General features: G+C 37.7%; 4 protein-coding genes and 1 pseudogene across 7 annotated transcripts in view; 2 read left to right on the forward strand and 3 right to left on the reverse strand.

The window, feature by feature from the left end:
* LOC145596949 (uncharacterized) overlaps positions 1–188 on the forward strand; it is an 847-nt gene extending 659 nt beyond the window's left edge. The window contains exon 2 of the mRNA XM_081653142.1: positions 1–188. This exon is cut by the window's left edge and continues 232 nt beyond it. Within this exon, the coding sequence (XP_081509268.1) occupies positions 1–188 (188 nt within the window).
* A 7,046-nt stretch (positions 189–7,234) lies between these two features.
* Positions 7,235–8,509, reverse strand: LOC145596950 (uncharacterized; annotated as a pseudogene).
* Positions 8,510–12,413: 3,904 nt separating this feature from the next.
* LOC145596952 (uncharacterized) lies at positions 12,414–13,073 on the reverse strand. Its single transcript, XM_081653143.1, has one exon. It carries the CDS (start codon positions 13,071–13,073, stop codon positions 12,414–12,416), a length of 660 nt encoding a protein of 219 aa, XP_081509269.1.
* A 14,929-nt stretch (positions 13,074–28,002) lies between these two features.
* On the reverse strand, positions 28,003–41,412 carry LOC145597775 (CRM-domain containing factor CFM3, chloroplastic/mitochondrial-like). Of its 3 annotated transcripts, none has more exons than XM_081654019.1 (10): positions 40,399–41,412; positions 39,096–39,531; positions 38,888–39,018; positions 35,263–35,616; positions 32,348–32,504; positions 31,932–32,224; positions 31,765–31,821; positions 29,757–29,834; positions 29,429–29,629; positions 28,003–28,566 (listed from the first exon to the last, which is right to left on the reverse strand). In XM_081654019.1, exons 1-9 carry the CDS (start codon positions 41,233–41,235, stop codon positions 29,498–29,500), a joined length of 2,475 nt encoding a protein of 824 aa, XP_081510145.1. In that variant the 5' UTR covers positions 41,236–41,412; the 3' UTR covers positions 28,003–28,566; positions 29,429–29,497. The 3 variants fall into 3 exon arrangements, with proteins under 3 accessions (XP_081510145.1, XP_081510146.1, XP_081510147.1); XM_081654020.1 differs by having other exon boundaries at positions 28,003–28,626; XM_081654021.1 differs by lacking the exon at positions 28,003–28,566 and adding an exon at positions 28,764–28,889.
* A 16,256-nt stretch (positions 41,413–57,668) lies between these two features.
* LOC145597503 (thymidylate kinase-like) lies at positions 57,669–61,441 on the forward strand. 2 transcript variants are annotated; one of them, XM_081653689.1, is made up of 7 exons: positions 57,669–58,155; positions 58,243–58,291; positions 58,392–58,475; positions 59,553–59,794; positions 60,145–60,256; positions 60,602–60,661; positions 61,064–61,441. In XM_081653689.1, exons 4-7 carry the CDS (start codon positions 59,709–59,711, stop codon positions 61,178–61,180), a joined length of 375 nt encoding a protein of 124 aa, XP_081509815.1. In that variant the 5' UTR covers positions 57,669–58,155; positions 58,243–58,291; positions 58,392–58,475; positions 59,553–59,708; the 3' UTR covers positions 61,181–61,441. The 2 variants fall into 2 exon arrangements, with proteins under 2 accessions (XP_081509815.1, XP_081509814.1); XM_081653688.1 differs by having other exon boundaries at positions 57,669–58,291.
* The last annotated feature ends 10,648 nt before the right edge of the window (positions 61,442–72,089 follow it).

Genomic DNA, 72,089 nt, shown 5'->3' on the forward strand with positions numbered 1-72,089 from the left:
AGTTGAAGAAAAATGATACTGAAGATAAAAATGAAGAAGATGATAACATTGAGAAAGAGAAGAAAGAAGAAGACTTACTGGTTGCTGCAACAATTGAAGTAGAGAAAATGGCAGAAGAGGCCAAAAAAAAGAAGGTTTCTGCTTCTTCTATGTTGATTGCTCAGAGGCGTTCATCCAGAAAGAAGTAAGGAATTTTGTAAAACAATTTGATTATAAAACTTTGGTAAAGTTTGTATTTACATTTGTTTAATGTCGTGGTATTTTTTATATATACATTATTACAGTTAAATTAGGAAGTGTTACTTGTTTTTCTGTTCTGATTATATATTGACTTTTTATATTGAGTTACTGGTTTAAAATTTTTTGGTGTTACTTGTTATAGGTTATTTGTTATATAGTGTCATCTCTTTTAGAAATTATTCTACTTATTCTACTTATTTTACTAATTATATGCAGTTACTTGTTTGTATGTGTTACTTATTAAGGGTTACTTGTTTTTAAGTTAGTTATTTCAAGTTATTTTTATAGATTACTTGTTTTTGAGTTACTTGTTATTTTAATGCAACTTGTTCTGTGCTTTCTTTATTTTGGGGTTACATGTTTTTGAGTTACTTATTTCAAGTTATTTTTATAGTTACTTGTTTTTGAGTTACTTGTTTTTAAGTTACTTATTGTGGGTTACTTGTTTTTTGGTTACTTGTTAATGTTTACTTATTCTGGGTTACTTGTTTTTTGGGTTACTTGTTAAGAGTTACATATTGTGGGTTACTTGTTTTTGGGTTACTTGTTAAGGGTTACATATTGTAGGTTACTTGTTTATGGGGTTACTTGTTAAGGGTTACTTTTTATAAGTTACTTGTATGGGGGTTACTTGTTTTTGGTATTTTATTACTAGTTACTTGTTTTGGGGTTATTCATGATACAAATAATCTTAATAACCTTAATACTTGTATGTGTTATGTTACTTGTTTGAGATATGAGTGAGTAATGGTACTTGTAAGTGTTCTGTTAATAGATTACTTGTATTTATATGAAAATAGGTTGTAAGATGGTTACTTGTTATAATTATGATGCATAATATAAGGTTAACTCAATAATTCAAAATGTCTATAATATGAAAATTAAATAAAAATCTGTAAGTCAGTGATGAAATATTTCATCAATTGGACACTAAAATAACTTAGGGTTTTGAATTGGAGTTATTGTTCCAAATTCTCTAGCATTTCCTTTGGCTTGCATAGCTTTAGTTTTTTTGGCTTTAGGTTGTTTGCCTTTCTCAAAGTGCCCTTTTATTCTTTTGCTTCTTCCCTTTGTGTTTGCTTTTTTTGGATCCATGACTACAGGGATTTCTTCTTCATTTTGCTGATCTGTTGAAGTCTGTTGCTGAGCAGTTGAATTCTTTTGTGGATTACTTGTAGCTTCCTGTTGAGCAGATAAAGTTTCTTTCTCTTTCTTCTTTTGCAATTCTTTTTTGAATTCATCTGCCTTCTCTATTATCATTCTGAAATGTGCTTCAACCAATTCTCGCGTTTCTTTGTGGTCTTGACATTGTAAAAGTAGATTGTAGCTTCTTCTAGCCATTGTATGTCTCCATGACATTAATTTGTCTGACTGAGATTCTTTTCCTGCTGCATCATCATCTTTCTTTTTCCAAACATGTCATTTTGCCATTTTACACCATCTAGATGAAATGTATATGCTAGGAATTCTTGTCACATTATGATGATGTAAAATCTTTATACAATGATAACAAAGCCATCCAATTTCTTCAAAATTCTTGCAAGAACATCCTATTTTATTTTCAGCTTTGTTAAATGTAACATATTGCCTGCTGCTGTCATCATACTCAATCTGCACGTGATAAAGATAAAAAGCTCCCACAGTACCATGATGATAGGTTATGCATCCAATTGAGTACATGAATTATGTTTCAAAATATCTGAATATAGTTTGTGTGTATACTTCAGAAGCATGTTTAAGTAATCCTATAAAAGGAATACTTGAAGTTGGGTTGGAATTTGAACATTTAAAATCAGCATCAGGCTCATTCTTTCTTCATCTCTTCACTGTTTGATTGAAAATTTTGAAGAAATCTGTCAGACTTGTGTTTTTGTTGGCCTTAAACCCAACTGCATTGTTTGCACTTTCACTTCTTTGTGACGATAGTATACCAGCAGAAAAAAAGTCTTTACTTAATGATGTACACCATTTTTCTCTCAGTCCATACAACCTTTTAAACCATTTATTGTTTTCAAGTTTGTATTTGACAATCATAGAATCCCAGCAAATCTGTAAATTCAGATTTATAAATAATGGTTTAGAATACAAATAATTAAGAGTATATAAGTAATAGTTACTTGTTAAAAGTATATATAAATAAAATTATGTTTACTTGTTAAAAGTATATAAATAATAGTTACTTGTTAAATTTATGGTTACTTGTTAAATTTATAGTTACTTGTTACTTGTTAAATTTATAAGTAATAGTTACTAATTAAATTTATAAGTAATAGTTACTTGTTAAATTTATAGTTACTTGTTACTTATTAAATTTATAGTTACTTGTTAAATTTATAATTAATAGTTACTTGTTAAATTTATAGTTAATTGTTAAATTTATAGTTACTTGTTACTTGTTAAATTTATAGTTACTTATTAAATTTATAAGTAATAGTTACTTGTTAAATTTATAAGTAATATTTACTTGTTAAATTTATGGTTACTTGTTAAATTTATAGTTACATGTTAAATTTATAAGTAATAGTTACTTGGTAAATTTATAAGTAATAGTTAATTGTTAAATTTATAGTTACTTGTTACTTGTTAAATTTATAGTTACTTGTTAAATTTATAAGTAATACTTACTTGTTAAATTTATAAATAATAGTTACTTGTTAAATTTATGGTTACTTGTTAAATTTATAAGTAATAGTTACTTGTTAAATTTATGGTTACTTGTTAAATTTATAAGTAATAGTTACTTGTTAAATTTATGGTTACTTGTTACTTGTTAAATTTATAGTTACTTGTTAAATTAATAGTTACTTGTTAAATTTATAAGTAATAGTTACTTGTTAAATTTATAGTTACTTGTTACTTGTTAAACTAATAGTTACTTGTTAAATTTATAAGTAATAGTTACTTGTTAACTTTATAGTTACTTGTTACTTGTTAATTTTATAGTTACTTGTTAAATTTATAAGTAATAGTTACTTGTTAATTTATGGTTACTTGTTAAATTTATAGTTACTTGTTACTTGTTAAACTAATAGTTACTTGTTAAATTTATAAGTAATAGTTACTTGTTAACTTTATAGTTACTTGTTACTTGTTAATTTTATAGTTACTTGTTAAATTTATAAGTAATAGTTACTTGTTAATTTATGGTTACTTGTTAAATTTATAGTTACTTGTTACTTGTTAAATTTATAAGTACTGATTAAAATTTAATAGTAAATAAGTAATAGTTACTTGTTAAAATTTTTGGTTACTGGTATTAGATGGTTACTTATAATGGTACTTATATTAGATGGTTACTTGTATTGAAATTACTTGTATTATATGTGTTGTGTTATATATTTACTTTTATTGATGTTACCTGTATTATAATTTCAAGTGAAATTACCTGTAATATAGTTACCTATATTAGGAAGATAGTTATAAAGTTTCCTGAAATTCTTCCTCTGTCACACATCCTGAAAGACATTTGTTGAATGCATCTTTGAATGAGGTATCTCTTTTCAATGCTCCAAACCTTGATACAGCATTCTTTATAAGATGCCAAATACGTAATCTATGTCTTGAGTGAGGAAAGACCTATAAAATTGAAAATGAATAATATTATAAAATTCTGTTATCTTTTTTATTCTTAAGAGAGTTGATGTTGATGAAATTATAAACTAGTTCATAAATTACCTTTCCAATTGCTTTAGACATTGCCAAATCTTGATCTGTAAATATTGAAGTAGGTTCACTACCACCCATTGACTTTTTAAATGTATCTAATACCCACTACAAAGTTTCTTTTTTCTCATCAGCAATAAAAGCACAGCCAAACATTACATTTAGCCAGTGATTATTGAGACCAACAATAGGGGCACAAATAAGATTATATTTGTTTGTCCTATATGTGGTATCAAACACAACAACATCTCCATAAATTTGAAAATCTTCCTTCATTTCAGAATCTCTCCAAAAAATAGCATTCAGTTTGTTTTCATTTTCACCACCTCCTAACTTGAATCTGAAAAAGAAATTCAAAAGTTACTTGTTTTGGGGATAGAAGTTACTGGTATAAGTAGAAGAAATTAATGGAATTTGGTTTACTTTTTACTATAAAAAGTAGGAGTTACCTGAAGAAGAAATCTATCTTCTGCTTGCTTTTTGTATAATTTATCTATTACAGTTTGTGCATCGCCTCCTTGAATTTCTTTCATCTTCTTCCTTGAAATGTAATTGTAGTGGTCTGTAAGAGTGTGTCCTACAAGTTCTTCTCCACCAGCTTCACTACTTATTAATCTATATGCATCTGCTGGTCTTAACCCACTGTCTGCCATTAAATCAATGACTTTTCCCTTTTCTTCTGTTATCTTTCTCTCTGATCTATGTAAATGCTGCCAAACACTTCTTGTCAACTCATGGTTATGTGCTATAACATGTTGTTCAACTACAAACATTCCTTCTTTGTTTTTTTTTGCTCTGATGAATGCATGACAACCTGTCCTAGTTTCAGGTACTTGATGTGTTCTTTTTTTTTGTTTTCACTTGGTGGAGGGGGTGTTTTTTTTGCTTTTGGTACACATCTGAACCCTTCTTTAGAACAAACAAAATCCTTTCCTTTGATTTCTCTGTGTTTTCCTTGTGTATATCTTGTTGTTGAGTGTCTTATACTAAATCCTACAACCATAGCATGAAGCCTATATTGTTCATATATTTCATCCAAAGTTGAAGCTGTAAAACCTTGTAGACTTCCTGCAAAATCATCCAATTGTAGTTCAGCTTGATTTCCACTTTCTTCTGTCAATGTACTATGACTTGTTTCTGCAGGACTTGTATTCAATTCTGCATATTTTGTAAATTGAAGTTAGGAAAATACAGTTGGAAATTGATACAATAAAATATGCAGGGGATACTTTTGTTACTTGTTATGAAATACAGAGAAAACTTGTTAATATACATGGATTACTTGTTTATCCAATGGTTATATGTTATATACAGGGTTACTTGTTGCATTAGGGTTACTTGTTGCATTAGGGTTACTTGTATAAATAGAGGATTACTTGTTTTCCAATGCTTACTTGGAAATAATCAGGTGTTACTTGTTAGAAAGCACTATGGTTTGTTTAAAATTTTTAATCAAGGGTTACTTGTAAAAATTTTCAAGTAATATTACTTGTTTTCCAATGCTTACTTGTATATAATCAGGGATTACTTGTTAGAAAGCACTACGGTTACTTTTAAATTTTTAATCAAGGGTTACTTGTAAAAATTTTCAAATAAAATTACTTGTTAGTTTTAATCTAAGTGTTACACATTTTATAGGGGTTACTTGTAATTCTAGTATAAAACAGAGATATATTATTGGGTTACTTGTAAGGTTTTTCAAGTAGTGGATTTCTTGCTGGATATTAATGACATAGTGGGATTACTTGTTGAACTAGTGTTACTTGTAAATTTTTAAATGTAGTTATTTATTACATAATATGAGGGTTACTTGTTATGCAATGGTTACATGTATATAGTTAGTTACTTGTTTTTACTAGTATATTTTATGGGTTACTTGTTTTTAGAGGTTACTTGTTATATATCCTGGTTACTTGTATTCCTAGTGTATTATAGAGATTACTTGTTTTTAGTTATCATATATTTATTATAGGGGTTACTTGTAATCGTAGTTGATTATATATCCTGGTTACTTGTACTCCTATTGTATTATAAAGGTTACTTGTTTTTAGTTATTATATATTTATTATAGGGGTTACTTGTAATCGTAGATTATTATATATCCTGGTTACTTGTAATCCTAGTGTATTATAGAGGTTACTTGTTTTTTGTTATTACACATTTATAATAGGGGTTACTTGAAATTCTAGTTTATTATATACACTGGTTACTTGTAATCCTAGTGTATTATAGGGGTGTTACTTGTAATCCTAGTGTATTATATGGGTTTATATCATTGTGTTACTTGTAACCACATTATATTATAGTGGTTACTTGTTAGAGTTACTTGTAAATCAATTTTATTTCTGGGTTACTTATTCATTAATATTGGTTACTTGTTATTTGATAAACATAATGTAGATTTTACCTTGTATGACGTTGTTGACATCAATTTCTTCAATTTGTTTGTATCTGTTTTCATCTTCCAGATCCAATACCTGATTATTGGTTTGGATTTCGAGATTCATCAATGAATCCTCAATTTGCTCCATCTCTATTGATTCTTGCGAATCAGGTAATTGTTCGAGTTCTTCTGGCATTATTCTTGAATTTCTGGAATAAAAATGGATTAAGATTTTAGCTTGATTTTTCTTCGTTTTTATCGCCTTTTTGGAAGAAAAAGTTTCGCCACAATAAATGTGTTTTCTGGGTTTTAGGGTTTTGGGATTTGTGTGCGTCTTTTTTGTAGGCATTTTGTTTAGATAGCGCGTGATATGCAATCCCGTTTTGGGCGAGTGAAGTCCGTTATTTTCTCTGACATGGCAGCAGGCCGCACCATGTGGCCTGCTGCACCAAAAAGGCGCCGAAATAGTTATATACAATTGAGTGTAAGAGCAACTCCAATGGTAAGCTAATTGTAAAATTAGCTTGCCATGCCACCTAGGATTGCAAAGCTAATCTACCTTGTAGCCAATTTATCCCACAATGGTTAAGCTAATTTCCAATAATTTTTTTTATTTCCTACAAGTATTATTTATTTATTAATTTTTCTTATACACACTAGCTAATTTGTTTTATACTACAGTAATTTTTTTTTTTTTTGGTATAATAGGTAGGGTATCGTAACAATTACTTTGCTAATTTCAAATTAATAATTACGTATAATAAAAAATTTAAATATTCAATTATTTCAAAATACAGTATTCGATTAAAAATAAGAAGACTTAACAATGAAATAATTTTTTGGAATGCAAAACTACAACGTTATTCTAACAATAGCGTAAACAACATATACAAGACATTCAATGAAAAGAACGAAAACTAAGAAATTAAACATAATAATAAACGATACTCAATTAAGAGTTTGGCCTCCAAAACAATTCCATATATGTTCCACTAGATCAGCCTTAAGTTGATGATGTATTTGTCTATCTCTAATGGTTGCATCTCTTTCAAGAAATGCTTGAAAATCTAGAGGGTTTCCTTGAACAACATAACCGACAATTATTGGTGTAAAATCGTCTCGAGGAAAATTTCTAGCGTATGTGTGTCTTTCATCTTCAAAAATCATGTTATGCAAATAACACGCGCGTCCACTATATCATGGAGCTTGCGTTTATGCCAACATCGTACAGGTCCACGAATTATTGCAAAACGAGATTGAAGTACTCCAAAAGCTCGTTCTACATCTTTCCTTGCACTCTCATGCTTTTGCTTAAATAGTAGCCTCTTAGGGTCTTTGGGATGTGAGAATGTCTTGACAAATGCCGCTCACTCGGGATATATACCATCTATAAGATAATACCCCATGTTGTACTCTGTTTCGTTAATTGTAAAATGAACCTCTGGAGCTCGTCCTTGCAACATCTCTTGGAATAAATTTGATCTACTCAAAACATTAAGATCATTATTTGACCTCGCAACACCAAAATATGCGTGCCATATCCAAAGATCCACTGAGGCAACTGCTTCAAGCATAATTGTTGGATACCCATAATCACCTCGAGATTACTTTCCATGCGGTTGGACAATTTTTCCATGCCCAATGCATGTAATCAAGACTACCAAGCATTCCAGGAAAACCATGACACTCCTCATGCATTCTAAGCAACCGCTGCACATCTTCATTTGTAGGTCTTCTCATGTAAACATCTCCAAATACCTCGATTACAGCACGACAAAATTTGAATAAACAATCTATTACAGTACTTTTACCAATTTTAATGTATTCATCAACGGCATCAGCAGGGGTACCATATGCTAAAATGCGAATAGCAGCGGTGCATTTTTGAAGGGGAGACAATCCCATTCTTTTTGTAGCATCAAATCTCTGTGTAAAATATTTCGAATGATTTCCAAGGGCCTCCACAATACGGTTAAACAATTCTCTTCTCATTCGAAATCTTCTACGGAATAATTGCTCCGGGTATATAGGATTAGTAGAGAAGTAATCTTGATATAAATTTTTTGCACCACCTTCACGATCACGAGGTACATACTCTCTAGGGGGATTTTGGTATTTCTCTATTAGGTAGCGTCCCATTTCTTCATATGACTCATCGAAAATTTCCTCAGACCAAAATTTTTTCCAATCTATGTTGTTTGATATATTAGAACTTCCGGCCATAATGTATATAGTTCGTATTTTGAAATTTTAAAAAAGTATATATATACTAATTGTGTTTTTTTTTTTTTTTTTGAAAGACTTTACTAATTGTGTTTTAATTAATGGTGTTATATATAGAAGTGTTACTCTAAACTAATAAAGATTAAGCTAGTATTTTTTTTTTACAAAAAAGTACAATAAAATAATAACGGCTAGATTATTTTGCTTGTTTGAATTTCATAATTGGTGTATTGCCCCAAATTAAGTCAACATGCATAAAGATAATTTTTCTTTTTTTTTTTTTTTTTGGTTTCACGATTAAGTAGCATAGGTAGTGGTTTCAGTTTTGTTTTAGTCCAATCAATATACAAAGTTAGGTAGAATACTTATCTTATCTAACAAATTTTGATAAGAATCAAAATTTGTTTCCTACTTTATTGGAAACAATGAAATTGGTGTTTTGGTAGATTATGTTAGGTAGAACACTTATCTTATCTAACATGCTTATAGTTTTTTTTTTTTTTTTTTTTTGAAACAACATGCTTATAGAATAAATAAAATATATATATATATATATATATATATATATATATATATATATATATATATATATATATATATATATATATATATATATATATATATATATATATATATATATATATATATATATATATATATATATATATATATATATATATATATATATATTCTTCAAAAAAAAAAATTATATATATATAAAGACATTTATTTGGCAAATATATCATAAATCTATAATGAATTAAGGTGGGTGTAGTACGTGGAACTACTATATATTATTATTTGAGGTGGGTGTCGATTATTCAATATATATTCCAACATGCTTCCTCATGTGTACTCCTCATGCCCTCTAAAGAGGTGTTTGTAACACCCTAGAAATTCCTTTCCTTTAAAATACACTTTTCCTTCTTAAAAATACGCTTTAGGAATATCTAAGACATTACCGCCACCGTGAAAACAGCTAAGGCAACAATCAAAGATACACAGCGGAAGACTTGAAAGCCAAAACTAAGTAATGACACAATTTAAAAACCAAATTAACGAAAGTAAAGTTGAAAATCAACAAAACCAAAGTTAAATAAAATCCACTACAACTTGGAACCACTTAAGGCCCTTATTCAAAACCGAACAATCAAATTATTGTGTTAGTCCATCAAGTAGATAAAATAAAACATCCAAAGCATAATTATTACACATCCTAATGGAAACTAGCATAATTCTCTCTTCACTCATGCCATATCATGAACATGCCTCAATACCTGAAAAGAGTATCTCTACTTGCCCCCACTACTCTCCATTAAAATGGATCATCGTAGGGCCAAGATAAAGACATAGCCAGACACAAACAACACACACAATCAGCAAAGCTGAGTACATAAGCATATTTAAACACACTAACATGCAACTCCTAGCATCACACATACTTACCTCATTGCACCTGTTTAGAAGCACACACAACAACAAACAACAAGACACTTTAACTGGACACTAAATAATTCATTTAGTGTTGATTACGCATCGAACGGGTTTCCACCTAAACCTCCCTCAATAAATTGAGGTTCACTGACACGGGAGCTAACCGTGCCAGCACACCTATGCCACACATTGGTGGCGGAATTCCAGCGCATAATAATAAAAAGGAATATACAGCGTCCTGTACTCCATTAGAAGTTATGGTTAAATATAAAACCCCATAACTCCCCCCGTTGTTCATACTCAAGGTATATACGTTCCAAGAGTTTTGGTGCGTAATCTCTTTCACTTTACGTTATTTACAGATTATTAAACTTGGTGATGACTCCCAAAGCATAATAATTCAATTAACAATAATTATTCAATCAAACAAACATACCAATTTAAATCTTGAATAATTAGTGACCACATATAATTTAATGTTGAACCCTTTTTAAATTTACCTCAGTGTCAAAGACACCTTAAACGCATAAAGCGCCAACAATCCTATCCCTCGGTGTTAAAAACACCTTAAGTGCACAAAGGCACCAACATACCATTTATTCCTTGTGTACATAGACACTTATATAGCTCCTTCCGCATGCTTAATGCATCAATAAAATTTATATGGATTATAATAAAATTCCTTTTCAATATTCTAAACATAATTAAACAATTAGTTTAATTAAACATGCTCTCTAACATGCCATAAATAAATATGTAGTCCATATACTCATGCCAAAAATATAATTTCCAATCCATAAATCATCACAAATAATTCATGCTTCATAATTCAATCACCAATACCAATAATTCACAATTTAATACATAAACCTTAGCATGATACTACTTGTAATTGATTGAAACCAAACCTAACCTGATTCTACATCATCAAATATGCTATGTACGCGAACGTACCTTGAATATGATCTTAAAATCGCCACGACTAGTAAAAATTGCTCACTTCAAAGTCTCCTACACATTAAAATTATAATAGTGTATTAAAGTCCACTCTAAACAAATTTCCAGCAATATATACTATTTTAAAACCCTTCATAAATTAATTAGAATAAGCTGAAATTATATTTTGAACACCATAATTAAGTCCCCCTTAATGGGTAATTTAAATTTCCTTTAAAAACATAATATTTAGGGTTCTACATAAAATTCCTGCACTATTTTTCTAATTAAAACTTGCTGAAATTTAGTCTTGAAGCACTTAAATTGAAGATCTAAACATTGATACATCATATACTTTCATAATTTCATAAATCAATAACCTAGGGTTTCAAAAATTGGGGCTTTTTAATTAAAAACTAAATTTGAAAATTTATTAATATAATTACATCATTCAAATATCAAAATTAATCCAAAAACTCATAATTTATAATTAGATCTAAGCATAGACTAAAAATAGAGAAAGAAAGATTAAGTTTTTTTTTTCGAGAGTTACTCACGGCAGCAGCCACCATGGCGTGGCTGGGCTGCTGTCGCCTGCCGCTGCGGCTGCTGGCCGTGTGCTGGTGGCGCGCGGTGGTGTGCGGTGGTGGTCCGGCCACATGTGGTGGTGGTCCGGCCACATGTGGTGGTGGTGATGGTGGCCGGCCATGCATAGGGGAAGGGGAAGAGGAAGAAAAAAAAAAGAAAAGTAAGGAGAAAAGGGGAGAAGCTTACCTTGGGTTTTCTCCACTCTGGGCAAAGTTGATTTGCCTCATAAGTGGGATATTTATACCCCTTCTCTACCAACCCTTTTACCCTAAACTTTCCTCTTTTAGTGTTCCTAATCCCTTCCCAAATAAAACTTGTTAAAAATTAAACATTCTTAAATTAAAACCCCATCTTTTAAATAAAAATAATTAAATAAACTTTCCTTTTATAATAATATTAATTAAAATGCTTTAATTAAAATGATTATAACTATTTGAATATTTTACTAAATACATACTTTAAATAAAATACATATAAAAATACGGGGTATTACAATGTTAATCTATGTTTACAAGATTTATATATACACTAATTCACAACTTAACATTTGAATTATGTTAATGCAAATGTCTTTTTCGTTCACACACTAATAGTTAAGGGTAATGACATACAATGAACCATAAGGGTTGTGCATCAAAACTTTGATATCTTTTCTAAATCAATTATTTCATTCAATACGAAATGGTCAAGAAGTTAATATCAAATTGATTGTTATATATAGTATCACACAAAGAAGTAGAAATCAATACCTTTCATTAAATAAAATTTAATAAAGCTTGTCACACTCTTAAACATAATCAACCTCTAGAATAGAAAAAAAATAATTAAAAACTTACTACATAGACATGTCTCTATATTTATTCTCTAAAACATCAGTAAATTTAGATTTGCTAAATGAGATTATTAACCCACATTATAAATATATAAACTACTTTGTTAATTGTTATTAAGACATTCCATACTTAGCCCTTAATAATTCGCATACTTGTTCATGATTTTTCCTTGCTTTTTCATCCATATTCGAAGTATCTTTACATAGTATCTCAAAATCACTTTGACGAATGTGATCCTCTATTAGTGATAGTCTCTTCTTAGCTAGATCTTCAAATTTAGTCCATGTATCATTAATATTTTCATTTGCCTTTTTCTTATTTTTCTTCCTTCTTGCTTCTTCTTTAGCAGCCTTCTGACCAATTGGACGTCCATCGAGCACTTCTACATCATCAGTTTGAGTAGTATCATGGGGAGAGGAGGAAGATATACCAGCAGATGATCTAACAACTTTTGATTTCTTGGACGGACCACCTTGTTTTCGAGAATATTCTTGCCACTTAGGATCATTCCGAAGGATTAGCCAAGCATGTAAATAAGGAAATTTTCTATCTTTGTTACGACTTGAGAATAGTTCCATGGCTTTATTGATAATGTATTCTTCGTTATGACCACTTAGGTGACTTTCTTTTAATTGTATGTAGTACCCATTAAACTTATTAACATCACCAATCATTTTGTATGTACCAGTGGTTTGCAATTTTTTCAACGGGTATCTCTGGATCTTCTTTTCTCCACTGGTTATAGTATTCACCAATATTTTTCCAATACACATCCTTATTTTGATCGTTTCCCTTCACCGGATCTTTTGAAATTGTTGTCCAACTATTGCATAAATCAATATCTTTTACTTAAGTCATTTCAACTTACTACTTATGTGCTCGGATTGATTATTAATCTCTTCCGAGTCTGATTCAGTTTGAGACGTTTGAGATTCATCACCCAATCTTGAAGGAAGAGACTTTTCTTGTGTGCTCGACCCCCCAATGGTATCCTTACTTAAATTTTCATACATCATAAATGACTCGCTTGAATGAATTGGATGGGGTGAATAAATTGGACGGGTTGGATGACTACCCGGCCTTAGAGGACCAGAATAGTTAGAATGATAATTCATTTAAAAGCTTGGGTTGTAAGGAATGTCATTGTGTTGATTAATATTTATTGTTGGATTAATAAGGTGAGTTGGTCGGATTGGAGAAGTTTGAGGATTTGATGAATTTAGAGGTGTTGATAGATGGTTTTGAATTTCGATGTTTTGAGAATTTCTTAAACAATTGAAATATGGGGTGAATGAATCATCATAATCCATTTGAAAACCTTAAGTTTATTAATTTGAATACACTATTAAATTAAAAACAACTTTCAATATCAAGCTCTATAGCAAAAACTAATTGTGGAAAGATGTGTTATTGATGTGGTTATAAATAAAAAAATAAAAGGGTTGATCAAGTTAAAAAAAAATTCATTAATTTTGAAATAAAAGGGTTGATAAAGTCAGTATACATGTAATACGTTGAAATCCACTAAAAGTTTGTTTATTTGTCCTTATCATATACTATACAAAGTAGTATATGATATGTCCATTTTATATAGTATTTTATCCCCGTCCCTTGGTCATAATTAGTAGTGTTTTAGGCTCTTTAGAGCCACTTTTATTACTAATATGTGTTTTCTAGTGTTTTCGTAGTTTTGGTTGAGTTTTGTAGGGAATTGCACCTTTGGAGCATTTTCCCGGGATTTTTATGAAGCAACTACGAGCATTGGAGGAGCACGACCGTCGTTGAAGCCCAAGCCCGACTAGAGCCATCGAGCCGGTGATTAAGGGCTCGGTATTTGGATTACCGAGGTTTGGACCGAGTATTCAAGACCCGAAGAGGAGATCCGGATTGGGCCGAGGAGTCGAGCCCAATCGGAAGTCCAAAGCCTCGAGGAGCCACAAGGGCCCGATCGGGCAAGCTTAGCTCGATCGGGCAAGGTGCGCAGCAACAAGAGGTGCGTGGCCAAAGGCACGCCCGATCGTGCGAGGCTTAGCACGATCAGGCGACGCTGCGGAGAAGACTATGCGAGCAAAAAGGCGCGCCCGATCGGGCGCGTGATTCTGGAGAAGCTTGTTAGATGAGCACTTAGTTTCTATTTAGGAGTTTTGATTAGAAGTTATTTAAGTACGTTTTAGGATTATAATTTTTACTTACTCTTTCCCTTTTACTTTCTCTCTCTACTTAATATTTTCTCTCTCTAGACTTTTCTCTCTACCTTTCTCTTGCTCTTGACTACTTTGTAATTTCGCCGTCTTGGTACGATTTCTATTTTAATTAATTTTAGTAATTTCTTCCTTTCAATTCCTTATGACTTATTTTATTACTTTGCATGCTTTAGATTTAATTATGTCTGAGTAGTTTAATTCTAGGGTTTATGGGGATCCATAATTAATATGAAGGGATAATTTGTTATTGTTGATTATTGATATTGCATGATGATTCCTTATTGAATTGTTTTAATTCTTTGCAATTAGATTATGAATCGAGCAGATGTAATTTGATTGTGAATGTTTATCAATATTGAATTGATGAATCGAGCAGATGCTAATTTGATATTAAAGGCTATTTTCAATGGGAACTTAGATCTAGTAAATTGCGAGAGCCTGTTAGATCTATGTTGGTTAATAAATTGCGAGAGCCTATTAACCATGTTATCTGTGCAATGTTGATTAATTGATTGTTATGTTTTATCCCGGAATATTAATTATTGGTGAACCTATGACCCTAGGCCTTCTTATTATCGACTTTCTCCCTAAACTTAATCTTCGTAGTATAGTTTCACATTACAAACAACAAATTGGTTACTTTAATAATTTAGATTATATTAATTAATTAGGAGTAGAAAGACCGGTTTCCCTATGGATTCGACCCTACTTCCCTATCTACTTTAGTTAGAGGATTTAGGTAATACGTTTGATTAAGTGATACGACTTTAGCCTGTCAAAATTTGGCGCCGTTGCCGGGGAAACGGTTTTATTTCTATTTCTAATTGTTTTTTGTAGTCTAGAGTATTTTTCTTTTGCCTCAAAGGACGTTAGTTCATTGAGGTAGTTCTAATATCTGTCTTTTTAGTTCTGTGTTTATGCCCAGGTGTTCCAGATTAGGTTACATTCCATTCAATCTTGAGATCGAGCGCTCTTTCCATAGACAGAAGTTATTGGCAGATCCTTGCAGGTTCTGGGAGTAACAATATTCCTAGAAATCCACTACCTAATTCTAGTGATTCGGAGCACTCTTCTGATTCAGAACTAGAGATGGGTACACCACCTCCACCTCCACCTCGCAAGCTTAGCGATTATTCGCAGCCGTCTCTGACGGATTTTCCACATCTTTCTCCTACACCTAATCTCGAGGGAGTCCAGTTCGAGATCAAGCCCCAGTTTATAACGATGATAGAAAGAAAGCAGTTCAGTGGAGCTAAGGGTGAAGATCCTAATCTTCACATTGCAGATTTCTGTCAATACTGCAACACTATTAGGCAGAATGGGGTAACGCAGGACCAAATCAGGGAGATTCTTTTTCCCTTTTCTTTATGTGGAAAAGCTAAACTGTGGTTTAATGGTTTGAATAGAACTGCACTTGGTATTACTAACTGGGAGACACTTGCTAACCAGAAAGCCCCAGCACAAACCCCTACTACATCTTCTGACCCTGCTTTATCAGAAATTAGAGCAATGCTGACCAGTATGCAAAAGCATATGGAGAGTAGAGACCAACAAATTGACTCTATTATAGCCCATAATAAAGTCATGGACACCCAAATTGCCCAATTATCCTCTACCCTACATGCTCGCCAGCAGGGAGCCCTACCAGCGCAGGGAATTCAACCTATGGAACATGCGAATGCAATTACCCTAAGGAGTGGTTCACACTACGATGGGCCCCCAATGCCCAAAGAGGATGAACCTGATTTAATTGATATTGCTAATCCTGATTCCATTGTACCAAATGTTCCTGCAGGGCTCCAGGGTAACACTAATAATTCTGATAATGTATTGCAGGGTACAACCTCAGGGAAGGATGCACCCCAGGAGAAGAGTAGGGAAGCACCAGTTATCAAGCTACCATTCCCCAACCGTCACTTGAAGATTAAGTTGGATAAGCAGTTTGGTAAGTTTTTGGAGGTAGTGAAAAATTTGCAGGTAACAGTTCCTTTCACAGAACTTATTACTCAGGTTCCCGCATATGCTAAATTCATGAAAGATATTTTGACTAGGAAAAGGGCCTTTAATGAAGTAGAAATTGTAGCATTCACTGAGGAATGTAGTGCATTATTAGACATGGCTGAGGATACGCAAATTCCCATTATATTAGGTAGGCCTTTTCTCCATACTGTAGGAGCCATTATTGATGTGAAAAATGGTAAACTAACCCTTTCTGTTGGCGATGATAATATCACATTTAACTTAGGGAAAGTTTTAAAAGGTCCTATGCTTGAAGAAAATTGTTATTCAATTGATGTGCTTGATATAATGGATGATATTTGTGAGGAAAGCTTACCACAGGTTCTTGCAAGGGACCCCTTGGAGGAAATTCTTTGTGGAAATTTGTCTGCAGGTGACATGAGCATATGGAGCAAGGAAGTGGATGACATAGAAAGAGCTATTGCCACCAAGGAATTTGATGCTAATGATTGTGTGAAGGTAGTAAATTTGGTTGAGGAATCAAAACCTGCAGAGGTGAAGAAACCTGAACTAAAACCTCTCCCTTCTCATTTAAAATATGTTTTTCTTGATGAGCAGGAATTGTACCCTGTGATCATTAGTACTGCACTTGATGACCCACAAACTTCCCAAATTCTAGAGGTTCTAAGAACCCACAAAAGGGCAATAGGGTACAGTATTGATGATCTCAAGGGTATAAGCCCTGATTTTTGTATGCACAGGATACACTTAGAGGACAACTACAAACCATGTATTCAACCCCAGAGGAGGTTGAATCCTAATATGCAAGAGGTAGTTATTAAGAAAGAGGTTATGAAATTACTTGATGCAGGTATTATATATCCTATTTCTGACTCCAAATAGGTAAGTCCTGTACAGGTGGTTCCTAAGAAGGGTGGGATGACTGTTGTTAAAAATGATAAAAAACGAATTAATTCCCACTAGAACTGTTACAAGGTGGCGTATGTGCATTGATTATCGTGGATTAAATATCGCCACTAAAAAGGACCACTTCCCTCTCCCCTTTATTGATCAAATGCTTGAGAGGTTAGCAAATCATAAGTTCTTTTGCTATTTGGATGGGTATTCGAGATTTTTCCAAATCCCGATCCACCCTGACGATCAGGAAAAGACTACATTTACATGCCCTTATGACACTTTTGCATATCGTAGAATGCCTTTTGGTTTATGTAATGCACCTGCTACTTTTCAACGTTGCATGATGAGCATATTTTCTGAGTTCATAGAGTCTATCATGGAAGTCTTTATGGATGATTTTAGTGTTTATGGTTCTTCATTTGATGCATGTTTAATTAACCTTGTTAAAATCTTGAAAAGATGTGAAGAATGCAACTTGGTTTTAAATTGGGAGAAGTGTCACTTTATGGTGATAGAGGGAGTAGTCCTTGGTCACATTGTATCTGATAAGGGCATACAGGTAGACAAAGCTAAGATTTCAGTGATTGAGCAATTACCTCCCCCAGTTAATGTCAAGGGAGTTAGGAGTTTCTTGGGTCATGCGGGGTTTTATCGCCGTTTTATCAAAGATTTTTCTAAAATTGCTAAACCACTAACTCAGCTTTTGCTAAAGGATGCCCCTTTTGTTTTTACTGACGAGTGTCTTGAGGCTTTCAACAGGATTAAGCAGGCTTTGATATCGGCACCCATCATATGTGCACCCGATTGGAATCTTCCATTCAAAATCATGTGTGATGCAAGTGACTTTGCTCTAGGAGCCGTGCTTGGACAAAGGAAGGACAAGGTTTTGCATGCTATTTATTATGCAAGCAAAACTTTGGATGAGGCCCAAGTCAATTATGCCACCACGGAAAAGGAGTTTCTTGCTGTTATATATGCTTTAGAAAAATTTAGATCATATCTTGTTGGTTCTAAAGTCATTGTTTTTACTGACCATGCAGCTTTGAAATACCTAATAGCTAAGGCGGAATCCAAGCCAAGGCTACTCCGGTGGGTTCTTTTGCTCCAAGATTTCAATATTGAGATAAAGGATAAAAAAGGGAGCAGAGAACGTAGTGGCAGACCACTTGTCATGAATCAGGTATGATGAGGGTAAGGATTCTCTTCCTATAGATGATTCATTCCCTGACGACAACCTGTATGCTGTTGTAGAGTATCACCCTTGGTATGCGGATTTTGCTAATTATTTAGTGGGTGGTACTCCACCTCCTGACTTGTCCTACCAACAGAAAAAGAAATTCCTTTATGATGTTAAACATTATTTTTGGGATGATTCTTTTTTGTTTCGTGAGTGTGCAGATGGATTATTTCGCAGGTGTGTTCCCGAATGGGAGGTTCACGGCGTCCTTACCAGTTGTCACACTTCACCCTATGGTGGACATCATGGCCCCACTAAAACGGTGGCTAAGATTAATGAGTCAGGCTTCTTTTGGCCTATCATGTTTAAAGATGCTAACACTTTTGTGCAGGCTTGTGACTCTTGCCAGAGGACTGGCAACATTTCGTGGAGGCATGAGATGCCCCAAACTGGGATTCTCGAAGTTGAAATATTTATTGATGTTTGGGGTATCGATTATATGGGGCCATTCCCATCTTCCAATGGGAATTGTTACATACTTGTAGCCGTAGATTATGTGTCCAAGTGGGTAGAAGCCATAGCTTCGCCAACAAACGATTCTAAGGTAGTCATCAAGCTATTTAAGAAGATCATATTTCCCAGGTTTGGTGTTCCACGGGCTATTATTAGTGATGGGGGTACCCACTTCCATGAGAGATAATTGGATAACCTACTTAGGAAGTATGGTGTGTATCATAGAACCGGGCTTAGTTACCATCCCCAAACTAGTGGTCAAGTTGAGGTCTCTAATAGGGAAATCAAGGCGATCTTAGAGAAGGTTGTAGCCAAGTCTAGGAAGGATTGGTGTACGAAGCTTGATGACACACTTTTGGCATACCGAACAGCATTTAAGACACCGATTGGTACTTCACCTTATAGACTAGTTTATGGCAAGGCATGTCATCTTCCCGTAGAGTTGGAGTACAAAGCTTTTTGGGCAATCAAAGAGCTTAATATGGATTCTAAGGCCGCGGTTAAGAAGAGACTTCTCCAACTCAATGAGTTGGATGAGTTTAGATTGGCGGCATATGATAGTGCACGGATCTACAAGGAGAAGACTAAGAAGTGGCATGACAAGAGGATCCTACCAAAAGAGTTTGCACCGGGTGATAAGGTTCTTCTCTTTAACTCTAGATTGAAGATTTTCCCAGGAAAGTTGAAGTCTAGGTGGTCCGGTCCCTTCACTGTCACAAAGGTGAACAAGTTTGGTTCGGTGGAGTTGGTGAATGACAAGGGTGAAGAGTTCAAGGTAAATGGCCAAAGGTTGAAAGTGTATCATGAAGGTGCTACCATTAGAGATGTGGAGGAGACTCTCCTAACTCCACTTCCAAAATGAGCTTCAAGGTGGTAAGAAGGTCGTGCGGGACCTAGATAAACCAGCGCTTTGCGGGAGGCAACCCGTATTTCTTGCTTTCTAGACTAGTTCCCTTTTTCTTATTTTTATTTTTTATTTTAGAGAGGTGAGGAGAGTGATATTTTACCATTTATAAGTGTTGTTGTACAGGTATGAATTTGACAGGTAAAAAGACTTAGAAAAAATTTGAAGAAGAAAAGAAATCGAAGAAAGCATAAAACTCCAAGGCTTGGTACGGGCCCGATTGGGCGAGGCTCGCCCGATCGGGTGCGCAAGTGAAGCAGAAAAACGGAGCAAAATTCGCTCGATCGGGCGAATCTGCCCGATCAGGCGCGAAAGCAGAGCTGATTTCGGGGCTAATTTCGCCCAATCGGGCGCATTTTTGTGGAAAATCGAGTGAAGGAAAAGAAATATCGGGCGAAGCTCGCCCGATCGGGCGAGCAATTAGGCAAAATTTACCTTCGTGTTCGCGTCCAATCGGGCAGAGCTCGCCCGATCGGGCGCGCAAATGGGTTTTGGAAAAACTGGAAATTCGCCCGATCGGGCGAGCCTTGCCCGATCGGGCGCGCCATATGGTCGTCCCCCCTTTATTTTCTTTTCTCTTCTTTCTTTCCTCACTTTCTCCTTATTTCATCTTCTTCGTCTCACTTTCTCTTTCTAAAACCTCCATTTTCAAACCTTCAACTCACACTTCAATCCAAGATCTCCTCCAATTCTTCCATCCAAACTCAAAAATTCTAACATTTTCCAACTCCTCTCATCTTCCTCTACAATCTGCACTAAATTTTCATCACTTTCTCTCAATTTTCACTCAAATCCTAAGAGAGAGAAAGCTTCAATTCCTACTAATCTACAAAGAAAATGGCATCAAAGAGGTTTAGAATCTAAAGGGGTAAAGGATCGAGGCAACAAGCATCTAGCATTGACCCGGAGTTGCAAATTCCGGGGTGGGAGAGGGTGGTCATCACCACCCAAGAGCAAAGGCAAAGGATGCTCAACCTCATTTCACGGCAGGTAATTCCTACCCGTTTTATTCATCATCCTACGCCCTCTAGACTAGGAATTGATAAACATGTTGAAAAATTGTTCAAAGGAATTGGCATGAGTGGTTTGTTCAAATTACACTATGATACTTTTGATTATTTGACTTTAGAATTCATTTCTAGTTTTAATGTCATAAAATCAAATGCTTTAATTGCTCATGTTCAATTTCGATTGTTTAATAATGATATTAGATTGTCTTTGAAAGATTTTGGAAAATTGTTTGACTTGAAATCCGATAGACCGATTGAACCGCCCCAAGACAACATTACATTTGTCTACCATGCCCTCACGGGGAACCCTAACTTGAACCTCCAACATGCCAAGGGCACTTGGATTCAACATCCCGTGCCAAAGCTTTGGCAACGGTTTGTTGGCCTTACCATCTTTGGGAGGCATGAACCGGCGAATGTGAGGAGAGATGAACTAGAGCTATTAGGGTCATACATGATTTCTAGGAGTGATAAGCTTAACATAGTTCATAGGATGGTCCAACACTTCCAAAGGGTGGCCAATGCAGCCTAGTCGGGTAGGTCTAGGGTCCCAATTTACTTTGGTGGATTAGTAACCCACATAGCGGTCAAATACCTTAGTTGGACCCCTAACGGTGATGGTAAGGTAGCCGGACCAACCCTAATGGACGCACCCTACTTAGGAGGCCTTAATTGGATTAATGTAATAGGGGGTGAGACTTGGTGGGTGATTCATAGGGAGTCGGGTAGAAGAGACAATGCTTTCACCTTGCCTAACCCGGCTTTGACCAAACTTGAGAAGGGTCTTCCCTCTTATACCTTTGAACTAGGAGACCAAGGGGAAGCCCAAGCACACCACCAAGCACCTCCCTCACCACCACAACATTTCCACCAACCATCACCCCAACACTACACACATGACATTCCCACTTCCTCAACCAACTACAACATCGACCCTAACGCCCCATATGACTTTTCATCTTTTAGAAGCCAATTGGATCGGATAGAGAGTGGGAAAGGGAGGATGGAGGGCTTGGTTAGGAACTTGGATACTAGGGTAGGAGCCCTAGATTCTAGGGTTGGGGTTGTGGAGAGGATCCTAGGGCGGGGTTTATACCCCATGTATGATGATTATGCCCGTCGGGGGGCTATTCCCCCCGAATCACTTGTTCCCGATTGGTTCCAATATCCCTAAGGGGGATACACGGACCCAAGTGCCTACGGTACCTATGTGGACTATTCATCGGTCCATGGATATGGGACCGATGCTCCTTTTGGTGGGCTTGGGGGGAATGTAGACCCTAACTATTTTGCAGGTGGTTCAGGTTATGGAGGTGGTGGTTCGAGCCATGGAGGGGCCGGTCCTAGCCATGGTGGTGGCGGCTATTCGAGGATGGATGAGGATGAGGAGTAGGTTACACTCCCAAGTCAATGAGGGCATTGCTTGATTTGGCTTGGGGGGGTAATCTTTCGCTTGGTAACTTTCTTTCCTTTCTGTCTATTTACTTGTTTTCTAGTGTAGTTTTTATTTGCTTTCTAGTTTAGTTTTATTGCTTTCCTTATTTGAAAAACACAAAAAAAAAAAAATCAAAAAATCAAAAAAAATACGTTCCAATGAATTGTAAATCATGCTTCCCTGTGCCCCTTACTTGAGAAAAATTGTTTTGATTCTTGGTATTTGATGACGAATATTGTGGATTTGTTGGTCATGATTTGAAGTTTAATTGCTTGGATTCCTAAACATGCGTCAATTTTGCCCAACTACTTGTGAATATAGTGCTTGACTAGTTGATTTGGTTAGGAATGTGTGATTAGTTCCTGGTATGTCAGTGAATTTGAGTATTGATTTGCAACTATGAGTAGTGTTTCATGACTCGTTATTATGCACATGTGGAGGACGAAGGCATTTGTTCTTTAGGTAGCCTTCAGATTTATTTAGATACATTTGTTCCCTTCTTGCTACCCATGTTGTTGCCTTGACTTTTTATTGTTTATTAGCCATATTACAAGCCATGTTTGCCCCATTAGTTACTAGTCCCAAGCTTGGCTTGGGGGAGCTATTAGTGAGTGAGGTGAGGGAGTTTGTAGTGTGCTTATTATTTGCACAATTTGGGTGGGTTTTGAGAAGTAATTTGTTCTTGATCATATTTTTGTTTTGATGAGTTTAAAAGTTGTATATTTCTTGAAAAAAATGAAAGTGTGATGAAAAAGAGAAAAAGAAGAAGTTCAAGAAAAAAAAGTGAAAAAAAAAAAAGAAAGTGAACTTCTAGAAAAAAAAAGAAAAAAAATTAAGAAATACAAGAGCAAAAAAGAAAAAAATGTTTAATGTATGTTCAAATGTTCTAAGTTAAGGTTGATCAAAAGAAAAGAAAAAAAAAGTTGAGTTTCAATGAAATATTTCAAGTTATGAGTTTAAAGTTTGTTTTTCACTCTAGTTCATTATTATCAAATTTTTATGAGTGAATTATGTAAATATTGGGATTGATTTTTATGATTGGAGTATATTTGGTGGATTTGTATTGGAGTTGGTTATGTTGGAGATGTGTATGATCATTATTTTTGATCATGGGTTTATTTAAGATATGACTCCCTTTTAGCATAGTTTTTCTCTCACAAATTCCCAAATTTATCCTACCCTTTACCCTAGCCTTACATTACAAGCTTTTAAAGACCTTCCGACCTTGTGCATAGAGTTGTGTAAATGTGAAAGTGTTGTTTATCAATGCAAGTTATGACTTGACATATTCCGAGTCGACTATTAGGTTGAGTGTATGTCTTTTTAAACACACGAGTGTGTGAGTTTGGGAGGGCATTGTTCACATAAAGGGGTTGGGACAGAGAGCGATCGAGTACATCTTTTACTCGCCACATAAATGAGAGTTGAGTGTGTGAGCACTAGTCTTGAATTTTATATGCTATTGTGGTTTGCTTTATTTGGCAATTGTTGGGGAGGAAGGGTGATTAGATGAATAAGATTGATTGATGTTGAAGCATGTTTGTTTGATTTACCTTGAATCATTTGTGCTTGATTTTTATATTGGGGTGAGGCATGTTTTATATGTTCATTGATGAGCTCTTTGCTTAGGGACAAGCAAAGGTTTGGCTTGGGGGAGTTTGATATGTCCATTTTATATAGTATTTTATCCCCGTCCCTTGGTCATAATTAGTAGTGTTTTTGGCTCTTTAGAGCCACTTTTATTACTAATATGTGTTTTCTAGTGTTTTCGTAGTTTTGGTTGAGTTTTGTAGGGAATTGCACCTTTGGAGCATTTTCACGGGATTTTTTTGAAGCAACTACGAGCATTGGAGGAGCACGACCGTCGTTGAAGCCCAAGACCGGCTAGAGCCATCGAGCCGGTGATTAAGGGCTCGGTATTTGGAATACCGAGGTTTGGACCGAGTATTCAAGACCCGAAGAGGAGATCCGGATTGGGCCGAGGAGTCGAGCCCAATCGGAAGTCCAAAACCTCGAGGAGCCACAAGGGCCCAATCGGGCAAGCTTAGCTCGATCGGGCAAGGTGCGCAGCAACAAGAGGTGCGTGGCCAAAGGCGCGCCCGATCGTGCGAGGCTTAGCACGATCGGGCGACGCTGCGGAGAAGACTATGCGAGCAAAAAGGCGCGTCCGATCGGGCGCGTGATTCTGGAGAAGCTTGTTAGACGAGCACTTAGTTTCTATTTAGGAGTTTTGATTAGAAGTTATTTGAGTACGTTAAAGGATTATAATTTTTACTTACTCTTTCCCTTTTACTTTCTCTCTCTACTTAATATTTTCTCTCTCTAGACTTTTCTCTCTACCTTTCTCTTGCTCTTGACTACTTTGTAATTTCGCCGTCTTGGTACGATTTCTATTTTAATTAATTTCAGTAATTTCTTCCTTTCAATTCCTTATGACTTATTTTATTACTTTGCATGCTTTAGATTTAATTATGTCTGAGTAGTTTAATTCTAGGGTTTATGGGGATCCATAATTAATATGAAGGGATAATTTGTTATTGTTGATTATTGATATTGCATGATGATTCCTTATTGAATTGTTTTAATTCTTTGCAATTAGATTATGAATCGAGCAGATGTAATTTGATTGTGAATGTTTAGCAATATTGAATTGATGAATCAAGCAGATGTTAATTTGATATTAAAGGCTATTTTCAATAGGAACTTAGATCTAGTAAATTGCGAGAGTCTGTTAGATCTATGTTGGTTAATAAATTGCGAGAGCCTGTTAACCATGTTATCTGTGCAATGTTGATTAATTGATTGTTATGTTTTATCCCGGAATATTAATTATTGGTGAACCTATGACCCTAGGCCTTCTTATTATCGACTTTCTCCTTAAACTTAATCTTCGTAGTATAGTTTCACATTACAAACAACAAATTGGTTACTTTAATAATTTAGATTATATTAATTAATTAGGAGTAGAAAGACCGGTTTCCCTATGGATTCGACCCTACTTCCCTATCTACTTTAGTTAGAGGATTTAGGTAATACGTTTGATTAGGTGATACGACTTTAGCCTGTCAGTATATTTCAGTTTTTTTTTTATTATTATTTTAATTATTTTTTTTATTTTTGAATAGTCTATAAAGTAGTATATGAATAATTGAATATTATATAAGTATTTCACATGAAGTATCCGATTCTAGTACTCTATTACTATAACAACCATGCTAAAAGTACTATACTAGTGAAGAATAGTGCCAAAAAAATCTTGAAACCAAAATTGAAAAAGTAAAAACAAAAAATATAAAAAATATATATATAGTTGATAAATAGCACTGTAAAAGCTGCAAATTTTATGTATAAAATAACAAAGATATAACAATTTACCTACAAAGTAGTACATGAATTCACATATAAAAGCTGCAAAAGTAGTCAACTAGTATAGGATAATGACAAAAGTACCTAAAAACAAATAAATACAAATGTAAAAATATAATTAAAATTGTATAAAAAAAGAAATGCAACTTGAGAAATGCAACATGGCGTCTGACAATCACGCAAAGAAATTCTTGTTAGCGTGAGATACACGATGCAATTATTTGTTGTTTGTTCTATTTGGCACAATTTGCTAAGCCAATTCGCTTAGCTAAGCGAATAGCTTTGCCCAGCTAATTTCATAATACAATTCCAACGGTTAAGCTAATTATTTATTAGTTTCATAAATTGCAAGCTAGTCCTAATTTTACATTGTTGGAGTTAATCTAAGAAATAAATAAGAAGTTTAGCTTAGCTAAGTTGGTAGTGGGCTAGAAATAATATGACAAGGGGCCCAATATGAGATTCACCTACAATACGGGTTCGAATCCCCCTGGAACATTACTCCTTTTTTTTTGGGTGTTTTATTTCAACCAAACCACTCGACTACTCACTTATTCCTATTTGCCAACCACAAAGGCACAAACCACCACCCACGCGGCCACGAGTCCCGGACTGCCATGCCACCGCCCCGCCAATTAGGTTTTCCCTCTTCTTTTTTCATATTTTTAAAACCCTATTTTACAAAGTTTAAGTAATGTTTTTGTGAATATATCAATTATCATTGTTCAATGGTTGTGAATTAGAGAGTTATTCGATTAATTAGTTTGTCAAATGAATTTTTAGTGAATTGAATTACTGGAATGAATTAGTATGGGTGATCAATTAATGAATGATTGTTTGGTGACTTTCATTGAGAAAGTAGTGTTTTTACAAGTTCTTAATGATGTCATTGATCGATTTCAAAGAATGAAGACTTGAAGGATATTTTAGTAATATGTACTTGAAGTCTCGAATTGTATTTATAATATGGTCTTTTGGATTGAATATGTACTCAACTATTTATTTATAATATGTGTCCCGAATATGTACTTGAAGGATATTTTTTAATAAATTAATTAGCTAAATTGTCCCCCCATCGTCAAATTCCTAGGTCCGCCACTGGTTTTATTGTAGGTCTGTAGCTATAAATCACAAAAACTAGTGAAAATTATAGTTTGTAAATAGTGTAAAAGTCAAATGGTGTCAACTAAAAAACGGTGGAAGTAATATTTTGATAACAAATTTAAATATTTGTTATTGCATAAATGCCATGATTCTTTATTAGTGTTTGAAAAAAAATATTGGGTCAAATAAGAAGTTTTTTTTTTAATAGCAAAAATATTTCATTAATTAAAAGTCATACGACATGTACAATAGAGATTCGACGTTAACAAATACATAAGATATTGAATCAAATAGAATCTTCCTTCATAAAAACTACGATCGTCGAGTAGATCTTGCACTGCGGAGCATCTCCCGCTTATATCGCTGAAAATTGCAGCGTTGTTGGAGAGACGATCTAACGATCCTTTGTAGCCGTGAGGATGTTTTCCTTCTGATTCATCTGTTCGTATTCAAAAACTTGATAACTTTTTCACCAACGAAATAATTTCACGACAATCCATTAGATCTGCTACCATGGATTCAAAACTAAGAAAATTCTCCCTCGAAAAAAGGAGATAACCCTTGTCTTTCGAAGGAGATCGAAAACCCTTTCTTTCGAAGGGAGAATTGTTCCTCCCAAAAGGAGGAAGCATTATTATAAACCTAAAAAAACAATAAAGAAACAAGGATTGGGGCTTTCCACCGATTAAAATCGATGGAAGCCCCTTCAAAATTCAACAATGGAGGCTAGGGTTTTGGAGAGAAAAAGGTGGTGAGAGAGGAGAGAGAATTTTTTGGGGTCAAATAAGAAGCTAGTATTATAATAATATGGTAAATAACTTGATTAAAAATTTAACAAATAGAAAAAGAAAAGAAAAAATAAAAAACTACTTTTGAAAGGAAAAAAAAGCACCAGAAAATGAATGACGCATATCATTCTCGACATCTACTTTAGTATTATGTTATTGATTGATTGATTATAAGCCCGTTATTACTTAAAAAAAAACTGCACAAAATTAAATTTAGTTTATTATTTTCTTAAAACTTAAAACTGAAATTGTCTTACAACTGAAAACTGAAATTAAAATTAAACTTGAAATTGAGACAAGTTCGATTTAAAATTATAAAAAAAATAATAATAATAATAATAATAAATAAATAAATAAATAAGACAAACCCAGTTGCTTGAGCATCTTTTATGCTCACCAAATCACCAAAGGTAAATTACAAAATTGAGAAAATGGATGATTAGGCTTTTAACTAATAGATTTGTGAATTTTGTGCACTTGCAATTTTCCAAAGGCACTCAGTGGTACAAATGCAGAATAGTTTATCTAAAAATATAGAATGATCTAAATTACAAAGGGAAGAAAATTAAATTTAGAAATCTAGTTTGTCTAAAAGTATAGAAGAAAATTAAATGACAAATTCACCAGGTATAGTCTCTCAACGATCTGGAAATAGATGGCTAGATGCAGGCAAATTGACTACTCGGTTTGCTTCACAGTAGGCAAATTCAAGGCTTGAGAATTGAGGCCAAGTATGTTACAGGATTCTATAAGATGACATCGAATACTCTCAAGTATTTAGTTGATATTGTGGAAGCCCTCATAAAATTGGTTTCACAGTGAATATGATCATAGAGGGATGCAGTAGATACAAGCAACCCGCTCAGCAATCTCCATGAAACACTTTTGCTGTAGATTTTAAAACAGACAGGAATCAAAATAGCATGATATTGTATCAATGTTAAGCACCTACAACAGCAAGGAAAGTTGTCAAAGATTTTTAATTTTATAGCAACATTAGCAGCAACAACTGCAATAACGAAAACTTGAAACGTCAGTAACAGAATAACATCCATAAGACCATAACCCCCCTGATTCTGTCAAAAATCCACTTCTGCTACCCCCCTCTCCCCTTTATTTTCCCCATAAAGAGTTCCTTGTGTTTGAAGATGCTTCCTATATCCAGGCTTCCTTGTCAGCTAGACTAGCAGCCTTGTGGAGAATGGATACCGCTGTACAGGGATAGAAGACCCAGATCAGATTATCAGACCCACTTGAGAAGCTTGGTTGGAGAATTAAGGTTGGCCTAGTGATTGGAGGCCCTCTTTCCACCCCTATGAGAGAGGATCGATACTCACCCCCAAGCAAGTGGGATCCCTAATTTTTCCCCCTACTTGCAAGGGACTTCTCCTTGCCCAAAACGAAAGGAAAAAAAATAATAATAAACTAAACTTGGAGAAGGTTGAACAAAGAAGAATTCAATAAATCAATTAAAAATAACGATCATGAGATAAATTTAGGCAAGCATGCCACAGGAAGCTAAATTACAAAAATGTACAAATCAGCGATGCTAGTACTGATTATCAAAGGCTTTATAACATAAAAGCCTCTCCACGACTCCTTGTATGATGAGATAAGTAGAATTAGTTGCTAAGACACAAAACGAAGCCAAAAATAATTTCCCAAGAAATAAACTAACCATTAAATGCACAGAAACATCAACTAAGAATTTCATGTGATAGGAAACCTAAGTTACAACATTCTCAATTACCTTAATTCGAGCCCCTTCATACAAGTCATCCAATAAGAAATTTAGCTTCGCAACTCTTCAACAGAAGGATTAATCCTGATCCTCAATACTTGCGAATTCATTGGAATCATCATCAGAATAATCAAAGTCATCATCAGATTCATTGAAGTCATCATCATCATCTTCCTCATCACCAGAATCTGTATTAATCATCGAGAGACCCTGCAACACAGGCAAAATATCGTAGATGAAGAATGTGAACTTATTATAAGAACTAACCCACTTACCCCGCTTTACTACCCCCACTCCCACCCAACCCCACCAAAACGGAGATGTAAAAATGTCTCACTTGGCTGATTTCTGAGTCTGAACCAAACTCAACATTAAAGCTGGAGTCCTTTGCATCTTCAGCAGATTTACTATCACCCTGTAGTTTAATAAGGGATTAGTCTAAAAATGTATATAACCAAAGCTGAATTTAGAAGACCTATAACTGTCACAAAAAATACAATAGAAAATCTGATAATCTTAAAATGAGTGCTTTAAAAGATTTGAATACCTATATATGTAACCCTTCTATCTTTTCCACCCAATCAAGTTCCAATAAGAACCAAGTCTAAAATGATAATTGAGAACCAATTTCATTCCTTAAAAGTAAAGCAAATAAACATACAAGTATTTAGTAGTAGTTCAAAAGTGTGTATATAGCAAACCTTTTTAACTACTGGTAACAAAACACATTGATAACCATTAAATTGAAGCATTTTTGACAACAAATTTCTAAATATCATAGATAAATTACTGTTTAAAACTAGTTTTCATTCATTTTGTTTCAAAATAAAACAAATAGATAAAATCCTATAAGTAACTAAACAGATATTTTTACTAGAATCAGAAATGATTTAAAAGTAAATGAAAATGATATAAAATTTAAGAAGTTTGTTATCAGTCTTAAAGTTACAAATTTACCATTAACAAAAGGAGAAACACCTTATTATTTGATTAAGATGATTTAAGGGCCCAAATTGATTCTTTGTTCACATAATGTTCCCCTAAGTTCGACTCAGTATTGTTCGTAAATATTAAGAGGGTGTAAATAAATAAAATGGATAAAGTAAGAGAGATGGAGTAAAAAGGTGAGTAGGTGTAAGAAAAAAGTAAGAGACTAAATTTTACATAAATAATACGAAGTAATATTAAATATTATATGCTGCAGAGAAACTTTTAAGTTATGTGGTGGTCATCAAAGGGCAAGAGGATCACAAGACCTTTTTCCTTAGCTGTTTGTTAAGTAATATTTATCATTCCTTTTCCTTCCTCACCCATGATTCACCACCTCCATCCTTTTCCCCTAGCTATCGACACCTAGTACACCCCAGCCACCCAAAACCTTTGAGATCACCAGCCCCTGAAACTTTACCCCAAGGTCTCCAACCACCATGAACTTAAGCTGTTACCTCTCAACCCCATTACCCCAACTACTAGCACCACCACTGAGTTGACCCACCAATTGGCCACCATTACCTCAACAAAACCCACCAACAACCACACAAACCATCACCATCATCATATCACCAGAACCAAAAAGTAAGCTAGAAGAAAAAGGATTTTGAGTAAAATGGGAAAAAGAAAATACTACTTTCATATTGATAATTATGGATTTCGATGGTTAATTCAACCATAAAAACTCTACATCTATTATTTTAATGGCCGAATTAGACCTCTAAATCCAGTGAGTAATACAAGTGAGTGCGATAACGTACTGCCAATGTTGAAGGAGGTCCTCGGTGACATGATAAAGAGGGAGGTAGGCAATGAGAAAAAGAAGATGGAGTTTATGGTGAGGGAAGAGAGAGGTAAAGATAGGATGATGGTGACTAGTGATTTGGTGAGGCTAGCGTTGACTGGTGAGTGAAGGAAGAAGAAAGAAGGGTTTATTAGTTACATTTTCATTTTTACAATCCGAACAACATATGATATCAAACGAAACATCTTTAACTATCCAGTTTCCTTCAATCCCTTTCCTAAACTCTCTCCCTTTCCCTTTCAAAAACAACCCCCCTAAATGTTAACATTTACAAAAGATCAATAATCTACGTATTAGCGTTCAGATCTTTTGATTTCTCAAACAACAATTATCACAGTATTTTTTAATGTTATGCAAAAAGAGCCTACAAGAACACTACATTTGTTTTTTAAAAAATAAATAAATAGAAGGCGCTGTTTTGTGTTGATAAAGCATTTGGTTTAATGATGGCATATTAGTAGTTTACAAAAATCTAAAATAGGTAACATATGCAAAAAGTAGATAACTAATGACCTCATGCTTACAGTTCATAAAGTTTATTGCTACTTACAGTGTTTTTCATCTGATCTATGTTACTCTCCAATTCAGCTATGTGCTGACTAAGGGCCTGCAAAATTTCATTACCACATGAACAAGAAAATTAATCAAAAAATTTCTGCAGAAATTATAAGATTTATAACTGTTAGGAAGGAGAAAACTGAAACATATGGATCAAACCTCATGCCGCTGCATCGCAATTGCACGTTTAAATGCTTTTGCTTTTGTCAATAGATTTCTTGGCCTCAAGCTAACAGGCCTCTGATAATTCTTTCCACGGTAATATATGATAGCATAACCTTTTGGCACCCGTTCTATAGCAACCAATATGCCACCACTCTCATACTCCAACAGTCTAGCTGTTTCCTCTACGAAGGCAAGGGTCTTCTGTTTGGTGATTAGCTTGACTAGTTCTCTATGTTTCCAATGCAAATGCATATTTTCAATAACACCATCAAAAATACCACGGACACCTACGCAATAATCACAACATATGACGAAAGCAATTTTTCTATGAAATACAGACTACATCTGATACTTGCTGAACGGCTTGACAGCAAACAAGACATCTTATGTATAAAATAAGGATTTCTCACCAAGAGGCAAGTATGCCTTCATGCTTAAGCCAATCCTGCGAAACGTAAACCTTTCCTCATCAGTGATTGTTTCCAGGTCATCAGATGGACCAACAGGTACCATTGATGCTTCTATTTTCGCTAACAACGTCTCTGCTCTGAGCTTTTTTGACTGGGCCTGGTCATGCATAGAAAATTAGAAAAAACATTAATATATATAGTTGTTAAAATTAGTAATTTAACCTTCAACATTGACGGAACATGTTCGTGTTGAGAGAGCCACAGAGTGCAACAACTTAAATTGGATCAATACAACCCCAAGGCTTTAATCAACTATTCAACTTAGCTAGTTGGCTTCCACAATATTGTTATTGTTATTATTGTTATTATCGCCATCATCATTGTTGTAATTGTTATTGTTATTGTTGTTTTCCTACTATTAGTATTACGACTCATCATCATCTATGAAGCATGTAAACATTAGGAGCCTTGTTTTTTGGGAATCTGGAGACCAGAAGAAATGCACATGAAAAGTCTTATGGCCTTGACTTATTACTTAGACTTGTATAATTTAATGCACAGAAAATTAGATGATTTCTTTTAGCTTTATTACTATGCACTTAAATCATTCTCTATATTATTTATAACAAAAATAAATACGAAGTAAATAACAATGAATCGATACAGATTATTGACTGTAGCATGATTTTGGAAAAAAAATGGATGATGAAAAATTGATCTAAAATATTTTAAAATAATCAACTACGGTTTTGCAGTTACTAATTTTGAGAAATCATGTTTTCTCATTTCCAACCCTGTGCTACATTTTAGCTGATTCATTAGGGAAGGAAGGTCACAATAACTTATTGAAGCCAAAACAAAGTAGGCACTATTTCATTTGAGTACAATATGAACTGTTCAAGCTCATTAATTATCAGGAAAAATAAATTACTGGCTTTTCAAAACTAAAAGACTATAAACAAGAACGATCTACAAATGGAACCCTACATAATACATAATGAATATCATAGACCGGTGCTGTCATATATCAATGGTATGTAACACAACATTAAAATGGACCTAGATAGGTCAAGGGGCACACCACATAACCACTAGGAACCTGTAATGAACTGATCTTACTGATAACTTACGCAAATAACACTAAAAAAACAGAGAAAGATTGGTTTTTTGATTAAACTAGATAATCTGATTTTTGTAAATTGCTTGAATAAGAAGAAATAATAAAGATGGGAACTTTAATATTTATTGATAATGTTGGAAGGGTTACAAAATGATAAGGTTAATAGCTTTAGGCTATCACTCTCGAACAATGGCTTGAGGCCATGACTCTTCTAAGGTTTCCCTTCAATACACATTTCTGCCTACCAATTTTCTTCCCCCCCCCCCCCCCCCCTCTATTTATACTAAGGACTATCAGCCTAGTAAACTAATATTACTAGAATACCCATACTACCCCTCCTTAGGTGGTCTATTACAAAACCATGGCATTTCAGTACAATGTACAAACACATAAAACACGATCAGTGAGCACCAACAATCTTATTAAAACAATAAGAATGCATAGGAGCGAAGAGTAGAACTCGAGCTCATAACTAAACCAACCGATGCAATATTAGACACACACTCTTGATTACCAATAGAAGCTTAGACACTTTAAATTGAAATAGAGGTGGGTGAATAAATAATCACACTCCACCACTAAAAAAGTACCATGAAAAGAATGATATAAGGCTTTAGATGCAATTACATTTACAATATTCTAAGGCAAAAACATTTGGTTTAGAGAAAATGGCCTTGGAAGAGTTAGAACTGCAAATAAATTAGTATAAAGTTAATAGTACTTGATAATTGAGTTGTCTAAACTATAGATTTGAACCAAATCAAATGAACTATGAGTAATCCGTCCTACTCCAGCACAATCGGCCACAAAAAGGTGTTAGGAATCAATACTATATACTAAAAGACACATCAGCAATGACACGTGTCATTTCCTGGTGTGTCCCTTATATTTTTTTAAAAAAAAAAAATTAAAAATCCATATAAAAAACAAATTTTATACATAAATAAAAGATTTTATGCGTTTTTAATTTTTTATATTTATTGTCAACTATAAACTTAAGTATAAAACAATTTTCTTATTTACATAAATAAAATATTTGATGTATGCATGTATCCTTCCACAATACAGTATATAGTCAAATGCATATTTTAGAATATTTGTTTGGCAAATAGGCTATTTTATAATCCATTATAATATTTACATATGTAAATTTACTTATACAATGTTAATTTAAAATTAATCATTAAAAAACTCCGTGAATGGCACGGGGTCTAACCTAGTCGATGACTAAAGGCAAAATTACAAAGAACTAGTAAAGTAGAGAAGAATATTAACAAATGTGATATTATCTCATATCTTCACAAAATATTCAGACCTTTTACTCATATCAAACTAATATGAAATTATATCTTAAATCATTGTCAGCTTTTGAATGCACCAAATTAAATCTGATCCGTCCATTTTTCTATAAACAAAAAACAAAAGCGCTTTAAAATTAAAAATCACATTCCCTAACATCTCGTACAAACATCTCCTATATCTGTTAGTTTAATTTTTCTAGGTATACATAGAGGTTTAATACATAGAATACTTACTCAAGACACAGAGTAAAGCCAATTCAATGCCCACTTACAATTTAAATTTCAAAAGATGACATGTTTATAAGATGAAGGGATAAATACCTTCACTGAGAAGCAAAACTGATGCTATATGCGACTTGCACAAAGATCACAGAGTTCATGCCTCTTAGACAGCTAATATAATATGAGCCAAAATGTGATTTATTGCATCTTTTGCAATCCAGCTTTTAAATATGCAGTCTAGTCAGCCTTATAAGAGAGATTAGAATGCTTACCAGAGCTAATTTATGCTCAACTCGCTTGACCTCTTTCACACTTTTAGCAGTAGAAGCTTCTTCTATCATCTTTTTTCGTTCTTCAGCTGATATTTCTCTGCCCCATCTGGCTTGGGCTTCATAGAACTCAGCGAGTGTACCAGCAGGGGCATCCTCAGCTTCATCTTTAGCTTCATAAGAGCTAGATGCCACATATGATCCAATTCGTGCAGTTTCTTCAGCATCTTGGATCTTTTTTGTGAGTTCCTGTCTTTCCAAAACAGCAGAAGCGACACTACGTGGAAGGAAATCTTTTCCACGATATATAACAATAAAAAACTTGTTTCGCAGTAACAAGGTGCCTCCTGTGAGTGCCTGCAGCACGACCAATGAGCCAATAAACCAATGAGCTGTGAATTAAGAGAGTTTAAACCTCAATAATGGAAGAAATTAGGGAAGAAGAAGATACAATTGATTAGTAACTGATGTACAGAAATTAAGAGTGATAATTTAACTTTCAAAATTTGGATTCTCTTCCATTTTAGCTTAACTAAGCTTACCCAACATACTCAATCAACATTTAACTTACTAATCCCTTCCTAATCTTCTCTTATTTAGAGTATACTTCTCTAAATAACTCTCATATCTTCCTCCACAAGACACTCCTAGCTGGATTATATTGCACTAGCCAGTATACCCCTTTCCCTATACCAGTTTATTGCACAATGATGCAACAATGAAGAGTATATGAAAAGAGACCCTAATATCAAAAGGAAGAAATATAGTACATAGAGGACATTCTACCCAGCATCCCAGCCTGGCAAGAGGTGTTATGATTTATGAACTAACCTTTCAACCAAATAGGTTGTTTTCACTCTTTTAGAGCTTTTTTTCACTGTCTATGGCAGCAAAAGCAATGGCCCATGTGAGATAAAATGACTGGAATTCTGAACTGAAGATTAAAAGATCTCTGAGGGAAACTGAAAAAGATCATTGGCATTCATAGTAGAATTGTTTAACGCTTTAAACACATATAAACCAATAAGTTCAATCTAAAAACAACCCAACTTTAGTCTAGTCCCATAAGATATAGGGGGCAAACCACAAACCAATTCATAACAAAATCAATTTATCAAAGGGATTATGTAGGAAATTACAAGGCAACAATTAACAGCAAGTGATTTTCGTTCTTTCACAGTAATTTATTAAAGACCATCAATTCTATTGCACTACTGTAGCAAAGACTTATGCTTGAAATATTTTATCTGAAGGTGGAGGATAATTAAATTGAATGATCCACTAAAGGGAAAAAAGATAGCTAACAGTAACGTAGAACACCACTGCTAATTAACTTATCATTCTTGAGGTGCTTTATGCCTTTAAATGATTAATCATTTTTTTCTACAGCCCCTACCTTCTACTAATGGTTTGTAATTTGCGGCATATTTGTACAGTTGCACTACATATCTATCATGATGCTCTCCAAATATAAATTAATTCATTCAGCATATAAATACATTCCCTTAGTGTTCTTCCATCACACTGACGTACTGAACAGCTTCCTTAGGTCTTTCCCAAAGTTCCTTTTTGTGATAAAAAAAAATTATAATCAAGACAAAAGTATTATTACCATAAAACCATCAACTTTACGAGGAAATATGCCACTTCAATTAGAAAAGAGAACTTTCTCATTAATCTCTCAAGTTTTAATAACATAAACATAAACTCTCTCTCACATTCTGACCCAATTACTAGAACAGACATGTCTTGCTTTGGTATCATTCTTCAGTGCTTCCAGTCTTGCTATGGAAACAGATAGCTCAACTGTTACGATTTACTCTGACAAAACTAGGCCTGTACAAAACTATCCGAGAATCCGAAAATCTGATAATCCGAAAAAGCGGATATCGGATGCGGATTTGGATATTAATTTTCAGAATTTCGGATATCCGATATCCGAAAGATATCCAAAATATAAAGCCTAAAATAATATAATTTTTAAATTGTTCATATAAAACTAACCTTGTATTATTAACTTATTGTAATATTCTTAATATATTTGATGATAATATTAATTGCAAAAGGACTACTATTTTTGTTAAAATATTTTGTACAACTTAGCGATAAAAAAACGGTAAAATTAGTGAAATTTAGAAAGTAATCATAACAATTTTACTTAATATTGGATAATGGATATCCGAAGCATCCGATCCGAAAATTTTGGATATCCGAATATCGGATATCCGAATTTTTCAAATCGGATTTGGATATCAATTTTTGATATCCGAGTCTTCGGATATCCGATCCGAAATCACATTTCGGATCGGATATCCGATCCGTGAACAGGCCTAGCCAAAACTGCACCTTTCCGAGAAACACTGAGGCTATCTATAAGATATAGTTATGTGGCAATCACTCTAGCATACCTGGCCTTTGATAGAGATAAAATCTGGATCATCACCCTGTTTTCTGAAGGCATATGTCATTCTAGGGAGCCACACATAATGTCTCAACCCTCCCCCTCATACTTTACAAAAAAAAAAAAAAAAAAAAAAAAAAAAAAAAAAAAAAAAAAAAAACTGTAATAAATAAAACCCAGTTCTACTTGTAAGAAGACAGCATCCTATAACATTAAGTACCATTATATCAAACTCCCAGCTCCAAGAATCTACAATAACTTTGACTTGCATCGCAATGGTGCTACCATATAGCGATTGAACTACTCCCCTTGTTCGCCAATAATCCTCATATATTCCTTTCTAGGATGTCCACAAAAAAACTTCATATTACTTGATACAAAAAAATTTCCTACTCAACCCATGTAAAGTGGACCCTTACACTAGCTCTCTTTCTCTCTCACCCACCCACCAAACTAAATTCCTTAATACCCGTGTCCAAATCTACCAGGACGATTATTTGAAAACAGAGGGAGAAACATCTATTTGAATTTTGCCAATTTTTTAGCAAGTTCAATCCGTTGTGTGATGGTTTTCAAAGCATACCGCTCATGCATTGTCATGCTGCTCATTGCTCAGTATATAGAAGTTCAGAGTTTTGTTCCACATAGGCATAACATTATGTACAATGCACAGAAACCTATATATCCTAGTCCATCAAAATTTAACACATCCTTGCACTGTACAGCTAAACCTAGTCATTTATACACAAATTATCACAACTGCACCCAAAATTGCTGCTAGTTAGTTCTCACCCTTGCAAATAAAATAAAAGAAACAGCATGGTATCTTTGTGTTTTGTCGTGGTTAGATCATGTCCAAGATCAAAAGGATTACCAGTAGCAATTTTTAATCATAAAGCCCTTCAATGACAATATGTTTACTAAGGTTTAGAAGTCTACATATCTAATGCACAAAATTATTTGAAATCATACATTGTAAAAGGCCAGTCTTTGAGTAAATCGTACCATCACAGCAGTATATATTTAAGCATTGTTCACTTAAAATTCTCTAATTGGAAGTATAATTCTTCTTCAGCAAGGAAGAAAATCAGTTGCAACAAGTACATAGCTGTAGAATTATTGAAGCAATAAACAGATGCATAATCACACAGAGCAAACTCACTGAAATGACTATTATTAGAAGAAAAGGCAAATAAAGAAAATTTAAGAAATGAGAAAGAAAAGTGCCTTCAACTCCTCTGACATCAGCTCATTGTTAGTGTTCTGAATTCCTCGTTTTACAGCAATCTTTGCAACTAAACTCTTTTCCCAAAGCTTAATTATAGCAGCTGCCAAGCCCTGATGATGTCTATTTCTACCTTCACATACCAGAATAATATTGACGTCATATAATGGAGGAGATATTAATAAGCACTAAAGAAGGGATAATCCATACCAAGAGCAAAATGACAAGGAAGTGACTTGGCTAGTTTCCGTAATGTGGTCAACTCAGCATTAGTCACTGCCAACCGCATCCCGGTTGGGAGTAACCTCAATGGTGGCTTGAAACCAGGAACTGTTTGAGGAAGCAAATCACCATCAACCGGAAGAATTCCAGTACCCCACCAATCAACAAATCGAGGCCCCAAACAATCAAGAAGTTCATTGTATTCAACTTCCTCAGCTGTCAGATTCCTAGACTGTTCCAGAGCTTTTACTTGTGGTGAAATAGTTTCTAACGATGTACCAGCGGCATTACCATTATTTACTGCAGCTATATTTACAGATGATGCATCTGCCTTTGATTTAGGTAGGGGCCCTTCATAGTTCTTTCCACGGTAAACCACCATAACACTTCCCGATCTCCATATGACTAAACCCCCAGTTCGGCGCTGTTCAAGAAAAAATAGTTAATTTGAATAAAAACAACTTTCCTGCCATTAATAAGTAAACACACCACCAGTACTTGATTTTAAGCAGCATATTTATAATAAAAAAGATTTCCTATTGCATATATGGACATTAAACCAATATCTTTTGTATCTAGAAACTCTGAGAAGTCCAACTTAGTATAAAGGCCAAAGAAGAACTGTTATTTTATGTCTTGTGCATTTTAGGATCACAATGAGTCAACGGCAACCATTTATGTTGAAAATATGTTTCAACACCATAAACTTACAACAAACAATACCAACAAGCTTTAATTAGAAGATACAAGCGTATAGCAAGCAGGTTCAGTACACATGCAGTATTGAACACACAAGCGCCTATGTAATAGGTGTATAAGATAAAAGGCATATCTTGAGAATGTAAGCAAGCAAGTTTAGTACACATGCGGTATTGAACACACAAGTGCCTAGGCGAAAAACCTGCCAACCTCTTCCTTCTGTTACTGCTTAATACAAAGTTCGTAGATTATAACAATGTGCTCCACACCGTGATAAACAACCATGTGCAACAAGCATACATGACAAAAATGACTTGTGAGACAAACAAGCAACTTCCACTCTCTTAGTTTGAGTTCTCAGGCCATCCCAACCCTCAGCTTAACCTCAAGAACCATCAATTATTACTACTATGACTACGAAAGAATGAAACTAGTCAGTCCCAGTAAGTGTTATCATTAGTTATGTGAAGCAAACATAATCAACATATGCACAAAATCAGGAGTCCGCGAATAACATACAGTGGCTATTTATCTAAACCAAACAAGAACAAATTACTGAAGCATTATGTTCTAAGCTGAAAGTTCAATATACCTCCACAAGAATGTGGGCAGTCTTCATATCATGAGCTAAATCTTCATGAAATCTCAACCTAACCAACTCCTTTTTTTTCCATTTTGTATGAATCTTCTCCAACACAGCCTGAGTAAGTCCAGCTTTAGGCACATTAACTTTATCCCTCAATACCATCCCTTGCCCTCTCAATATCTTCAACTCCGATTCCTCAATCGTCAAATCAGCCAATGTATTCCCTCTAACAACCCGTTTCGCCTTCTTCTCACTCACTCTCACCTCCCTAACTACACCCACATCCTCCTCCTCCTCCTCCTCCCTCTCCCAAGGCAACAACCCATAATCACTCCTTTTCTCTTCTTCAACCAACATAGTATCATTCCTAATCCAATCCCTCTTCAACAAATCCCCCAATTTCTCCTCCTCCCTAAAACCCTCCTCATCCAAATCACTCATATCCTCATCATCTGATTCCAAACCCAAACTCCTCAACCTATTTACAATCCTCTCAATTGCACTCTTCCCTTTACTCTCCACAATTCTACTCCCTTTACTAGAATTACCAAACTCAGCATCATGCTGAACAGTTGATGGGTCAATTGAAGGCCATTTCTTGATCCAAGGAGCTGAATTAGGGGTTTTAGAAGGGTTTTGGGAAGAATTTGAATGTGGGTTTTTGTGGGTTTGTGTAGTTTTGAGAGAAGAAAAGGTAATTGGGATAGAAAAACAATGTTTAGGAGATTTGAAGATTGAAGAAGGGGAAGAAGAAGAGTGTGAGCAGGAGAAAGGGAGGGTATTGCGCAATGGTAATTCAGATAACTTGGCTGTTGTAAATGCCATTCTTTTGTGGATGTACATTTGAATTTTGAAGTTGAGTTATACAAGTGATAGTATTAGTAGTAGAGGTTTCATCATACACAACAACAAGTAGAACGAAGAAGGAAGCAGAGGAAAATGGCGGTTTCAAGTTTGAGGAAGATGATAAGATTGTTGGGTAATTTAGCAACGAGACATCCTTTAACGAATTGGGCTGGTCCTCCAATTATTTTTTTTTATTTATATATATATATATATATATTAGGAAACTAGTATGACTAAAGATGGGTATCGTGTCGTGTCGTCGTGGGCTGTGCTTGGCCGTGCCGGGGTGGGGCTCGTGTCGTGCCGTGCCGTGCCAAGTTTTGGCACACCCTAGCCCACTGCACAGCATGGCCCACGTGCTTGGCGGGCCGTGCCACGGGCCATCACGATTTATTAATTATTTTTATTTTTTAAAGTATATATTATACAAAATCGATATATATAATGATATATTATAAAAATAACGTGTCAACAGGTCGTACCGGCGGGCCGTGTCGGCATGCCGATGATCGTGCCCGAGTCGTGCCGTGCCAATTTTCAAAATTTGTGTTCACGGCACGGCCCACAAGTGGGCCGCCGTGCCGATGGTCGTGCCGTGCTGGGCCGTGCCGGAATCGTGCCGGCACAGCCCATGCCCACCTTTAAGTATGACTATGTCCGAAAATTATTCTTAACAATTTAAAAAAGAGGCAACAAACGATAATGACAAATAAGGAAGTAAACTTATAACAGGATATAATAGTCCGAAAATTCTTATGCTGATTTTGTAACCTGAATTCGAGCTATAATCAATCGTAGCCCCGCACAACTGGAGACCAAATTAAACACAAACAACACCTTGTCTTTCGAATGAGTTCGAAAAACCTTGTCTTTCGAAAGAGATCGAAACAACCTTGTCTTTCGAATAAGACAAACACTTTCTTTCGAGGGAAACATTATTATAACCTGAGAAACAAGTAAAAACTTAAGGGAAACAAATATTGGGGCTTTCTACTTGTGAAATCCGATGGAAGCCCCTTCGAAATTAACAATAGAGGCTAAATCGAGTTTAAGAGAGAGAAGAGAATTATCTAAAACTTTTAAAAGGTAGGAGTTCGAGTAGTTTTGAGGAAGCCCTAAATTATCTAAAACTTTTTAAAACTCCACGCATAAAGAAATAGAGCAAATAATAAAATACGAAGGGAGTACATAATTATATAGAGTAAATTGTAAATACAGTCTCTAAACGTTATATTGTAATAGGAAAAATTCACTTTAATAATCCCAACTTTGGTTGATTTATATTGAATATTCCCAAATTTCAATTATTATCAAATAATCCCAACTTTGACATGTATTTTCCTTAAGCGGTCCTAATTACTTTAACACGTGGCATCATTAAGGGGTTAAAAAAATTCAAATAATAAAACAAAATCAAATAAGAAATAAAATTAAATAAACCCTTCCAACCACCCTTCCCCTAGCCCAGCCCGAAACAACTTTTGCCAGAAACCTCCCCTTTCCTCTACCACCGGAAACAACCTCGTTCCCCATCCTTACCCTCGAAATCGACAAGTTTTCCCACCCCATGCCCACGAAATCGCCATGTATTTTGCGAAACCCTTTACCTTAAAAAGATATAGTGAGGCGGGTGCTGAAATGTGTTGCATGAAAAGGAGGGGTCAAAATCTAGAATGGGGAAAGGGATCGATATCAAAGGTGGGGGAAGGGGGGGAGAGGAAAGGGGAAGCCGGAATTTAGGACGAAAGGGGAGGGGGTTGGAATCAAGAGGGATGAGATAGGAAGGGAGGGGGTTGGTTATTTCCAGTGAGGAGGGTAAGGTTGGTAGGTGGTTGGGAAGAAGGGCTGTTCTTTTGTTTTTTATTTTTTTGACCAATAAATATGACATGTGAAAATCATTTTTAAAAAAAAGTTTTACATGTTCATCAAGTTACCGGTCATCCAGGCCTAGTAGAAGAAAACTTATATCAAAGTTCAAATTATTAGATATTAATAGAAAGTTGAGATTATTCAAAGTAAATTGCCCAAATTTGGGATTATTTTAAGTGAATTTTTTCTCCTGATTATTACTTCCTTCATTCCCTTAATATTGCAATGATTAATACGAAGTGTTTTAAAAGGTTTTACAAATGTTGCAACATTTCTCTACTTGCACATGTTTTCTCTCTCTTCACATGGGACCTTATCATTGTTCCTCTCTATCTCTCTCCTCTTCTTAAAATTTGTGACCAACCCCCATGTTGCAATATTAGAGTATAGCAATGGGCAAAGACAATGATAGTCATCATACTATGGCCTTGTTTGGTAAATGGCTTTTGGTTGGCTTTTTGCTTTTGGCTTTTTCTCTTGGTCAAACAGCCAAAATACATGTTCGGTAAATGACTTTTTAGCTAGCTGAAAAGCCGGCTTTTCCGGCAAAAACAAAAAGCTAGTCTTACTAGACTAGCTTTTTGGTATAAGCTTTTGGCTTTTCATTAATCAAATTACTTTTTATCCTTGATTAATACAGTAATTAATAATTAATAGTTAATAATTAGTGATTAGTGATTAGTGATTAGTAATTAGTAATTATTAATTATTAATTAGTAATTAGTAATTAAAAATTAATCATTTATCATTATCAATTAATAATTAATAGTTAATTATAATAGTTAATAGTTAATAGTTAATAGTTAATAATTAATAATTAATAATTAATAATTAATAATATGTTTTTAATTAATACTTAATAATTAAAAATTAGAAATTAAGACTTAGTAATTAATGATTAGTCATTGATAATTATTAATTAATAAATAATAGTTAAAAATGTTTTTTGACAAAATATTATTTTATAATTAATGATTAATAATTAATAATAGTAGTCAATAATTAATAATTAGTAGTTTATAATTAATAATTAGTTAAATTTAGTACTTTATAATTAATAGTTACATTAGTAATTAGTAATTATTAGTACTTAATAATTAAAAAGTTAGTAATTAACAATAAAAATTAGTAATATATAATTAATAATTAGTAAATAATAATTATTTTTTATATTTAATAACTAGTAGCCAGTAGTAATTAATAATTAGTATTTTGTATTAGTAATTAATAATTAAAATTAGTAACTTGTAATTAGTAATTAATAATACTAATAATAAATAAATAAATAAGAGCACATAATAATGTTCTTTAAGGTCATTTTGCATATTTACAGCCAACAGCTAACAAGTAATTTTACCAAACATATTTGCATACAACAAATGATCAAACAACCACAACAAATAACCAATACTAACAGCCAATCAAACAAGGCAAGTTAAACAGCCAACTATCAATTGCCAAACAAGGCCTATATTTAATTAACATTTCTCTCTTCCACCTCACTCATGTCCAAACCCCCTACCCACTTATAGATAGCCATATACTTCCGCTAGTTGCCCTACAAATTCATGGGTGTAGATTTTCTCTTTCCTACTTTTACTCTACCCATCCACTTATAATTACTTTATAATAATTGTTTAAAACATGTAATTAATATTACTTAAAAATATTAATTAATTATAAATGTAAATTTATAATTTATCTATCTATTCTATATATTGAAAATCGTTCCTAATTAAGGATACATGTCACATGTCACCTCTTTCTTCCATAAATAGAATGCCACATCACCCAATCCAATTAGAAATATGAATACCGCATCAATTAAAAAGTTTTTTGTCAAGAATTGAACTTGGGTCCATTGAGAAACAAGAGCAAATACAAGTTGATCTTCTATATTATGTAAATCTAGAGGGTAACTTGTCTTTTTCTTCATTATTAAGGGGCAGTCTTGATATTTATCACGTCTGACAATCATGTGACACTTAAGCATGTGTAGTTACTTGACAGAGACTAGGGAGTTAGTTTGAAGACTTTGAACAAGTGTGACTTCCGTTTTCTTGTCTTAAATAATTTCCCATTTTACTAGTTCTATAAAGGCATACTACTATACTATATAGGAATATGGACAATGTTAAATGTATTAATTATGGATAGAGTGCTAATTATACACATACTTACTATAGCGATAAAGTTACTTTGTATAAAAATTTCGACCACCACATAAAATACAGTACTTCTTATGATATTATTCATGTACTTACAATTTAAACCAATTTAATTTAGCACTATCAAAACGCGCGATTTGATAGTACAATTTGACTTTGGGATGAAACAATTATGGTTTAAAATGGGTCGTTTTGAAACTAGGTTATAAGCGGGATTTGACTGGTTAGCAAGCTTTGTTTTATATCAAGTCGAGGTTTCATCACTTCATTTTCAAGCATCGGATCATATACAAATTTTTATTGAATCTATCATATTATGTTTCAAGATTAGTTATACTCATCTTGCTAGTTTAATTTATTAGATTATTTACATTTATAAGGTATCGTTGTTTCATTATTAAGTTGTTATCAACTTCTTATTTGATCGTTTTAGAGACATAAATATTTAAGCATACTTAGATTTCAAATCCTTTCAACGTTATTTTAGTATCTCCTTCATAGTCCATACATTTAGATCAAGATAAGATTATATTGAGGTCAACATTTTATTAAAGATTGAATCATTTTTTCTCATGGAGCTGGGAATCTTTGACATGACACAACAACACGACCAAAATTGGCACGACACAAACACAGAGTTATTGAGAGCAAACACGAATTGAATCGATACAACACGAAACTAACCTGAACACGACTCGTTTAGATATACAAGAAATATTCCCATTGTTGGGATTTGCAGTGTCCGACACCGCGCAGAAACAAGACCCGCAAAATGGGATCGCATGCATAATAATTACAACATGACACGCTATTAAGGGAAGCATAAACACATAAAGGGAAGCGAGAGAAAGAAGGCATGAGAATCGCTCACCCTTAACGCATGCTTTGCTCGTATCACGAGCTCGGACTTGGAAAACCACGAGACTCGCAAATGCAAGACCTCCAACATCTCACACCATCGTACCCCAAACCGGCCCCTACCCCGTAGCTTAGAACTAGAGTTTTACGAACTTAAGGCTTTCTCACTCTTTAGAAGATTCCTTTTAATTTCTACTCAAGTGAGTAATCCCATTACCCAAGGTGGGTATTTATAGGGAGATACTCCCAAGAGTTTCCATCAACTTTCCATGTGGGAGAGTTGGCGAAATGTGAAAATTATTAAATTAAGTTTATTCAAAATTAAATTAAAATAACAATTCGATTAGCAAACAACAAGTGTCACAAGGAGAGCAATAGATTAGGTGATGACCACAAGGAAGGACCAGACCTCCCTTGCTCCCTAAAACAACCCTCACAAAACCGGGTGCAATAATAGGCGACCAGCTGGCAGTCTACCTTGGGCACCAAGGTAGCCATGCTAGCGCCCGGTCCTTGACGGGGCCTGCTTAGCTGGGCCTTGCCGCAACAGCAAGCCGCGCGAACATGCAGGCTGCTTGTTGCTGGGCGTTGCTATGCTACGCACTAAGCTCGGTGCTAGCAGCAGCTCAATGGTGCTTGGTGCACGAATAGTTGGGCTTGCCAGCCCGCATGCATGCTCGGGCATGCTGGCATGCCTTGTCCGCATGGCAACTCGACCAACTTGCCTAACCAATGGATGCGATACATGCTGGGCTTGCAGCCAAGCTTTACCTTGCGGCAAGGAGCTAGCCTGACTAGCCATGCTAGCCCACCTAGCCCTCACTTGGCTAGGCTATTGTGAGGCTAGGACTTTCGCGCACGTTGACTTGTTGTTTGGGTAATTTTTCATCTCGTTGATTGCATAAATTGACTCGTCGTTTGACGCTCGGCTTGGACGCTCTATGCTCGGAATTCGACCTCTTTGTTTGTAAAATCTCTATAGACTTATTTAATCCTTCAGATTAATTCATCGCCTTGGTTTGGTTACAAGATTAGGTGAGACCCGAAGGGTTCAGACACGAGCAAGCTGTAATATTAATTATATATTGATATTACTGGTTGGAAGCGGCCTCCAGCTAGGCATTTCGATCACTTAACCTTACTGAATACTTAGATTTCCTATTAGTTCCGAACCCTCTATCAGAATAATACACTTGTTTGGAGGACACCATCCCTTTCACCCACTTTTCAAATAAAAGTTGTACATTTAAAAATATCTTACAATGTATTTGATTAATCATATTAGCTTTCATATATAGCATTTATCCATTAGAAATTACAAATTAAAATACAATTGTTTAGGGGATTTTTACCCTAGATACTTGGACCAATGAGGGGCTGCCACGTGTCAAGGGCTGGCAGGTCACCTCTGACCTATCCCCAGCTGACACGTGGCCTCCCCAGATACATTCTCAGAATGGCGGCTTTCAGAGGCCCAATTCCCCAAGTGCATTGATTGTGGCGCAGCCCACCTGCCCTAGGTTAGATGACCTAGGGGAGGGCACTTTTCCCCATGACCCTATAAATAGGGAGATATTCCCCCATTTTGGGGGCATTCACAATCATGTATTACACCCTACTTTCTCTCTCATCAGAGAACTCCTGAGCTTGGAATCCAAGCAGATCCTCACCTTAAATTCCGCACTTTTTACTCTCCTTCAAGTTACTAACTTGAGCGTTGGAGGCGAAGCACCACCCAACCGGTGTCTTCGCTGATTTTGCAGGTACAGAAGCCAGCAGGACCGGTCTTCGAGTTGTAACTCTCCCAAAGGACAAAAACACCCAAAATATTTGGCGCCGTCTGTGGGGAGAGTACCTCAAGATGGTTCAAAATTCTGTACCAATTCTCAATTCTACCTCTCTACGTTCGGGTAATTGATAAGTGTTTTATTTGTCCACTTATCATGGTATTTTTAGCACAATTTTGTTGTCATTTTCCCCTCTTTATCCCCCTTTCCGACTCCTTTTTGTGTATGATTACAACTTTTGGCTTCCCCGTTCCTTTTTATGTGTGTGTTCGTGTTTGTAGATGCAAGGAGAAATTGGTCACATAGCATGAACATGAAGAACTATATTGGAAGCAAAGCACAAGAGGAGAGGGCGTGCAGCCTGTTAGGAGCGGGCGCTCCTGCCTGAACTGCCACATTCTGCCTCCCTTGCACTTTTAGGAGCGGGCGTGCACCTATATAGGAGCGGGCGCTCCTCCCTGTTTTCCTACAAACTGCCTCAAATTGCTGCAGGAGGAGAGGGCGCGCAAGATCCAGGAGAGGGCGCTCCAGCCTGAGGAGCGGGCGCTCCTCTATGTAGGAGCGGGCGCTCCTACATGCAGACCCGACTTTTTGGGCGGATTTTACAATGTTATTTCGGGGTGTATAAATACGACCCTTGGCTTCAGTTTTCTGTATCTTCTTCCTTGGAGAAGATCACCTTATTCCCTTTAGTCTTCTTAGGCCCTTAACTCTCTAAACTCTTATTAATTAGCTTAGTTTCTCTCAAACTCTATCATTGAAGTAGATTAATTGAAGTTTGTATTCTTCCTTTCAACATTTTCTCAACCTTGAAGCTTCATTAGTAATCTCTTTCCTCTATCCATTACTCTTTAATTTCAGTTTTTATTTACTTTGAATTGTTAATTTCTCTCTTGATCTTGCTTAATTGTTGTTGCATGTCCGATCTACCTTATTCCTACTACTCCTCTCAACTTGTTAACTTAATGTTTGAATTGGAACTTGTTGTTTTGATGTCCCTCACCATGTTTAGTGAGTAGTTTCTTAACTAGGGGTTGGATGAAGACCCAACCAAGCCATGGGTTAATTGATGTTTGTGTTTGCATGTTCATTTTGGGTTGATGATTGATTGTTAAAGAATTGGTTAATTGCATGTGTAATTGGATGGCCACTTATTGCTCATGTATTCACTTCTATGCTTGCATTGAAAGATGAGGTCTAGTTGTGAGCCATTTCTTGTATGATTATGCTAAATTCCTCTTGATTACGGTACCTCGTTTGGATGATGTAGTAGTCTTAGTTGCGGTAATTAGGAGAGAAATCCCAATTATTTGTGCCTTAGTACTAAGCTATCTCGAACCGATCGAAAGACAAACCCGAGTTAGTAGTCTACTTCCCATCGTTAAAACTTGGTTGGCCTATCTTGTTAGTCGAGTTTAGTTTAGGAATGCTTAGTGTTGTAGTTTCGAGAGAAGTGAACCTTTTCTTGTATGATTAGACCGAATTTCTATCTTGATTACGGTACCTCGTTTGGATGATGTAGTAGTCTTAGTTGCGGTAATTAGGTGAGAAATCCCAATTATTTGTGCCTTAGTACTATCTCGAACCGATCGAAAGACAAACCCGAGTTAGTAGTCTACTTCCTATTGTTAAGACTTGGTTGGCCTATCTTGCTAGTTGAGTTTGGTTTAAGAATGCTTAGTGTGGTGACTTCAAAAGAAGACAATGTTGAGTGCCCTCTCTATCATCCAATTTGTGTACATGCTTGCCTATTGTTTTGATCCATTGGTTTGGTTGGTGTCTATTCCCATTTCCCCCCTAGTGTTTGTCTCCATATAGTAGTTATTTAATCAAACCTCCAATTTGTGACCGAACTAGATTGCAACCGTTTCATACTCTCGGTGTACTCATACCCATTCCCTGTGGATACGATCCTCTACTTGCCCTAGACTTGTCTTAGGTTAGTTTAGGTAGAAATAGTGTTTGGCTTGAGGGTGATTGTCCAACGACCGATTATTCCTCTACCAAAATGGCGCCGTTGCCGGGGAATGGCGTTGAGCATTGAGTTACTTGTGAAACATGTGAGACTAGTTCATTTGTATAGATTTGTTTTTCTTTGATTTCTTTGACTAACTTTTTGTTGTAGGTGTTAGTGAAGAAACCAATCTTCGAATTTTCGTCAAGCTAGTGACGTTAAAGAAGCGCTCCCGGGAGGCAACCCGAGTAGTTTTGCTTTTCCTCTAAAAAAAAATAAAAATAAAAAAATAAATAAAAAATTGCTTTTAGAATAGTCCTCAATGAGGATATTGGATTGCATGTGATGGATATTTGCTTTCTTTTGGTAATAAAATTTCGAGCATGGTTTAGATGCCCTTGGTTGAACATAGAATTGGCTAGTTTAGGCTAGTGTGACAATAACCTTACCGAATGTACGAGACCTAAAGTCTAGGATTGTGGTAAGAAGGTTGTCGCCCATATCAAAGGAATTTGAACCCCAAAAGGTAGTAATTGATCCCATATTGTTCCCAAAAGTGAGGTTGTAATATTTTCAAGCCTACTACATTTTGAATGAGTGGCAAGGATCCTCTTTGATTTAGTACCTAGATCGACAACTTGAGTCCCAACTCCCAAGATCGCGGCCTAAACTACTCTTAGTGATTGATGAAGGTTGTTATGTATTGTTTATTCACAAAAAAAATTAAGGCATATCATTCTTGTTTTCTTAGTTCAATTTTTAATTTATTGTAATTAGTAGTTAGTGATGTAAATGTTCAAGTTTGGAAAAAAAAAAAAAAAAAAAAAAAGGAAAGAAAGAAAGAAAGAAAAAAAAAAGAAAAAAAGAAGGGAAAGAAAAGAAGTGATGAATAGCCATCACCCTAGCAATTAAACAAGCTTGGGGGTGCGTTTTTATTTCAAGTTTATTCATATTTTGTAATTTGGGTCAAAGTTAGAAACCTCTTTAGGTTTGCTCTTAGTGCTATATACCTTAGCTTGACTTTAATTGCAAAGCACTTCTAGTTTTCTCTATGCCTTAACTTGTGTCGTAATCCTTGAGTTTTGTAATGTTAGTAGAGTAGTTGAATCCATTGTCGGTGGAGGGAGTTGGTTCACAAGCATGTGGAGAGGGTACTTATCATTGAGATGTCGAGTGTTCTAAACTTTCTTTTGTCTATTTTTCTTCCGGCTCCTTCGAGGAGTCATGAGACACTACCATTAGGGAGAATTTGAACTTTATGTGGGGACGCGGTAAGATTGGTTGAATGGACCAAAGTTGAGTACATTCGGGAAGGTTAGCTAGGCCTTGGTTAGTCATGACCGTGGTTGATCTTAGGCATATACCTCATGCTCGAGTTTTATTGCTTAAGGATTCTTTTATCTTTACATGTGCTTTTCTTTGGACTAATCTATTAGTTTCTTTAGCGCCAAGTGAATTGCTTAGGGACAAGCAATTAGCTAGTTTGGGGGAATTTGATAAGTGTTTTATTTGTCCACTTATCATGGTATTTTTAGCACAATTTTGTTGTCATTTTCCCCTCTTTATCCCCCTTTCCGACTCCTTTTTGTGTATGATTACAACTTTTGGCTTCCCCGTTCCTTTTTATGTGTGTGTTCGTGTTTGTAGATGCAAGGAGAAATTGGTCACATAGCATGAACATGAAGAACTATATTGGAAGCAAAGCACAAGAGGAGAGGGCGTGCAGCCTGTTAGGAGCGGGCGCTCCTGCCTGAACTGCCACATTCTGCCTCCCCTGCACTTTTAGGAGCGGGCGTGCACCTATATAGGAGCGGGCGCTCCTCCCTGTTTTCCTACAAACTGCCTCAAATTGCTGCAGGAGGAGAGGGCGCGCAAGATCCAGGAGAGGGCGCTCCAGCCTGAGGAGCGGGCGCTCCTCTATGTAGGAGCGGGCGCTCCTCTATGTAGGAGCGGGCGCTCCTACATGCAGACCCGACTTTTTGGGCGGATTTTACAATGTTATTTCGGGGTGTATAAATACGACCCTTGGCTTCAGTTTTCTGTATCTTCTTCCTTGGAGAAGATCACCTTCTTCCCTTTAGTCTTCTTAGGCCCTTAACTCTCTAAACTCTTATTAATTAGCTTAGTTTCTCTCAAACTCTATCATTGAAGTAGATTAATTGAAGTTTGTATTCTTCCTTTCAACATTTTCTCAACCTTGAAGCTTCATTAGTAATCTCTTTCCTCTATCCCTTACTCTTTAATTTCAGTTTTTATTTACTTTGAATTGTTAATTTCTCTCTTGATCTTGCTTAATTGTTGTTGCATGTCCGATCTACCTTATTCCTACTACTCCTCTCAACTTGTTAACTTAATGTTTGAATTGGAACTTGTTGTTTTGATGTCCCTCACCATGTTTAGTGAGTAGTTTCTTAACTAGGGGTTGGATGAAGACCCAACCAAGCCATGGGTTAATTGATGTTTGTGTTTGCATGTTCATTTTGGGTTGATGATTGATTGTTAAAGAATTGGTTAATTGCATGTGTAATTGGATGGCCACTTATTGCTCATGTATTCACTTCTATGCTTGCATTGAAAGATGAGGTCTAGTTGTGAGCCATTTCTTGTATGATTATGCTAAATTCCTCTTGATTACGGTACCTCGTTTGGATGATGTAGTAGTCTTAGTTGCGGTAATTAGGAGAGAAATCCCAATTATTTGTGCCTTAGTACTAAGCTATCTCGAACCGATCGAAAGACAAACCCGAGTTAGTAGTCTACTTCCCATCGTTAAAACTTGGTTGGCCTATCTTGTTAGTCGAGTTTAGTTTAGGAATGCTTAGTGTTGTAGTTTCGAGAGAAGTGAACCTTTTCTTGTATGATTAGACCGAATTTCTATCTTGATTACGGTACCTCGTTTGGATGATGTAGTAGTCTTAGTTGCGGTAATTAGGTGAGAAATCCCAATTATTTGTGCCTTAGTACTATCTCGAACCGATCGAAAGACAAACCCGAGTTAGTAGTCTACTTCCTATTGTTAAGACTTGGTTGGCCTATCTTGCTAGTTGAGTTTGGTTTAAGAATGCTTAGTGTGGTGACTTCAAAAGAAGACAATGTTGAGTGCCCTCTCTATCATCCAATTTGTGTACATGCTTGCCTATTGTTTTGATCCATTGGTTTGGTTGGTGTCTATTCCCATTTCCCCCCTAGTGTTTGTCTCCATATAGTAGTTATTTAATCAAACCTCCAATTTGTGACCGAACTAGATTGCAACCGTTTCATACTCTCGGTGTACTCATACCCATTCCCTGTGGATACGATCCTCTACTTGCCCTAGACTTGTCTTAGGTTAGTTTAGGTAGAAATAGTGTTTGGCTTGAGGGTGATTGTCCAACGACCGATTATTCCTCTACCAGTACTCAGACGGGTAACCCAGACGACTTGCAACCGGTTATTCAGCCGGAAGGGTTTGAAATCCCTCAGCCTCCACCTCAGCCTCAGCCAGAGGTATTCACTGAGGAGGAGGAAGAAGAAGAAGACAATGATGTGGAGACCTACATAACCAAAGATGGTTCTCTCATCTCTAAATCCATTCGTTCCAGAGATCAGCTGGAGCGAAATCTAGATCAGGCGGGCCCAAGCAGCCGGCCCACTGGGAGGTCAAACGGGGAAACCCGGAAGACCAGAGGAGAAGCTCCAGTCACCCGGAATGAGCTCATGAAATTCATGAACTCTTTCAAGGGTGAAATCAAGGAGATGATCAACAACAAGGCAGGCTCTTCCAAGAGTCAGCCGGCTAAAAAGACTCGCAATGATGGAAAGAAGAAGAAGCCGATCAAGGACAGGCAGCCAACTCCTCATCCAAAGGAGAAGGCAGCCGCAAAACTTGACTGGTCTAAGATTCTGATGCCCCGGCTGTTTAGGGTAAAAATACCCCAGGTACGTGGCCCAATCTCATAGTGACACGTGGCCCAGTAAGAAGGCGACACGTGGCCCTATGAGAGTGTGACACGTGTCCACCTGTCAGGGTGACACATGTCAGCCATCTTTAAATACCCAAATACAACATCAGAAAGAGAAAAAGGCCCTGATGACCTCAGGCCCAAATCCCAAGAAACCTTTGAAAGCCGTAAAACGGCGCCCCCCATGACACGTGGCGACCTCTGATTGCGCAGCCAATCATATCACGAAATTCTAGGGCATAAACCCTAGAGGGGCACATGTTCCCACCCCTATAAATACCCCAATCATTTATGATGGGAGGGGTGGATTTTGGACATAACATAAATATAGAGCACTAAAAGCTCCAACTTCTCTCTACTTTCTCTCTCTAGCCTTTTCCGGTTTCCGATCACTAACTTGATCGTCGGAGGCGAATATTCCGATCACCGGAATATTCGTTGTTTTGCAGGTGTCCAAGTCTCATTGTCGGCAGAACGTGACCAGTATCCGAGGGAATCACAAAAAACCCCGAAACATTTGGCGCCGTCTGTGGGGATACTCGTTCGTTATGGCAATAGATGGTCAGACACCTAATTCTGGTCCTCGTCCAGGTGAGGACGGATATGTAGAAGACATACGTACTACCATACATTCAAGCAATCCTTTGACTGCCTCATTTGAAGAGGCTGAACAACCTCCTGTCACCCCAGCTACTCTAATGGCCGAGCTGACTAAGCTCCGCAAGGAGTTGGCGGCTACCCAGCAAAAGGAGGGGGGAGGAGGCACGTCCAAGAAAGCCAACAACAAGACTAATGCAACTGATGCTGGTAACACCCCATTCCGCCGTCCGCACGGAAGGTCTCCCCGAGTCCCTCGGACCAACTTCTCTAGCCTGCTGGCGAAAACACAGTCGGATGGGGGGAGGGGCAGACAGCCGAAAAGAGTTGAGACTGAGCCGTCACAGCGTTTCAAGGACGCAAGGAATTACATTTGGCACAAGCAAAGGGAGAGGGCTGCATACTGTGACACGGCCTCTACCCCAACCATGCCGGATGAAGTCTCCAACCAATCTTTCTCCCAATACACCAACACGACCGTTTCCAGTAGAAGTCAAGCTGCTCATACTATTACTCCCGTTCCAGTTCAGCCAACACAATATCAGCCCCCTCAAGTACTCAATGGGTTGATACAGCCAACTCCCCTAGTCTTTGGGCAATATGGGTCGTATGGTCAGATGTTTGGCCAGGCTCCCTACCTGGCTGGAACGTCCGCTCAACCTCAGCCCATTGATTGGCAAATGCGTTTGTTGAATTTGGGAGATAAGCCGCCTCCGTTTTCGCAAGACATATTAGCGTCCCCTCAACCGGCAAAAGTGAAGAGTGTACTAGTGGGTGCCTATGATGGTACGGGCAACCCAGAGGAGCACATTACCTCGTACAGGAACTTGATGTACTTGCAAAGTGTAGACGATGCTACATGGTGCAGATGCTTCCCGGCCACTCTCAAAGGGGTGGCCCAGGATTGGTTTAACAGCCTTCCAGCTGGATGCATCAATTGTTTTACTACCCTCAGTTTGTTGTTTGTGGGAAACTTCTCATACAACATCCCACCAAGAAAGACAAGTCTCAACTTGGCAACAATTGTCCAAGGAAAGAATGAAGGACTACGCTCGTACGTCCAAAGATTTAACCAGGAAAAAGCCCAAATTCATAATCTTCCGGATGAAATGGCATACTCAGAATTTCTCCGGGGATTAAGGCATAATGGTTTTAAGTTCGATTTGGTAAGAAAAAAGATTCGGTCATACGCAGGCGTATTGCGGGAAGCCGAAGCCTATATTGAGGCCGCGGACTTTTGTTTGCTCACCAAATCAGAACAGCCGGCCAAGGGGGCTGAGAAGAAGCAATCTTCTCAGCAAGACTCGACCGGCCGAAAGAGAGAAGGAAAAAAAAGAAAAGAAATCTGGGTGGCTGATGACAAGCAACCCAAGTCAAAGAAAAGCAAGACGTATGAGCCTCAGTATGAGTTCAACAAGGATGGCTACTCCATTTTGATGGAGATAAAAGACAAGTTTGAGTTTGAGAAGCCTCAGCCTTTGAGAGGCTCGGCCCAGTACAGAAACAAGAACAAGTATTGTCATTACCACAAGGATGTGGGTCATGACACGAATGAGTGTATCAATCTGAAGAGGCTGTTGGATAAGTTGACCGACAAGGGTCTGCTGAAACCCTATGTGACCAAGTCCAAATTCACCTTCAAACGGACAGACAACACGTCCGAGAAAAAGCAACAAAGTGATAAGAAAGATGACAAGGAAGATGATGGGAATAGCACTGATTCAGGTTTTGTGGCCGTGATATCAGGAGGCTTTGCTTCAGGCGGCCCTACCATGAAAGGGATCAAGCAGGACGCTCGAAATCTGTCAAATGTGATGCAAACGGACGCCGTTAAGGCCGAGCCATTTCCTGAAGTGATCATAAGTGAGGCTGATCGTGGAGAGGTCAGGGCTTTGCACAATGATCCCATGGTCTTTGTCATGAAGATAGCAAATTTGAAGGTGGGACGGATATTGATTGATACAGGGAGTTCGACCGATATCATCAGCCTGTCTGCCCTAAGGAACTTAAGTTTCCCGGAAGATGCTCTTCAGTATATCACTCACCCCTTAGTAGGATTTGGGGGGAATATCATTCATCCGGTCGGACGGATTGACCTTCCCATCCGTTTCGGGCAGAAGGGAGAGGGAAGAGACATGGTCGTCCGCTTCCTTGTTGTCAAAGAATTGACCGGGTACAACGTCATCCTTGGCCGCCCCACTATGAATGCAGCCAAGGCGGTCATAGAACCCCACTTAATGTTGCTAAAGTTTGAAAGGTCGGACGGAAAAATTGGAACAATTCAAGGAAGTCAGAAAATGGCTAAGAAATGTAATCAGCTGGCCGTGAAGCCAACAGCACGCGGCCCAAAATTGTCCGAGCCTAAGGAAGAAGGAACCTCACTCCCAGCATACCAGGTCGGCCAGAAGCGTAAGGCGGCCAGGGCAGAAGAAGCCTAGCAATTAATGACTGTCGGCCGGCCAGATGATTTGAGGCCCCAGCCGGCCGGCAACCACCAGGATATAGTGCTTGACTCCAACCACCCAGAACGGACAGTTAGTGTTGGCACTATAGCTTTGGGATTGCTTGGGGATGAGTTAGTTCAGCTGTTAAGAGAATTCAAAGATGTGTTTGCATTTGAAGTTGGTGAAATGCCAGGAATAAGTCCTGACCTGGCCGTACACAAGTTGGCCGTGAACCCTCTGATAAAGCCTGTCCGCCAGAAGAAGAGAAATTACGGAGAAGAGAGGAATCAGGCGGCCGCAGCAGAGGTGAAAAAGCTGCTGAACGCCGGTTTCATTTGGCAATGCTTCTACCCAGATTGGGTGGCCAATGTAGTTCTTGTGAAAAAGCCGAATGGGACTTCACTAGTAGAAAAATGTACATTTGCGTCGCCATATTTGCGTCACTCATTCTAAGGAGCGAAGCAAATGTTTTATTTTACCTTCCTTTTAAATTATTTGCGTCGCATATTATTTAAGAAGCGACGCAAAACTCAAGTGCATTTCAGCTTTCTATCATTTGCGTCGCTCCTATTTATTAAAGCGACGCAATTAATAAACTTATTTGCGTCACTCATTAGTTAGCAAGCGACGCAAATAAGTGATTAAGTAAATTGCGTCACTCTTTTACTAATGAGCGACGCATATGTACATTGTACAACATTATAAACAAAGTTATTTGCGTCGCTTTTTTATAATAAAGTGACGCAAATAACTCTTTTGGCTTTAGGTTTTTCTGCGTTTTTAACCTTAGTTTTTCATCAGGTACCTACATTCACTATACAAAAAGAAAAAAAAAACAAGAGTTCTTAAATTCCAGCGAATTTCTACAGCAAAACACCCACAAATTTGTCTCTGAAATCCAACAAATTCGGCCAAAAACTTGCGTTTCCCCAACAAATTTAACATCTGAAATCGCAGTGAAGTCGAAGACCCATAATCGGCTGCAATTTCGAGCAATTTCGAGCAAAAATTTAGACCAAAAACCCTAAGAAATTCGAAGCCTTAAACCCAGAAAAATTGATTGTTTCCGACCAAAAATCCCCCATTTCGAGCAAAAAATCAACTCAAAAGCATACAAATTCGAACCCTAAAAGCCCCAAAAAATTCAATTTCGGTCTTCAAGTTCGATTGGGGGATTTCGTGGGGGGATTTCTAGGGTTTTTGGCAGCGGCGCAATATACCCTAAGAAATTCGTCCCATTTCAGTCATAAATAATTTTTGTTCGAATTTCAGTCAAAAATTTAGATCCGAATTTTTGTTGTATGAATTTTTGATTTTTGAATTTTCAAAATCAGGTATTAGAAAATATTTGAAAATTAATTGCGTTGAATTTTTTTTTGGTTGTAGAAATATGTTAGGGATTGCGCGGCGAAAAGCTGTTCGTGGTGGTGTTTCGGTAAAATTTTAGAACAATTTCTTGAATTGATTGTAATTTTTTAAAATGTTTGTGTGATTTTTGAATTGATGGAAATTGATGTTGTTGTGATGTTATTCAGGTGCTAGGGCGTCAAATTCACAGGAATTCTGGACCATCTGCTCCGGCTTTCGGATCTCACGGCTATGCTACTGCCGCGAAAGAGGTAGTTGTTAGATAAAGCTCAATTAGATAAAAATTTGTGTTTTTATTGGTTAAGTTGATGATTTCAGCTGGAATTTGTGTTTTCTTTGCTGAGTTGAGGATTTTAGCTGGAATTTGTGTTGTTTGAGTGTGTTTTTCCCTAGACTGATCACCTTATGGGGGCGGTTTAGGTTGCGAATGTGAATGTTTTCATGTAGTTGTCATATTGTTATTGTTTGTGCCAATCTTTTTTGCTATGTAGAATGTAGATTGTGAAAGTATGAAAGCAGCTTGTCTTCGTAGTCGATACAATACCTCTTGTTGTGCGACCTTGTGTATGTCATGTTGTATGGACGAGGTTGAGGGTTTTATTTTTGTTTTGTGTTTGGAGTAGGGAGTGCTTTTTATGTAATTATTATAGTTCTCCTCCTGATTTTGTAATTCCGGAACTTAATCTATAAATGTCATTGTTTTGGATGGAAAAAAGATTTTTGATGTTTTTTCTGCATGCTACAATTTGGGATTGGGATTATGTATCAGTACAAGAAATGATGAATTTGATTAAGTTAGTTGTTATGCATGATTTTTCTTTCAAAATTCATGCCTAATACCTTTTCTTTTTATCCTTATACCGAAACAAGTACTTTGCATTATACAAGAACCGTCTATGTAGTACACACACCTTACATTCTAGGGAAGCATGATGCTTTGATTTGATGGCCAATAGTTTGTGCGAATATTGGCCAGTAAAACTTCAATTTTGCTAAGATTTTCCTCTGCATTAGGTTTTGGTCTAGTTGACAACCATCAAATAGAATTGTGTATAGGTTAATTTTTATCAGCTTCAAACCTATCCTTGCTCTAAACATGAGTTTCATAGCCCAAATATCATTCATGACCATTGTTTATAATATCATTCATGATTTTGATCTTGTGAAGCATTGCTAGAGTAACTATTTTTCATTCTTTCTTTTAGCTCAACAACTCTCTTTCCCCCGAGAGAGAGAGAGAGCAACCTCACATACTCATTTCCAAGTCCGATTTGCATGACTGTTAGGGTTGTAATCACCCTGGCTTAAATATGAACCCTCTTTCACAGGTCAGTGTATAATCAAGAGGTGCTTTGGTTGTATTAGAAGGGTTAGATCGAAGTGGAAAGAGCTCTCAGTGTATTCAGCTTCTCTCTCACTTGCAAAGTATTGGGTGTTCTGCTGAGTTATGGCGGTTTCCGGATCGAAATACTGCTGTTGGGCAGATGATCTCTGCTTATCTTTCCAATCAATCTAATTTGGATGATCATACTATTCATCTTTTGTTCAGTGCTAATCGTTGGGAGAAAAGGTTGTTTCTTTTTTCTTTTTATGATTGTTTTTTTATACATAATTTGTGAGTTGCATACCATGTGTTTGATGTTATGTTTAGCTGAATCTAATTCCTTTCTATGTTGTTATTTATTGGTTAATTTGGGTAATTCGTTCTCGGTTATATTACATTCTGGAGATTGTAGTTGGAATTATGATAGATTACTTTTAAAAAACTGTCTTTATTCCCCTGAGATTTTGAAATATATACAAGTATATTGGGACAGGAGTTCAGAATGTGATTTAAAGTTGTAAACTTTACTTCTTCATGAATCTGTTTTTTTGGTGATATGCTTGTTTAGTTGTTGACTTTGTCATCTACAATTACAGATCCATGATGGAAGAAAAGTTGAAATCTGGGACTACCCTCATTATAGATCGTTATTCATACTCCGGTGTGGCTTTCTCTTCTGCCAAAGGCCTTGATTTTGATTGGTGTAAGGTAAAATGTTATCACCACAATCTCTGTTTAAGTGACTGTTGAATGTTCTATAAAATTGGTTACTGACTTTTCATAATCCCATGACTTGTGAAAGTGTAAGGATTAAAAGTATTGTTTAACTCTTTTGGTTTGGTAACAATGGCATTCTATGAAGCATTATGTAAAGAGAGAATGGCTGATATAAGGAAATAATATATAGTAATTACAGTTGTTGAAAACCCATCTTCGAGTGAGTGTGATGTATGTTGACAACTTGCTTTGAAGATTCCAACTCTTAGTAATCAACCAGTTCACTCAGGCATATCTCTATTTAGTCGCAATATGATCACAATTCTCTTTGTGCAGGCACCAGAGATAGGATTGCTGGCTCCAGACATGGTCTTATACCTTGATATATCACCAGAGGTATACTTTCATTCAAATAGGCATGATAGGAATTTTGCCTTTAGTTTCACTGATAAGAATTTATGGGGCGTACCATTTATTTGGTAAGATCTGAGACATGGCTGTTAAACCAAATCTTAGTTTTTTCATAGCTTGCATCATACAATTTTGGTAAGGCTGTAAGGTTAATAGGTTTGACAGTGGTGACTTTATCTTGCATAGTGTCATTATAGTGATGCCTGCAATATTATGTAGTGCAGGTTATACTAATTTTCTTTTACTTAAACATGTTCCAGTTTCTTGCAATGTTCTTTTTATTTTTGTAAATTATGTTTTTTAACTAGATTCTGTGAGATAGCTGCTGTTTCATCAAATTCCGTAATAATGCCATCTAGATTTTCATACGATGCTGAATGATAACAGATGGTTGATGCCTGCTTGCCAATGGAAGAAGTCCAGAAGAAGCTCAGAGAATATGTGCTTGAGTGTGTTGCGGCCTGCAAAAATGGAAGGGCTCTGTCTCACTTCTGGTCACAATAGGCAAGCTGCCATATGCCTCTTGCTCGCTTGGGCGAAATTGTATACTATAGTCAGTAATCAGTAGTTACCACGTTTTGAACTCTAGGTTGAGCTGTTGAGGTACTTCTACCTTTAAGTTTAAGTCTAGAAGTTGGAGTTGTATTATACGTTGATTTGGTTAAGAAACATGGTTTGGAAATTTTATGGGTAGGCCAAATTACAAAGGAGACTTTGCCGAAATTTACATTTGCATTATTCAATAATATTGCATTTTAATTTCAATTATATTAGCGTTAGCATATTACTTTATACCTAGGAAAACAGGTACTACAAACATATACAAGGCAATTATTATATTATAATTAAAAAAAAAAAAAATTCACCTCATTTGCGTCACTCATTAAACAAACAAGTGACGCAAATACAGCAGTTTTGTATTGTCTACTCAGTCATTTGCGTCACTCCTATATAAACAAGTGACGCAAATAACAAAAAATAAGTTTATTGGAAGAGTCATTTGCGTCGCTTGTTTATAAAGGAGCGACGCAAATAACAAAAAAAGTTTATCTGAAGAGTCATTTGCGTCGCTTGTTTATAAAGGGGCGACGCAAATGACTAAAAATAAGTTTATCAGAAAAGTCATTTGCGTCGCTCTTTTATAAAGGAGTGACGCAAATAACCAAAAATAAGTTTATCTGAAGAGTTATTTGCGTCGCTCCTTTATAAAAGAGTGACGCAAATAACAAAAAATAAGTTTGTCAGAAGAGTCATTTGCGTTGCTTATTTATAAAGGAGCGACGCAAATGACAAAAAATAAGTTTATCAAAAAAGTCATTTGCGTCGCTCCTTTATAAAGGAGCGACGCAAATGACTCTTATTTGCGTCGCGCCTAGGAGCGACGCAAATGACTTAAAAGTCATTTGCGTCGCGAGCAGTTGCGTCGCTCATAGAAGCGACGCAAATACACTATAAATGAGCGACGCAAATGAGCCTTTTTCTACTAGTGCTTGGAGGATGTGCGTGGATTACACGGACTTGAACAAGGCGTGTCCTAAGGATAGCTTCCCCTTGCCTAAGATTGACCGTTTGGTTGACTCTACGGCTGGACACGCCCTAATGAGTTTCATGAACGCATACTCCGGATTCCATCAAATTCCTTTGTGGGAAGACGATCAAGAGAAAACAGCGTTTGTGACCGAGCAGGGGTTATACTGTTACAAAGTTATGCCATTCGGCCTCAAGAACGCCCCTGCTACATTTCAGAGGCTTGTTAATACAGTCTTTAGAGACCAGCTCGTCCGGAACATGGAGGCTTACATTGATGACATGATTGTCAAGTCAAAAGAGCCGGCCGACCATCTCAAGGATCTACGAGAAACGTTCACCGAACTCAGGCGGCATAAGATGATGTTAAATCCAAAGAAGTGTGTATTTGGTGTTGAGTCCGGCAAGTTTCTCGGATTTTTGATTGATCAACGTGGAATTGAGGCCAACCCTGAAAAAATTCAAGCCGTCCTTGACATGAAGTCTCCGAGAACAATCAAGGAAGTGCAAAGACTGACCGGCTGTTTATCAGCCCTTGGAAGATTTTTGTCAAGGTCAGGGGATAAGTGCCGTTACTTTTTTCAAACCATTAAGAAGAAAGCCATGTTCGAGTGGACAGAGGAGGCCGAGGAAGCATTCGTACAGTTGAAGAGTCACTTGCATAAATTGCCTCGCCTCGTCAGTCCGCTCAGGAATGAGAAGCTATACATCTATCTTGCCATCTCTGAACACTCTCTAAGTGCCGTCCTTCTTGCTGAGAGGGACGGCCATCAGGTCCCAGTGTATTTTATCAGCCATGTACTTCACAATGCTGAGCTTAAGTACCCCCCAATTGAAAAATTTGGCCTGGCCTTGTACATGGCATCGAAGAAGCTGCGGCCATACTTTTTGGCACATTCAATTGTGGTCTACACAGACCAACCCTTGAAGAAGTCGTTCTCAACATTAGAGGCAAGTGGCCGCATGCTCAAGTGGGCCTTGGAGCTCAGAGGTTTTGACCTTGTGTTTGAACCAAGGAAGGCAATCAAGGGGCAGGCTTTTGCGGATTTTTTGGCTGAAATGACACGGCCTGATCTTCAGCCGGCCGGGGACCAAGTTTGGAAAGTGTTTGTGGACGGTAGTGCAACAGCGACCGGGTGTGGCGCTGGTATTATATGTGAATCTCCTGAGGGAGACAAGTATGAGTACGCATTGAGATTTTAGTTCCAAGCGTTAAACAATGAAGCTGAGTACGAAGCATTGTTGGCCGGCCTAAGGATGTGTAAAGCGGCCGGGGCAACCAAAGTTGAAGTATGCTTGGACTCCCGGCTAATAGTTCACCAAGTCAATGGTGGCTTCGAAGCCAGGGAGCCGGCCATGATGAAGTACATGCAGCTAGTAAAAGATGAGGCCGAGGGCCTAGAACATTTCTCTCTCAAACAAGTTCCTCGTTCAGAAAATCATTAAGCGGACGCCCTCTCTAAATTGGCTTCCTCGGCATCATGTGATACTCCAAGATCAGTGTTTTGGGAAGTAAAGGAGAAAAGGAGCATTGATGCCGAGCCCGTTCAGATAATAGATAGAAGTTCAACCTGGATGGACGGAATTATTTCCTACTTAAGGGATGGAATACTTCCGGACGACCCAAAAGAGAGTTGGCTAATGAAGAGGAGAGCGGCCTGGTTCGAGATAAAGGATGGGGAGCTATTTAAGAAAGCCTTTGTGAAGCCTTACCTTAAGTGTATAACTCCTGAAAGAGGGCATGATGTGTTGGACAACCTTCATCAGGGACATTGTGTCTCACATATTTGAGGACGAGCCTTAGCTGAAAAAGCGACACATTTGGGTTATTACTGGCCGAGCTTGAATTCGGACGCCATGAAAATGGTGAAAAAATGTGACAAGTGCTAGAGATTTTCAACCCTTATTCATCGTCCAGCAAATAGTCTATCAGCCATCAGTAGTCCGCTTCCTTTTGCTAAATGGGGCATGGACATTTTGGGGCCGTATACTCCTGCATCCGGCCAGAGAAGATATGTACTAGTGGCAGTAGACTACTTCACTAAATGGGTTGAAGCTGAGGTCGTCCGGGGCATCAAATGGACGGATGTGTCAGCCTTCATTTGGAAGAGCATAATCACTCGGTATGGGGTACCTCAGTCAATGGTGTTCAACAACGGACCTCAGTTTGAGACGCGCCAACTCAAGGAATGGTTGGGAGACCAAGGCATAACTCATTGTTTTGCCTCAGTCGGCCGACCACAAGCCAATGGTCAAGTTGAGGCCTATAACAAGTTGATTTCAAATGGGATCAAGCGTAAGCTTGAAAAAACAGGCGGCCTATGGGCAGACAAGTTGGTTAATGTGTTATGGTCCATACGGACAACAGCAAAAAGTTCTACAGGGGAGACTCCATTCTTTTTGGTCTATGGAGCTGAGGCTGTACTCCCAATTGAAATGTACGAGCCCACTTTGCGGGTTATGCTTTATGATGAATCGGCCAATTGGGAGGCCATGAAGACCGCCCTAGACTTTCTTCCAGAAGGTAGGGGTAATGCGGCGCTTAGACATGAAATTTATCTCTTAAGGATGACAAGGGCATATAACCGCCGAGTGTCTAACCGGCCGCTCAAAATGGGGGATCTAGTGTTGAGAAAAATGGAAGCTGTTGGCCGTGCCAATGAGGATGGCAAGTTGACCCCAAATTGGGAGGGGCCGTACCGAATCAGGGAAGAAGTCCGAGACGGCACATATCGCCTTGAGGCAATTGATGGCCGTCAGATCCCACGGACATGGAACACTGATAATCTGAAGAAATATCATGTTTAAGTTTTCTTTAAGTACTTAGCCAAAAAGCTGTGTATACAGCTAGGGCTACTGACCGAGCCTTGTAATTAAAGCCATACGGCCACAACAATGTACTTTTGACAAAATTAATGAAAAGTCAGGCATTGTTGAACTATTTGCTGTTTTACTTATATTTATTTGCATATTATTATTTGTGATTAAAGGCCGAATAAAACGATTTACTAAGTTGCTTCCAATATAGCAACACGGCTTATCATTCTTACTAAATGGCTGAAGTGAAAAGGAAGCAAGGTTGCTCCCAATATAGCAATTCGGCCACACACACACAAAAAAAAAAAAAAAACCGATTTAATTCAGAGAACAATGCGTCCGCCCAATTCTAGGCGGACGATTGAGGCAAGGTATTCCGCTTGTGTAGAAAGCAAGTGTCCTTTACAAATAGCGCAAGGGCATACCTAGGCGTTTAGCCTGGCCGAGCAAGGAATCTCTAAGTTGAGATAATACTTGGGATTTCTAGGGTGCGTCCGAGCGATAGATTCAACGGACTACTCGTAAAATGATAGCCGAACGGCCAATTAAATTGATTCGGTGCTTCACCTAGTCCAAGGGCAATCATTACTATGATTTGATTAACTTGCTAGTTGTCATACCCTTTAAGGCATAAAAACTACCAAGTTAATCAAACCACTTAGAGAATGGACTAGGCGAACACCGAATAAAGGGGCATACCCCTAGGAACGTACGGAAATGCATAATATTTAGACGTACGAAAAGCATTAAAAAAGAACGATATTGCAAAAATTCTAAGTATGCAAAAATTGCTAAGTATGAAACAGAGGTGAAAGAACCGCTCAAATTTTTTCATTAATGAGACAGCGTAAAGGCGGCCGAAATGTGTACAAAACCGCTCAAACAGGCGGCCTCAAAATACAAAACAAAAGAAAAAAGAAAAGTTACAACAAAAGCTAAGTGAAAGCTGAAAAAAGAAAGAAAGCTGGAAAGCTGAGCAGACGACTGCTGGAGGACCTGACCTTCAGCGCGTCCGCTTCGTCCAGAGTAGACTTAAGGTTGGCTTGGGCCAACCTCAGCTCACTCTTCAAGGCCTCAGACGCCTCGAAGCCCAGCCTCCATTTTTCTTTCTCTAGGACGGCCTCGTCCCTCTCAACCCGCATGGCCTCCCTGGCCAAGGACTCCTCGTTGAGCGCCTTGCCCAGCTTGACCAGGTCTTCAGTTTGCCGCGCTGCCTTGTCGGCCAGCGCGGTTATCTGGGTCTCGAAGTGCACCCTTTGGACGGCGGCCGTCCCAGTTACAGCATCCTCGGCCTTCCGAATTTCGAGCCAAGCCTGCTTCAACCGCTCGTTCTCTTTGTCCTTCCAGTCAAGGAAGGCGTTCAGGCGGAGGAAGAGCTGCGGACAAAAGAAGGAATCTTAGTCAAATATATAAAAATTGGCTAAGTATAGGAAAGAAAAAAGTATAGAGAAAAGGAGGCGTACCTCAGCACTACAGTTGAGCATAGGGCCGAGGAAGCCCTCATTTATTCCCCGCAGCTTGTCACGTTGCGCTTGGGGAACTGCGCGGACCATGGCCTCGCGCATTGCTTTTCTATCCGCACCAGTCAGCGACTGGCCGGGTAGTCTCATCTGCAACTCCTCTGAGATATCTGTATGCGGCCGTTCAAAAAGAGTTAGTTAAAATTTACAAGTACAAACCTAAATGTACAAGAATAAAGCAAACAGGCTAACCAGTGGAGAAGCTTGGAGGAGACTGAGCGATGGGAGGAGGCGGCAAAGAGGCCTCCCCCTCGTTTCCTGGACGACCAGCATCAGCATCGCTGGCCGACTGACTGGCATGTAGCCAGTCAGATTTTTTGACTATCTCAACTCCCGGAATCGTGAAGGAGCCGGTCATTTTCTCTGGGGTTGACTTATCCCCACCGTCCGAAGGGACGGACGCATCGTGGACCTGATCAGCAACAGGTTCCACGGGCTTGGAGACCCCGCTTTGTGTCAGCCGGGGCTATTCTCCTTGAGACTGCGTTTGAGCAGTCTGCGACTTCGCCTTGGCCGCGGATTTAGAAGGCGTCTTGGTTGCAATCGTCTTCCTCCGTTTAGATGCGTTCGCATTAGGAGTGGACGTGGCCGGTTGCTTCCTCCTTGCCTTCGGAGTAGAGGAGGACTGCAAAAAACACAATCAAAGTTAGAAAAATTTTACAAGACAAAGAATGTGTTGGCGTCCGTATGAATTGGGGAAGAAGCTCCCTTCCAGCATGCCTGAACGGACGAAAAGCGTCCGTGCAAACTCAGGAAGCAGGCTCCTTCCAATATAGCAGAACGGACACAATGAGGAAGGAGAAACTCAAAAAATAAACTAAGTGTTTACCTCTTTGAGCTGCTCGTACATTTTGAAACAAGCTTTGTAACGAGCCAAGTCCACCTCGGACATCTCCACCTCTCCTTTCTGGGCCGAATCAAGCATAGCGTACGCCTCCGCTGCAAAGAGAAAAAAGCAAAAGTGTTAGAATATTTTTCTAACAACTCTACGTGCGTACAAAAAGTTTATATAAGTGTCCACCTTGGGGCATGTTCGGTACAGGCCGTACGCAGACATGAAGGTAGTGTCCCTAAGCCAATTGGCAAGAGGAACCCAATGGCTAGGGACACATTCAGTTTTGTTACCCCGCTTGACTCGGTTGACCTTGAAGTACTCAAGCTGGTGCTCGTGGCTTGGATGGATGGGCGGCTTGTCAGGTCTATGGTCTCCGCGTCCGAGCTGAATTGGTTCTGGACGGCACTTGTTCATGCGAAGGTTGAACTCCGCATCTTGGGTTTTGATGCGGTAGAATCAGTGCTTCCAGTCCCTCCATTTGCTGACACGGTCGACCACGACCATGTAATCCCTGGTCGCACTCAAGACGAGCCAACCATCCACATCCTTCTCCAGCCGAGTAAGTGAGTGCATCTCACAGAAGACCGCAAAGTCTGGCGTGAAACCCTTATGGATGCACGTCACTAGGTACCCAAAAATATTTAACCAACTGTTTGGCGTCAGTTAGAAAAGGCCGATGTCATATTCGTCCAGAACTGTCCGGACGAATGGATGAAGAGGGAAGCGGAGGCCTACATCCAAGGCGGCCCTGTAAACGCAAAACGCCCGTTTGCGCGGCTTCTCCTCATCCCAGGTAGCCACAGCAATGGCTTTCCTGGGCACTTATATCTCGAATCCCTCCCCCAAATGGAGGGACTCCTTGTACTGCTCGAAATCCTTTTTTAAGAACTTCAGGGCCGTCTCTCCAACTGTACAGGCGTACGGGTCCCTGAAGTTATCAATATTGGCGACAGTTTCTTCGGCCGCCGCCTCACCTTCGGCCGTCTCACCCACGACCTATTTCTCAACTTCTTCTTCTTCCACTTGGTGAGAAGGGGCACTCCCAAATTCCGAAGACAGCACTCTGTCCAAATCTGCTGCTTCGGCCGAGCTTCGGCTTCTTGAGCTAGGAACGCCCATGGAAGAAGGAACGTCCTCCTCAATCATCGGACGCTTGCCCTTATCTTTGGCAGCGTCCGCCTCGTTTCCCGAAGTAAGGGCATTGCGAATAGGCAGGTCGGACGGTTCCCTGATTGAGATTCTCGTCAAAGGTCTGTCCGCCCCGCCCAGTTGAAGCAGAGGTTGAGAGGAAGAAGGGACGGACGAACCAGCAGCGTCCGCCCCAAGATCGGTAGGATGGTCTTTGCAGGCTACCAGTTCGGCCCCATCCATGACTGAACTAGCGAAGTGAGGGAACCTAAGTTTTGGAGCAAGAATGGACGAGGTGCCTTCAGCTTGTAGGCGTTCCTCGAAAGAAGAAGTGACCTCCACGGCCAAGTGATGAGAGCTAGTGGAGGCGGTCGTTGTTTGGGTGGTGGAGGTAGTCTCCACCTCCATAGTGCTTGGGTTGCTAGGGTCATAAGGGACCCTAGGGTGAACCAGACTACCGTCTGGGTTTCTGGCCGCATGACGCTCACGCGTACGCATTGTCCTTGCCATTGCCTGTTGGGACAGAGAAGAATAAGTGGGGGTGAGTATGTACACATCAGACATAGACTCACTCCAAGGAGGAGACAACTCTTCTCCATCCACTCTAGACTACTCAGTCCCAGGCGAACGACCGACCTCATGAGGAGAGTCGGACGAAGCCGATTATGGATCCAGAATTGAAGTAAAGAAAAATAAAACAAGTAAAAGTAAAAGAGAAAGATGTAGACGGCCTACCTTTGTACGTTCTGAAAACTTTGAAGGTGGTGATGAAATTCTTGAATGACCGGAAAACTCAAAAAATGCCCGGAAAACTCAAACTCACGGCGGCGCTCTTGAAGATTAAGGGAAAAATTACTTTCTCTCACTAGAATGCTCTGACTTCTCTCTAGAATTCACAATTGGGTAAAGTGTGAAAATGAGAATTCACTTCCCATATTTATAGAATGAACTCATGGGGGCAAAATGGTAAAATCATTTTTCCCGCCTAAACATTCAAACGGTAATTTCTTGAGAAATTACTCGAAGAAAGGGACAGAACGACGTTAGGGTTCTGTTAACTTGTGAAAAAATCAGACGGACAATTGACGGCACGTCAAAGTGAGTTGAAATGAGTTAAGTGACAAATTCAAGAGTTTTACACCTTCAACACTTAGTCTCCAAAACTTGAGAATATCTAAGAGGAAAATGCGTCCGCCCAGTTCTCGGACGTTTAGTCCAAAAGGAAAAATTCAGACGCACGCAGCATGAATAAAGAGCCAGAGAGTACGTCTGAAATCATGGAAGCCCAATCTATCTCAAAAAATATGTGGCCGCTCTGGGTAGTTAGGAGATAAGCTCCTCCCGGAGTATCAGAACGTCCAGACCCATTGTTGTGGCCGCTCTGGGTAGTTAGGAGATAAGCTCCTCCCAGAGTATCAGAACGTCCAGACCCACTGTTGTGGCCGCTCTAGGTAGTTAGGAGATAAGCTCCTCCCAGAGCATCAGAACGTCCAGCTCCACTGATGTGGACGCTCTGGGTAGTTAGGAGATAAGCTCCTCCCAGAGTATGAGGACGTCCAGTCCAAAGTATGTGGGCGTCCAAGAGAACTCAGGGGTTAAGCCTCTCTCAGAGTACGAGAACGTCCAGTACAAAGTATGGACGTCCAAATAAGCAAGAAGACAAGCTCACTCCAGACTACGAGGACGTCCAGAACAAAATATATGGACGTCCAGGTAGCAAAAAGAGCCTTGAATCAAAAGTATATGGACGTCCAGGGCAAATGGGAGGTAAACTCAACCCAGAGTACCAGGATGTCCAGAATGCAAGATCAGAGGAGGCGGCCAGTAAGTGTACGAGCCACCCCCTCTGAGGGGCAAATGTTTAGGGTAAAAATACCCCAGGTACGTGGGCCAATCTCATAGTGACACGTGGCCCAGCAAGACGGCGACACGTGGCCCTATGAGAGTGTGACACGTGGCCCAGCAAGACGGCGACACGTGGCCCTATGAGAGTGTGACACGTGTCCACCTGTCAGCCATCTTTAAATACCCAAATACAACATCAGAAAGAGAAAAAGGCCCTGATGACCTCAGGCCCAAATCCCAAGAAACCTTTGAAAGCCGTAAAATGGCGCCCCCCATGACACGTGGCGACCTCTGATTGCGCAGCCATTCATGTCACGAAATTCTAGGGCATAAACCCTAGAGGGGCACATGTTCCCACCCCTATAAATACCCCAATCATTTATGATGGGAGGGGTGGATTTTGGACAATAACATAAATATAGAGCACTAAAAGCTCCAACTTCTCTCTACTTTCTCTCTCTAGCCTTTTCCGGTTTCCGATCACTAACTTGATCGTCGGAGGCGAATATTCCGATCACCGGAATATTCGTTGTTTTACAGATGTCCAAGTCTCATTGTCGGCAGAATGTGACCAGTATCCGAGGGAATCACAAAAAACCCCGAAACACCGGCGACCCCAGCCGGAGGCCAAAAAGACGACTACCTTCGATGCTAGAGAAGTCATCAATCGAAGGAGGCAGCAGCAGTCTGAGTCAGCTTCTACCTCAAGCTTTCCAGACAGCTTCAAGGAAGCTTCTGCAAGGAACTCTATGTCCTTGCATGAGAGTCGGACAGGCGGTAAATCTGTCAACATCGAACCTCAGCTGATGATAGGGTCTATGCCATACGCACCTCAGGCGCAGTATGGGCAATATGGCCTCCAATTCATGCAACCACCTCCATTCGGAGGTCAGGCGACATATACTAATGTCCAGCCACTGGACTGGCAGCTCCGGCTGATGAGGCTAGGCGAACAGCCGTCTGCCTTTGCAGCCAATATAACCGAGGCGGCTCAGCCTGCCAAGGTTAAGAACATTGTGGTTGGTGCTTATGATGACACCACCAACCCAGAAGACCACCTGATGGCATACACCAACCTGATGTGTTTACAAGGTTGGGACGATGCCACCTGGTGCCGCTGTTTTCTGGCTACATTGAAGGGCATTGCCCAGCAATGGTTTGGCAACTTGCCAGCCGGATCTGTTGACTGCTTCAAGAAGCTAGCCTTCTTGTTTGCCACCAACTTCTCAATGAACATCCCTGCTAAGAAAACAAGTTTAGACTTGAGCACCATTAAGTAGGGAGAGAGAGAAGGGCTACGCTCATATGTCAGACGGTTCAACCTGGTCAGAATTCAGATCCAGGGGCTGTCTGACGAGGTAGCATTTACAGACTTCTGCAAGGGTCTGAGAGACGGGTCGACTTTTAAGTTCGACCTTGTTAGAAAAGGGGCATTTACGCTACAGGCGGCCCTGAGGGAGGCGGAAAGCTATATACAAGCAACCGACCTCTGTACGCCTGGTAGCCAGTCAGACTCCAAGAAGTCTGACAAGCAAAAAGAGAACCGGTCTGCTCAGCCGGCAAAGAAAAAAGAAGAGAGCAAGAAAAGAAAAGAAGTCTGGGCGGTCAATGATTCTGAGCAGCCGTCCCAGAAGAAGAAAGAGTTTAAACCGTACGTTCCCCGGTACGAGTTTAACAAAGACTGCAACTCCATCCTCATGGAGGTAAAGGACCGGCTGTCCATTGAGAAGCCGAATCCAAT

The sequence above is a fragment of the Chenopodium album genome, chromosome 20, assembly GCF_948465745.1.
Source record: "Chenopodium album chromosome 20, dcCheAlbu1.1, whole genome shotgun sequence".
In the NCBI taxonomy this organism is placed as follows: Eukaryota; Viridiplantae; Streptophyta; class Magnoliopsida; order Caryophyllales; family Amaranthaceae; genus Chenopodium; species Chenopodium album.

Excerpts from the sequence above, each read along its gene's own strand:
- LOC145596952 (XM_081653143.1), bottom strand. The coding sequence starts at position 13,073 with ATGTGTATTGGAAAAATATTGGTGAATACTATAACCAGTGGAGAAAAG.
- LOC145597775 (XM_081654019.1), bottom strand. The coding sequence starts at position 41,235 with ATGTACATCCACAAAAGAATGGCATTTACAACAGCCAAGTTATCTGAA. Across the intron at positions 39,532-40,398 it reads CTGCCCACATTCTTGTGGAG|CGCCGAACTGGGGGTTTAGT; the intron begins GTATATTGAACT and ends TTTCTTGAACAG. Across the intron at positions 35,617-38,887 it reads TGATGTCAGAGGAGTTGAAG|GCACTCACAGGAGGCACCTT; the intron begins GCACTTTTCTTT and ends GTCGTGCTGCAG.
- LOC145597503 (XM_081653688.1), top strand. The coding sequence starts at position 59,709 with ATGATCTCTGCTTATCTTTCCAATCAATCTAATTTGGATGATCATACT. Across the intron at positions 60,257-60,601 it reads TTGATTTTGATTGGTGTAAG|GCACCAGAGATAGGATTGCT; the intron begins GTAAAATGTTAT and ends CTCTTTGTGCAG. Across the intron at positions 60,662-61,063 it reads ACCTTGATATATCACCAGAG|ATGGTTGATGCCTGCTTGCC; the intron begins GTATACTTTCAT and ends GAATGATAACAG.